Genomic DNA, 70,751 nt, shown 5'->3' with positions numbered 1-70,751 from the left:
CTTGGTTTCATGATATCAAGGAATATTTGGCAAAAGGAGAGTACCAAGATCTTGTTAATCCTATTCAAAAAAGCACACTTCAGAGATTGTCCAACAACTTCTTTCACAGCGGAGGAATCCTATATAGGAGGACTCCTGATTTGGTATTACTAAGATGTGTTGACGCAAAGGAAGCATCTAAGCTGCTAGAGGAAATTCATGCCGGAACCTGCGGTCCATATATGAACGGTTTTATCCTAGCAAAAAAGATACTCCAGGCTGGTTAATTTTGGATGACCATGGAAACATACCGCATCCATTATGTCTGAAAGTGCCACCGCTGTCAGATACATGCAGACATGATAAAAGTACCTCCAAATGAGCTTAATGCAACAAGCTCACTGTGGTCGTTCGCTGCTTGGGGGATGAATGTTATTGGACCAATCGAGCATGCCGCTTCCAATGGACACAGGTTTATCCTGGTAGTCATAGACTATTTTACCAAGTGGGTAGAAGCAGCATCTTACAGAGCAGTGACTAAGAAAGTCGTGGCAGATTTTGTCTGCGACCGCATTATTTGTCGATTCGGAATTCCAAAGTCAATCATTACTGATAATGGCTCCAACCTCAACAACAACTTGATGAAAGCTATGTGTGAAACTTTCAAAATCAGACACAAGAATTCCAAAGCCTACAGGCCTCAAATGAATGGAGCTATAGAAGCCGCCAACAAGAATATCAAGAAGATATTGAGGAAAATGATAGAGAAGCATAAGCAGTGGCACGAAAAGTTATCATTTGCTCTATTGGGGTATCGCACCACAGTCCGTACATCAACTGGGGCAACCCCCTATATGCTGGTTTATGGTACAGAAGTTGTCATTCCCGCTGAGGTAGAAATTCCTTCCCTAAGGATCATACAAGAAGCTGAGCTCGACGATGCAGAGTGGATCAAAAGTCATTATGAGCAACTAGCCATTATAGACGGGAAAAGAATGAATGCAGTGTGTCATGGTCAACTCTATCAGAACAGAATGTCTAGAGCCTTCTACAAAAGAGTCAAGCCAAGACAGTTCACACCGGGGCAGCTGGTGTTAAAGAAAAATTTTCCACATCAAGATGAAGCCAAGGGAAAGTTCTCTCCCAACTGGCAGGGTCCATACATGGTTCACCGGGTTCTGACAGGAGGAGCCCTCATACTTGCAGAAATGGACGGAGAAGTCTGGCCAAAGCCGATTAATTCAGATGCAGTCAAGCGTTAATATGTGTAATCTTTATGCTTCCCTTATATGATGTAAATTGAACTACGCTTGACCTAATTCCCGTTTAAGAGTGGATACGTGGCAGCCCTATGGGTTCGGCCACAATTGAATAAAAATTTCATTTCTCCCCGCAATTGGTAACTGGGGTAGAATTTTGAGGAGTACTCTCAACATTCGGAAGTAATTTCAGCCGATCGCCACATGAGCAATAGTCAGAAGCATCAACCCATTAAACTGGGGCAGGCAAGAGATGTTGCAATGTCTCGAACCGTGTCACAGTCGTCGGTTCATCTAAAAATGATTTTTAATTATACACTTATGTCATACTTTTACAAAATCATTGCATATATATTATCGAAACTAATTTGTTTGGCAACGCTACCACAATGATACAGACAGTATCAGTAGATCAAAGCCGAGCAAGTCAAGCAAAGCCAGCGGGGATACGAACTAACCTTCCCCCCCCCCTTACGAAACTCACGATTTTTTCTTTGGATGCAGGCACTAGGATGGCGAAATCATCAAACATACTATACATCCATGGGACAAACAAAACCATTGCACTTACCAACATTCGCTATCCACACACACCAGTGATTTTCCATCCGACACGATGCTCTCAGTAATCACAATATTGCAATCTGCTATCAGCTAAGAAAACTCTACTATCATTCATCATTTCGTTTTGCATAAGGCTACTATTCTACCTTCCGAGACTAAATGTTGTCTCCAGCTGCATCTGCATTGCATAAAGGCTATCATTCTGCCTTCTGAGACTAAACACTGTCCCTATCTGCATTCTTGCATAAGGCTACTATTCTGCCTTGCATCTGCATAAGGCTACCTTTTTGCCTTCCGAGACTAAACGTTGTCTCCATCTGCATTCTTGCATAAGGCTACCTTTCTGCCTTCCGAGACTAAACGTGGTCTCCATCTGCATCCTGCATAAGGCTACCATTATACTTTCTGAGCTCCATCTCTACCTCTTTATGCATTTGCATCTTGCGTAAGGCTATCATTTTGCCTTCCGAGGCTAAGCTCTCCCTCACGTTTTCTTCGAAACTAAGCACTATCCCAAGCACTATTTATTTTGCTTTCTTACGGGCTAAGCTCTGCCCTTCAAATCATGAGACTAAGCTCTGTCTTGTCCGTATCATACTACTGCATCCTTCATTGGCTGAAATATCGCCAACTCATCCGAAGGCGTCATCGTTCGGAGGCACCATCTTCATAGCCCGAGAACACCATATCATGGCCTAAGATCCCTTTCAATCTTTTGCATATCATTATTCAAAGGCATCATGGTTCAAGGCACCATCCTCATAGCCCGAGAGCATTATTTCATGGCCTGCGAATCCTTTATCATACGCTTCATGTTCCAGGACGTCGTGGTCTAAGAACGTCATCCTAACCGTCCAAAAGCAACATTCATGGTCCGACGGGAATCTGCATCATGTTTAAATTTATGCACAGTATATGCTTGTGTTGTTTCTAATTGTAAGTAAGCCGGAAAGTAACGGCCATCTCGGTGGGAACGATCCCATTTCAGTTCCCCCAGCCATATCAAACCTTAATCATTCCCGTAAACCTATCACTCACCCAGCTCTAAGATATTGCGTTCGTTCTTAAAAGTCTCCATCGACATACTCCGCCGGATCCTGAACCACATACGGCCTGATTCCTATGAAACCAGGGATATGTAGGCAGCTCAGAAGTCAGGGTGCGGCCTAAACTTCTTCAAACCGCTTCGTTCGGTCAAAATTGGCCATTATATCTTTACCCGATAACTCTTTCATCCTTCCCAAGTAAAGAGGGGCAGTTGTTCACACCCACTTTTTCCCTATATATTTTTCAATATGCAAAATACCTTTAAAATAGCATATATATGCATATACAAGCATATCCAAATGTTTTATTATTTTCCATAATTTTGTAAGGTTTTTAAATCGATTTATTTCCCTTTTTCATCCATAAAATCCCAATAATTATGTCCAAAATTATTATTTTTGATGATTTATTTATTGGAATTTTATATTTATGCCAAAATATGGCTAAAGTAATTTTTACATATTTTTTTTACAATTTTATTTAATATTTTTTAAAGCTAATTGCATATAATTGCAATATTAACCTTTTTAAGATTTAATTGTATTTTATATTCATAAGATTGAGCCCTATATTTTTAAATTTTTATTTACATGTTGTGAATCATTTTAGTGCTTTCAATTTATTCTTAGAAATTTATTTACTATTTTTTATAAATTAAAAAGGGGAAAATTGGCTATTTAAATAACAACCCATTTGTATTTAATTTTTAGCCTAAATTTAACCCCAAATCAAACCCAATTTCCCCAGCCCAATTTCAATCAAACCCGATCCCAACCCAATTTCAACCAACCCAAACCCAAATTCCCCACCTTCCCTTTTAATCTAGGTCGTTGATCATTCAAATCAACGGCCACCATTCACCCTTCCATAATTGAACCCAAAAGACCCCTAAACCTAATTCACTTTTCACTAAACGCCGCCCTTGAATCTCTCTCCCCTCAATTCTCTCTGCAGCCTCACATAAACCCTAGCCGTCGCCACCCAATTCCACCCTAATTCCTTGCAATCCCTACCTAATCCATAGACTCCCACAGCTGCTTGAGAGGTGTATCGGCCTCCTATGGCTCCTGGGTGTTTGTTTCCATGATTTCATGGCCAGATCTCAAAGAGATCTGGTCCAGTCCTTGCTCAATTGCTATCTCTGGTCTTTTTTTGGCCACCTTTGACCATTCAAGTCAGATCCACGGCTTTTCTGGCTAGATCTGTAACTTTCAAAGTCTTTCTCACTTTTTCAGGGTTCTCTGAAACCCTAGCTTTAAGGTTTTTTTATTTTCTTTCAGATCTATCTTAGATCTGTGCTTATTACGGACTTCTCAAGTGTTTTCTCTAAGGTTCTTCGATTTTCTTTCAAAATGACTCTTCATTTTTCAACTATTAGGGTTTCTTAAAACTCTTTTTAAAGATCTCTCCTTCGATCTTCAGCATCGTTTATGATTTCACTATGTTCAAACGACTTGTTTATGCTTTCCTTCTACATGATTTAGCATGTTGAAAACCCTAGGTCTTTTTGGTCTTATCCGAGTTCTGAAACTGTCCTTGTTTGTTTGATTGTATACTTGTTCGATTAAGTTCTTTGTTTCTGACTCTCTTTTCCTTCTTTGACTTATCTGATTCTGAGTTCCTATCATCTCTTATACTCGACTACTGTTGAAGCCCTAATTTCTTAAAAGAGTTTTCCTCGATTATTACTATGAGTTTGAAGGTATTTACTTGTTTCTGACTTTCTTACATGTTACTATGTTTTTTTCACTTTTGATTCTATGTGACTACTGGACCTTGTTGACTACTATGCTTCGAGTAGATCTCTTTTACTACTGAATCCTAGCTTATTCCTGCTACTGTTGTATGTTTGTGTTGTTTCTTTTGCCAATGTGTTTGGCCTTGCATGTCTGATACTTCTGTTCATTCTATTTAGGCAAAATACATAAGTAGCCGCCCGAACTATACACCAAATCCCTGTTACACACCTTCTGAGGACCAATATCACCTTACACATGCAACCTTTCAAAATTTTATCAAGTACACACTGCTTTTTTCTTGACCAGGTTTTCGTTTGGAGATTGCATCCACGTGCCAATTTAAATGTGACATGTGTCATAACTCATTTGTAATAAATACTACTCCATATATTTAATAAAATATTATGTCATCTTCCCCAAGCAACCCCTCTCCCCCCCCTCTTTCCATCAGCTTCCTCCTCGGTCATATAGCTCAGAAGAGGAGAGCAATATCATCTACCATCTATCGAGAATAATACATGGAGCTCAGAAGAGAAGAGCAAAATCAAGCGCAACAAACGAAGCTAAGAATGGCATCATCATTATCAATGCAATAACATTTTCAAATCCGAGAATGAAAGAGATGAAAATTGAAATTGCAGCTTCTCCTTCCTCCATTTTCAGATCTCATACCGCGACCAAACAAAGCAAAGCAAATTTAATTTCTGGTTTCCATGAATTAAAGAATTTCATTGTGAAAAAATCTTCAATCTTCTCTTATAATTTTATTAATTCTCATGAAATGCGAAAAACTATTCCTTTTTATCTATGTAAAAATTGGATGTTTTGGTAAATTTTAATAGTAGAAAAAGAAGTAAGACAATTTTGGAAAGGCAAGAGACGAAATGGAAGGTTTAATTTCTGCTATTCTTTGAATTCTTTATCATGAGTTTTGATGGATTTTTTTAAGCTACAAGGAGAAGAGACGACACAAAGGGAAATTTGGGGAAGACAAGTGAGGAAAGGGGTGGGTTTGGGGGGGAGGAGCTGGTAGTTTTGGGAAGACAGCATATTTTCATTTGATAAAAAGGAAAAATAAGAAAAATGTTATTACTTTGACACGTGGCACTAAATACGGAATTAGACAAAATATTTTTCAAATTTTACGTGCTCAATCTTTTTGTTAAGCACGCACGTGCCACGTAGTAAAAGTGGTGTGTACTAGATACAATTTTGAAAGGTTGCTTGTGTAAAGTGATATTGGTCCTCAGAAAGTGTGTAACAGGGATTTGGTGTATAGTTCGGGTGGCTACTTATGTATTTTGCCTTCTATTTATATGTTGAAGTGCAGAATCATGTTTCTTTCTTGATTGATATTGATTTCCTCAATCTCATGACTAATTGCAAAAGGTTCCCTTATAAACCCTAAATTTTTTACTCATTTGTTTAAATTAATTGATTCCTCTCCTTTACTGTGATGTTTGATCTTGCTGAACCCTTTCCCAAAACTAAGCATATTTTGTACTTAGTCTCAATTATTTACTTCATACTTTTACTGCCCCCTTATATGGCAATAATCAATCTGTCCCAAACTAATTTCTTTCCTTAATTAACCCTATTAGTATCCGTTAAGCAGAATTCCTTAATTAAAGGGAATCACTTGTGTTAATTGATTCTGATTGTGATTATTTCCATGTTTGTGTTAAGATTTTACTTATTACCTTATTCTTCACTCGTTTTCAAAACTATAAATACCCTACCCCCTCTTCTTTCAAAGGAACAAACAATTTGAGTTCAGAACACACTTACACTCAAAAACTCTCTCCTTCTTTACTACTACTTGTGCTATTGCTTTGTCTACCTGGCTGAAAGCCAAGGCTAGACTGTGGAATCTTGCTTGCTTTACCTTTCTACACTTTGCTTCTTTACTGGTATGTCCTAGTTAATTTTTTAAGCCTCAACAACAACTTTTAGTTGCTTCAGTTTCTTTCACTCTTGCTACTTCTGCTCATGTTTCTGCAGTAGTTACATTATTAGCATGTTGTAATATGTTCCCTTTTCCCTTAGATTAATGCTTCCCCTATGTGTGTTTTAAAGCATATTCTGTCTTATGAACCCCCATATCCCCTCTATGTGTTTGTGTTCCTTTAACTGGTTTGTGGCCATGTCAGTATCAGCTATTGCTGTGCATGACCAAACCAGACCCCTGCTGCATTCATGTGCTTACAGACAAATGTATCCACAAAACCCCTTGACCCCTTTGAATGACTACTGATTCTATGTAGTTTTGAGTTTTACTACTACTATTGATTTAAATCGCTTCTGTCACTAACTGCTTTCAAAATGGACTGTTAGTCCAACTTTTAAAGAATAAATCTCTTTTTCAAACTATGTTCTGCACTTCCACTATATTCTTAGAATCTAGGTTCTGCCCCTCTTGTGTGAGCCTTGCCTTGGGACCCTTGAGCTCCTTCTAAACTTGGACATATAAGGGTTGACCCTTCCACACTGCACTCATTCTGTTTGGTTATGCAAATCTGGATGTGAGCACTGCCTGGGATCCCTTGAGGTCCTTAGGGAACTCTGACACACCCAGATATGACTAAGGCTTTGGGAATAATACTGGCATTGAAGTGGTTCATTACAAAAACCAAAGAGGAAGTCAAGATCAGGCTTCCTTTGGTTGTAATTTCTTATTTCTGCATTTCTTTTGTAATTCAATCATTTGGTCTGCAATAATTTGTAAACGATTATGGGGTGATTAGTGAAAAAGGGTGATGTTGTGGGTAAATTGGGTAGATAACATGCCTATAGGGTTTATTTTGATTCCAAACATGGCCTGTTAGATATCATGCATATAGGATCTATTTTGGTTTAAAATAAATTCTGCATGCTTTACTTTCACAATTAGAAATCATATATAGGGTCTAAATGGTTTTAATAGTAGAGATCATGTCTATAGGGTTAAAAATCCGCTTTATAATTAGATATCATGCTTATAGGATGTAAAGTAATTGAAGTTTAATTTTTCATTACAGTTGTATCCAGATTCGTTTCCCTTAGAGATCATGCCTATAGGGTTAAAAATACACTTTTAATAATTAGATATCATGCCTATATGATTTAAAATCAGTTGTAATAGAAATCATGCCTATAAGGTCTTAAACCAGTTTAGTCAAAAATCAGTTTGACTCTTGTCTGTCTGAATCAGATTAAATAACCTACTCTTTTTGTGTTAATCAATATCATTAGAAAGCATGCCTATAGGATCCAAATCGCATGTTTAAAATTAACCACTACTCTACTGCATTCTTAATCAATATAGATGTCATGCTCATAGGACATCACCATTACGCCTAGGCAAGCCTTAGGTAATTACTTAAATAAAACTGGAACTGCCTTTGTTAATTACCAACTGCTACAACCAACATGCAAACCTGATTCGAACTTATTTTCTGAGTTATACAATGAATCTGGTTCTGACTCAAACTCTACTTTAGGATTTTTTTAATTCAGACCTTAATTGTGTTTAAGTCATGCTATTTATATGAATTGTTTGAAGAGGTATATATGAGCCCTCTAATTGTTTATATGCTCCCCTCAAAATGCAGTCCTACGTGTTTTGTATGTCGCCTTAGCATTTTACTTTTAAACCTAAGAGTCAGCCTAAAATCCTCCCTCTTATAGGAATAGTAGTCCTAAATTCCTCCGGGACTGATAGGAATGGGACGGGTAATAGCATGCAATAGAGGTCGAGACCAATCCACAATTTCATACCTTAATGGGTGGGAAGGGTAGATAGGGATATGATGACCAGTGCGCTAATACCACGTGTATCCCCTTTTCTGAGGAGTGTCATACCGGGTGTTGCATTGAGGTGATCCATATTATAAACAAACCTAGGACCCCCTTTCATTTTTTACAAGCATGTCTAGCTTATAACTATTTTTCCAAAACCCTGCCTTTTAATTATTGTTTGCACTTGTGTATTTAAGCTTAAATCCCTTATTACTTGAGCCTTTTATTTGATTACTTGCTAATTGCACAAATTTACAAAAAAACTATCTGTCCGGGAACCACACTAGTGGATCCTGAGGGGTGCCTAACACATTTCCCTTAGGATAATTTCAAGCCCTTACCCAATCTCTGGTTATCAAACCTAGTTGTAAATGAATTATGTGGGTGTCCTAATGCGCCTTAAATCATTAGGTGGCGACTCTTCAAATACCCAATTCCCAAAAGGAACGAGTCATTATACCCTATAAATATCGAAACCCAGACTCCTCTCCATTGTTTACTTTGGAACTAAGTGTCCCATTTCACTCCGAACCTCACCCGAAACCAAACTAACTATCTGACAAGGCACATAACCACAATATAACATAAAAGAGGTAATAAATAGGGGAACAAGGCTAAAATACTCAAAATGATCGACCGGATCGTTACATCCCCATATTAAAACAAATGTTTGTCCTCGAACGAGTATAGAGACATACCTAAAGTGATGAAAAGGTGAGGATAAAGGCTACACATATCATGCTTGGTCTCCCAAGTCGCCTCCTTGACTGGTTGACCCCTCTACTGTGCCCTCACTGAAGCAATATTCTTTTACCTCAACTTTTGGACCTGCTTGTCCAAGATGGCCACTGGCTCCTTGACAAATTGGACTGAGCTGAAATCTAAAACATGGGCAGATCACTGTGATACTTTTGGAGCATGGAAATATAGAACACTGGATGAATTATAGATTGATTAGGTGGCAATGCAAGCTTGTAGACCACCTTACAAATCATCCCAAGAATCTTAAAAGGTCCAATATACCTAGGGCTCAACTTTCCCTTCTTCTCGAACCTCATCACACCCTTCATGGGTGAAACTCGGAGCAAGACTCGCTCTCCAACTATGAATGCAACATCATGAACCTTCTGATCTGTATAACTCTTCTATCTAGATTGGGTTGTACAAAGCCAAACCTATATCAACTTGACCTTCTCCAGGACATCTCAAACCGAATATGTGCCTAATAACTTAGCCTCTCCGGGATCAAAACAATCTGTGCCTAACTCACATTGTATGGCCCTCCAGAAGTGTGATGTAAACTGTGTACCCTGGTTAGAGATTATAGATACCGGCACTCCATGAAGCCAGACATTCTCACAAATATAGATCTAAGCTAGTTGCTCTAAAGAATAGGTAGTCATCGCCGAAATAAAATGAGCCGACTTGGTCAACATATCCACAATCACCCATATAATATCAAACTTCTTCTGAATCTGTGGGAGCCCAAAAATGAAGTTCATGGTAACACGCTCCCATTTAAACTCGAGGATCTCAAGTTTCTAAAGCAACCCACCTGGCCTTTGATGCTCATACTTCACATGCTGACAATTTAGGCACCAAGCTACATAGTCCACTATGTCTTTCTTCATTATCCTCCACCAATAATGCTGCATCTAATCGTGTTACATCTTAGCGGCACCCAAATGAATGGAGTACCGTGAACTGTGGGCCTCCTGAAGAATCAACTCACGTAACCCATCCACACTGGGCACACATAACCAGCCCTACATCCGCAACACACTGTCATCTCCGAAAGAAACCTCCTTGATATCATTGTGTTGTATTGTGTCCTTAAGGACAAGCAAATGGGGGTCATCATATTGATGCTATCTAATGCAATCATATAAAGAGGACCGAGAATCCACACAAGACAGAACTCGAGTGGGCTCCAAAACATCCAATCTAACAAACTAGTCGGCCAAGTCCTGAACATCTAGGGCTAGCAGACTCTCTACAACCGGTAGATATGCTAAATTGCTCAATCTCTCTGTCTTTCGACTTAAGGCATCAGCTACCACATTGTCCCTCCTTCCCGGGATGATATAGAATAGTGATATCATAGTCCTTCAGTAACTCTAACTACCTCACAAGGGATAACGTATAAATAGTGTCATCAAATCTTCAAGGCATGAACAATAGTTGCCAATTCCAAGACGTGGACATGATAATTCTTCTAATGAACCTTTAGCTTCCTAGACGTGTAGTCAATCAACCTATTGTCTTGTATCAATACCGCGCCAAGGCCAACACATGACGCATCACAGTACATAGTGTAAGATCTGAACCTGTAGGCAATACCAATATTAGGGTTGTAGTTAGAGTAGTCTTAAGCTTTTGAAAGCTCTCCTCATACTCCTCAAACCATCTGAAAGGAGCACCCTTCTGGGTCAATCTGGTCATAGGTGCAGCAATGGATGAGAAACCCTCTACGAAACGATGATAATATCCGGCCAAACCAAGAAAACTCCGGATATTAGTGGCTGAAGACAGTCTAGGCCAACTCTACATTGCTTCAATCTTCTTAGGATCTACCTTGATCCCCTCACTCGACACTATATGACCCAAAAAGGCCACTGAATCAAGCCAGAATTTACACTTTGAGAATTTTACATACAACTTCTTTTCTCTCAAGGTCTGGAGAACGATCCTCACGTGTTGCTCATGATCTTTCCGACTATAGGAGTACACCAAGATATCATTAATAAACACAATGATGAATGAATCAAGATATGGCTGAAATACACTATTCATCAAGTGCATAAATGCTACTGGGGCATTGGTCATTCCAAATGACATCACAAGGAACTCGTAGTGACCATACCGAGTCCTGAAAGTCTTCGGGATGTCCGGTTCCCGAATCTTCAACTGATGATACCGTGGCCGCAAATCAATCTTTGAGAACACTCTAGCACCCTTTAGCTGATCAAATAAGTCATCAATGCACGACAATGGGTACATGTTCTTCACTGTAACATTGTTCAACTATCGATAATCAATACAGATGCGCACAGAACCATCCTTTTTTTCTTCACAAACAAAACCGGAGCACCCCAAGGTGACATACTATGCCGAATGAAACCCATATCAAGTAACTCTTGCAACTACTCGTTTAACTCTTTCAACTTCACTAGGGCCATACAATATGGTGGAATAGAAATGGGTTGAGTCCCCAATAACAAGCCAATACCAAAATCGATATCTTTGTCGGGTGGCATGCCCGGAAGATCTGCCAAAAATACATCTAGATAGACCTACACTACTGGAACCGACTCAATGGTAGGAATATCAACACTGACATCTCTCACAAAGGATAGGTATGCATCACACCCCAACCATCCATTGTGCCTTAGGGAAGGACACAACCCTGCTAGGAGCATAATCCAATACCCTTCCACTGCAACCGCGGTAAACCTGGCATAGCTAATGTCACTGTCTTGTTATGACAATCAAGAATTGAATGATAGGGTGACAACTAGTCCATGCCTAAGATAACATCAAAGTCTACTATATTGAGCAGCAATATATTAACTCTGATTTCAAAACTACCAATAATAACTAAACACGACCGATACACACGGTCAACAATAATAGAATCTCTCACAAGTGTGGACATATAAACAAGAGAACTCAAAAAATCATGAGATATACCTAAATACGGAGCAAAGTAAGATGATACATATGAGTAAGTGGAACCTGATCAAATAAGACTGTTGCATCTCTATGACAAATCGGAACAATACATAAGATAACTGCGTTTGATGTAACTGCCTTCGTCCTACCTGGAAAAGCATAACATTTGGCCTGACCTCTCCCTCTAGGGCGACCCCTTCCCGCCTGACCTCCACCCCTAGATGATTGTGCAGGTGGACCGGCAACTGGAGCATAACCATGGCCTAAGAAGTGTGCGGACCCCGTGAAATATGTGGAGACTAAGTAGTTGGTGGAGGTGCACCATTCCTGAGTCTGGGGCAGTCCCTCACCATATGACAGGTATCACCATACTCAAAATGAGCTCTCGATAGTCATGGATGCTAAAACTAGCTCGGGCTTGATCGGTTGGACTGATCGCTAAAAGCACCCCGTGCAGGAGGTGCACTAGACAGTGGCGATGCATAATTGGCTACCTGAAACCTGGAAGTAGCCGAAGTACTACTAGAAGTTGGAAGTGTCGAATGAATTGGATAGATCACATAGCCTCTACCATGATGGGCTGCTATAAGGGCACGGGTACCACTATATCCACTAGAATTTTGGGGTCTCTTGGCCTCTCTGTCATCTCTCTTATGGCCCTGCATACCCTCCAATCTTTGTGCGATCTCTACCACCTACTAATAAAGAGTATCTATCTCCAACTCTCAAGCCATGCTGAATCTAATACCATTGTGGATCTCCTCGATAAATCGACGGACCCACTCTCTGACTGTGGAAGATATCAAGGCAGATGCATGTCTGGACAACTCACTAAATTCGACAGCATATTCTAACACTATCATAGTATCCTGGCGCAACTGCTCAAACTCCGCACGCCATGCATCCTAAAGGCTTTGGGGAATAAACGCTCTCAAGAATATCTCTAAAAATGATCATATGTGAGTGAAGCTGCATCGGCTGGGCTACCCTCCTCATAAGCCCGCCACCACTGATATGATGGTACCGACAGCTAAAATATAGTAAAACTAATCCTGCTCGTCTTCGCAATACCCATGGTACGGAGAATACAATGAGATTTCTCTAGAAAACCTGGTGCATCCTATATATCTAGGCCACTAAAAATAGGAGGATGGTACTTCCTGTACCTCTCAAGTTTAAGCTACTCCTCCTCAGATGTTGTTGCCCTGACCTCAAGGTGGTATGAGTGGAATCAACCCCGCCTGAGCCAGAGTACCAAACATACTCAAGAACTGTGTGAGGGTTTCCTGAAATGCAGGGAATCAACCCCGCCTGAGCCAGAGTACCAAACATACTCAAGAACTGTGTGAGGGTTTCCTGAAATGCAGGGATAGAAACAGGCACCTCAGGTGTCTGCCCCCCAGCTGCATCTACTGGTGGCTCCCGTGTCGCAGCTCGGGCAGGTGCTCTAGCTGCACCACGTGCGCCTCCTTGACCTCTACCCCGACCTTGACTTCTCGCAGCTCTAGCAAGGGGCGCAGGTTTCATATCATCGAATCCAGCAATACGTGTCCTTACCATTTGAGAGAGACTAGAAAGACAAAGTTTTAGAATTTTGAAGTCAACAAATTCGCACGATAAGGAATCAAAGAAGTGAAGTTTCCTAATAGTTCCATAGCCTCCGGAAGATAAGTGCAGACATCTTTGTACCGATCCGCAAGACTCTACTAAACTTGTTTATGACTCGTAACTCCTATGAACCTAGAGTTCTGGTACCAACTTGTCACGACCCCAATATCCCTCCGTAGGATGTCGTGATGGAACCTGGTTTCTAAGACTAGGTAAGCTTAACATACATAAAGAAATAACAAAAATAATAATAGAACTTCAAATTTAAACAAACCAGCTATCATAAAAGAACCCACAATACAGCTAACAATAACTCCCAAATCTGGTTAGACTGAGTCATAAACTCTACACGAATAAACTGAACCAATCTCTAATACATCAGTGTCTAAGTAAAGAGTAAGCAGTAGAAACGAAACAAGGACAAAGGATGTCTGTGAGGCTTGTGAACGCCGACATGTATACCTTCAAGTCTCTGATCTGAATGCGCTACTCATTGGTGTCTAGCCTGATATGAGGTAGTTGGATCCGTACAAAAAGATAGACAGAAGCGTAGTATGAGTACACTACAATAGTACCTAGTGAGTATCAAGCCTAACCTCGGTAGAGTGGTGACGAGGTCAGGTCAAGACACCTACCAGGATAAGAATAAGAAATTGAACAAATATAATACAGTCTAAGAATGTACGCGCTGAAAAATAAAGAAATATAAAAAGATAGAATACAACTAAATGTAAAGCAAAAATGCAACAAGAAAGGATCACATAATAAGAACATCAAAGAAACAATGCAAACAAAATGCAAGTGAGTTTAATAAGAGATAACAACAAGAATCATAACTGATGTACTGCCTCATATTCTCATTTCACAATTACAATCACAATCTTTCTTATATCACCGCGAGAGCCTTACCTTTTTTCGAAAATTATTTTTTCCGAAATAGCTTTCCGCGTTTTAGACCACCTTATCACACCGTGTGGCTTCAAGTAGTTTCCCTGCTAGAAACACACGTATCAAACCCACTTTATTTTACCGCATGTGTATCAACCCCTATTCTTATACCACCACACTCGTATCATTATCACAACTCGCACCTCAAGTACCCAAATAACACAACTTGCTAAAAGAATCAACAATAATGTTATTTTACAACAAATAGCCCATGGCTCTACCAACATATGTGCAAGTATCTCAATAATAGCAACTAAAATTGAATAGATTAACAAGAATAGTATTTCAACAATTTACAACTCCTCCTCAATGTGATCCCAGCTTTTACACCTTCAACACTAAAACTTAACGATAAGATATTCCAAGAAATAACAATTTCAAGTAAGGTAACTCAACAGTCAAATAATTAACAAGGCAATAAGGAAACAGTAACTTCAACTAAGCATGTAAGGGCAGATAACAAGTATAAGATGGTACAAGTATTAACAATGTCAAATAAAGCATGTATAGATTAACGATGATGCATATAAAATGTTATAATAATTCGATTAAAGGTATGAAAATAATCTGCATGCTTAAACCGGTCAACTGCCACATATAACCCATGTACCCACTCGTTACCTTGCGTAAACAGCTTTCACATTCCACAAATGACACAAAACAACTCCAATCCTAAGGGGTAATTCCCCCACTTAAAGTTAGGTAAGACATTTTCCTCCAACACGCTAACTCAATTCACTAGTAAGTTTTTCGTGAATATCTTACTCCGAACGGCTCTAATCTAGCCAAATAACTTTATATCATAAATACAAACCATAGAAAACTATTCTGGATAATAAAGTTGCAATCTTTAAGGAAAATTAAAAAGTCAACTCAAAAGGTTAACTTTGAGCCCACGTCTCGAAACCCGATCAAACTTATAAAATCCGAACATCCATTTAATAACAAGTACAGCCATACTAAAATTATTCAATTCCGACCTTCAAATCCTCAAAATATAGCTTATGAAGTTTTTCCCAATTTATCCAGCTCAAAACACTAATTAAATGGTAAAAACAATGATGGATTCATGTAAAATAATCAAATTCAAGTCAAAATCACTTACCATGATTATCTCCTTGAAAAACTCACTCAAAATCGCCCAAAATCGAGGTCTCTAACTCAAAAATGAAGAATGGGAACAAACCATCGATCTGCCCCCTTTTAACCCAGTGGTTCTGCTTCTGCAGACCAATAACAGCATCTACGGCTCCGCACCTACGAAAAATCCATCGCACGTGCGGCTTTTCATTAAGCCAGGGAATATCGCATCTACGGACTATCGAGTGTATGTGTGCTTGCGCTTCTACGGAACCCAGCCGCTTTTGCACATCCACTTCTGTGGAGAAACGACCGCTCCTACGGTCACAACTTGCCAGTCCAACCCTTGCTTCTGCAGCTCACAAGTGCGCAAGTGCGATTGCACCAGAACCTTAGCTGCAAAGAATTCTTCCAAGTAAAAAATAATTTCCAGATTCAATCTGAATCACATCTAGGGGCCCCGGGACCCCGTTCAAGCATACTATCAAGTTCTAAAACACATAAAGAACCTACTCGAGACCTAAAATCACATCAAACAATATCAATTCGACGAATCGCATCCCAATTCAAACCTATTGAAACTATGAAAATCCAACTTCCAAAACTAACGTCGATTCATACCAAACAAAGTTCGATTGACCTCAAATTTTGCACACAAGTCATAAATGATACAGCGAACCTATTCCAACTTTTAAAATTAGAATCCGACCCCAATATCAATAAAGTCAACTCCCGGTAAAACTTCTCAACCTTCCAAACCTTCAACTTTCTAACTTTCGCCAATTCAAGCCAAAACAACCTGCGGACCTCCAAATCAATATCCGAACACACTCCTAAGTCCAAAATCACCATACAAAATTATCAGAACCGTCAAAACTCTATTCCCGAGTCGTCTACACAAATGTCAAAATCTGGTCAACTCTTTCAACTTAAGCTTCTAACTTTGGAACTAAGAATTCCACTTTACTCTGAACCTCACCCAAAATCAAACTAACTACCTCGACAAGTCACATAACTATAATATAACATAGAGGAAGCAATAAATAGAAGAACGGGGCTAAAGTACTCAAAACGGCCAGCCGGATCGTTACACTAAACTTTTCCAATTTCAACATCCGTCGACATAACTTCATTGCCTCCAATTAAATTTCCGTGTTTACTTACACCAACTAAATACACATAAATCTATATTAGCACAGCTTGTAGTATAAAATATGTAATTACTTAATTTTGAAAAGTAAAGTACGAATTTTTTGAGAGAGAAATTAAAGTTACTTCATTTTTGCTTCTTCTAGAAGCCTTGTGAACACCCAATAAATTAAGGAACAAAAAGGAAAAAGAAAAAAAAATATGTGAACTTATTCTGATTATGTCAAATAGACAGTCCATTTACTAGATATAAAAGAGCTTCAAGGCTTTATTTAAGACATGGGAATAGCTTAAAGAGTAGGGAGCTCTTGTAGGATCCATTGACTAGCTAGAAAATGTAAAGAAAATTATTATTTGGAATTTTGGGTCATTATTTCCTGCTTTTTGTGTTCATTATTTCTAACGTAACATTCATCTAGTATATTTCCTCTCTTATGATGCTTGTAAAAATTTAGCAAGCCTAGGTAATCAAAGTGTCCTATGCAACACTAACTATAAAAGTCATGTACTGCATGTTCTTTAACCTTTAATATATATATTTCCTGTTTGCTCAAAAACAAATAGTATGTTATGAAAAATGTAACATCACATTTGACATCGTTAACACCCAGAAAATAAAATAAAAAAGAGGAAGAGTCACTAAGACAAGAAAGCTAACGATTCAACCTTCATGCAGGCGAGTTGCAGCCTGAAATTCGTTGTGGACAGATTTTTTTTTTTTTAATTTAGCTCAATCAAAAGAATACTACTTAAGCCGATCATTAATGACTAACAAGCGCATGTGGTGCAGGACACAGGAGCATGGGGGATAAATTCAGTTGCAAGATCGTGAATCAATAATATTATAAAAGATGTATAGGGTATTATTATTAGTGTAAATATTTTAAACATTTTGGGACATCCCACAGGAAAAAATTGTCTATAAATTGGGACTGAGTGTATAATATATTAACTATTTTGTGGCTTACAAAACAATGACTATTATACTAACCTTAGAGGGTTGCTACTATATCTGGGGTTGGACCAATTCCAACTTGTAACCAAGAAGATCCTCCATCCAAATTCACATCTTTAAGGTTACTCAACTTTGCTTCCTTAGCCTTATAATTTTCTTCCCTACTCAAATCTTCTGTTGAAACTTTGGACTTCTGATTTAGACTCAGATTTAGATTATTAGTATCAACTTCTTGGTCTGTCCATAGCTGGAGATAGCTTCTTGGGCCTTCATGTTCAAATGGATTGTGTAATTGCTGCCCAACTTCAGCAGCATTGCCTAGTTGTGCTGGGAAATTTAGGTCTAGTGGTTGATCAGAGTTGGTAAACATTGGCTTGTTGAATAGTTGTTCTTGGTTGTGATATTGGATTTCTTGAAAAGTTGGTATGAATGTAGTCTCTGGCAAACTTGATGTTAGCCAGTGACATCTTTTGTGTCCGCCCAAGGCTTGTCCAGATGAAAAAACTCGATGACAAATCGAGCATTGATGAACCCTTGATCTCTTTCTTGAAAACGAGCCCGATGATGATGGAAAGTGGGATTGAAAAGAGTTAGATTCTTGATGTAAAATTAAATCAGTAGGAGAGATTGAGTCTTCATCGATATCAGTATCATTATTGTTGTTGTTATTATTGTCGTCAAGTTTAGCAGCATAACATCCTTTAACTTTCTTGTGACTCGCTCTATGTCCTCCCAAAGCTTGGTGGGAATTAAAGATTTTCATACATGCTTTACATTGGAATAACCCTTTTTCAACTTCTTTAGCCTTGTTTTTGACCTCCTTGTTGTTATCGGACAAATCATAAGATTTGTTCGACAACATGACCAAACAATTCGCTAGATCTTCATCTTCATCTTCTCTCAAATCACATTGATCCTTATCATGACCATAGTACTCCGATTTTGCATTATATGATAGAACATTTCTTTCAACATCTGATGATCCAGGCGATGACATTGGTGATAAAGTTAAAGTTTCATCTGTGACATATTTCCCACGATCATTAGGAGGCCACATCGAGGACTTTCTATCACGATCTTCACTAGCTCGATTACCAAATAATCGATTAGAATTAGCACGAAGATTATACGAATGTTTTTGTCCCTCTTGTTTATTATCCCTTCTAAAGTTGTTGTTGATCATAAATCTTTGTTCACTAATGTCTTCCCCATAGTTTCTATTAGTATCCCCTACTCCATGAGATCTCATGTGCCCACCAAGAGCTCCAGCAGAACTAAACCCCCTTTTACATACTCTACAATAATGTACAACACTTGATATTGTTTCATTTTTCTTACTATTGTCCACCATTTTCACTCTCTAAAAAGTAATAAAAGAAAATTTTAAAGAATGAAAAGTTTACTATGGGAGTATGTTTTGTAGTATAGTTGAAGATAGGGTTGGTATATATAAAGAATTAGATAGTGACAGTAGTGAAGGTTGTGGTGTATAAGTAAATGGATTATTGTAGCAAATTAAAGTGAGGGAAGTCCTAGTTTTTAGTTGAAGTTAGTTGATTGTGGATGAGAGGAAGAGAGAGTTTGTTATGAGTAAAGGGAGGGGAGTGAAAATGAGTGTATGACAAGTGGAAGGTTCAGTTTATGTGGTTGGCAGACTATTTCTAACTCTCGTGGTTATAGCAATGTTTTTCATCAGTCAAATCTACTGACACAAAATCGTATATATTGTACGTAATGTTGTACTAAGAAATTTGTAAAGGTTGGTGGACTACTTTACTTGTGACTTCTATCTAAATACTGTACTTATAGTCTAACAGAAAATAATTAAACAAAGTAAACACATGCACGTACAGTAAGTGGCATTATTAGTTTTACGAATATAGTAGACTTAAGACACTAGTTTCTATTTCTTTGTTGATTAAATTCTCATCGCATGCTCTTTAATTCTGTGTCCTTTACAAGGGCTCTTATAATTTCTCTATCAACCTCTTATTGGGGAGAGGTGATCAGGCAAGACATGATATGGCTTCAGATTTTCGAGAACATGGTTGATAGGAAGCTATGGAGGTCGAGTATTATGGTTGTAGGGTAGGGTCGTAACTATGTGAGGCTAGTCTTATAAAACTTTTGTCTTAGACTGCTAATGGTTAATATTGTGTTCTCATTCCTCTTGTCGTTTTGTAGTGTCGGGTCTATTTATAGGTTATTGCTATTGTTTTCATCTATTTTCTGGTTTTATGATGTTGTTATTATTCCTTTAGTTCCTGTTGATGGTACTGATATATTATCTATTTTCGTCTTCTTGAGCTGACGGTCTTTCGGAAACAACCTTTCTACTCCCTCGAGGTAGAAGTGAGATCTACGTACACACTACCCTCTTCAGACCCCACTAATAAAATTTAACTGAGTCGTTGTTATTATTGTCTTCTTAAATAGTTAAGCCACCTAAGGATGCAACAGAATTTAACTTCGTAGGACTAGGAGGTAACTGAATACTAGATGGTTATACTGAAAATATCCACTTGAGTAGGAGATCTAAACCTTAGCTTCAATAACAATAATAACATACTCAGTGTATTCCTACAAGTAGAGTTTGGGAAGGGTAGAGTATACATAGACCTTGCTCCTGCCTTTAAAAGGCAGAGAGGTTATTTCATTTCAATGATATAATCTAACTTAGATGTGTACAAAGAAAATCGATAAACAGCACCAAACTAATAATCCGAGTCAAACTGGAAAAAAAAATCCGATTATGGTTTGGTTTGGTATTGGAAAAAAAATTCCGGCCATAACTGGTTTGATTTGTTTTAACTAAAAAAAGTCAAATCGAAACCAAACCAGCCCGATATTATATTTATACAATTTTTAAATATAATTTTAAGTATATATATATTGTAATATAATTTATAAATATTTCTTAAACTTGTTCACAATTTTATCTTTAAACGTATTTTTTAAGGGAATTTTTACATTTCTATACACTATATGAAATTATATTACCCTCTCTACTCAAGTTTTACTATAATTACATTTTATATACCCAATTACCATTTATGTACATTTTAAGGGAATTAATGATAATAATTAGTGTCTTAAAATCACTCTAACGTATCTTCCACTCCCCTCACCCCCCGTTTCTCTCTCCATATCCCACCCCCTTCCCCAATGTATCTTGCACAAGAGAGCAGCAATTCTACCATTGACAACCATTAAAAAGCTTTGAAGCTTTGAATTCGAATTTGGATTTTCAAAAAATATCATTTGTTTGAATTAGATGTTGTTGCAAAGAATTGAGAATTTTCTCTACATCTCTCCCTATCTCTCAATCCCTAATTTCAGTAATGTAAAGCAAAGGAAAATAGAGCAGCAATTCCACCATTGACGCCATTAAAAAACTTTGAAGCTTTGAATTCGAATTTGGGTTTTCAAAAATCATTATTTGTTTGGATTGGGTGTTGTTGCAAACAATTGGGAATATGATTTGGAGTTTATATCTCAATTTTGAGGGGTTTTGGTGAAGATTAGACTTGGTTTTGGCTGAATTTCAGATTGAAATTCGAAGAAGAAGACGACGTGATATACATTATATTTACGAAATTGTAGTAAAATTGTAAAAAAATTATAGAAAATTTATATTCTGTTGTTTATATATTTTTCTTTTATTTATTTAACTATTATATGAAAGTTTAGCAACATTATATAAAAATTATATTTAAGTTGTATGATATTGTAGTTGTATATAATTGAGTAGAAATAATGTATGAAAATTGTAGATAAGTTGTATAATATATAATTAGTTGTATGAAATTTGTTTTTACTATGTATAAATCAGATACCAAATATACAAAAGACATATTGTATAAAATTTATATTTAAGTTGTATGTTATTGTAGTTGTATTTAACTAGGTAGAAATAATGTGTGAAAGTTGTAGATAAATTGTATAATATATAATTAGTTGTATGAAATTTGTTTTTACTATGTATAAATCAGATATATAATATAGAAAAGACGTATTGTATAAAATTTGTATAAAATTTGCATTCAAGTTGTATGTTATTGTAGTTGTATTTAACTGGATATCTTTAAAAACTTGCATAGAAACACTTTTCCCTTAGGAAAAACTTCTACTGTACAAATTGATTGGATCACCAAAATTCGGATTTTCACCAAAATTTAGAGAAGTAAACACACAAAGAAGTCTAGGCGATTCAATACATATAGTATATTTACATTAAAGACAGTGAAATTTGGACATAAGTTTAAAATAGTTGAACTAGAGACACTAAACTTGGCAGTACAAACTGTTTCACCATTATTTTTATACCAAGTATGTCTTCTTCTTATGTTCCTCATCATGTCTTTCTCCACCACCAAACTTCCTCTTCATATTTCATTGTAATTCGTTGTTCAGTATATCAAAATTAGGCAGAAAATAGCTGAAGTTAATTAAAAGCTTCTATATATCGTCGTCAACACAATACAACCAAGAGATTAGGGGATACAATAGTCTAATAACCTGTTTGACTGAACTTTTCAAATCTTATAAGCACTTTGTTATTTAAAAAAAAGTACTTTTTCTTAAAATTGAACTGTTTAGCCAAACTTTTGGAAGAAAAAAAATGTTTTTGAGGAGAAGTAGAAGTAGTTTTGGAGAAGCAGAAAAAAATAGTTTTTTTCCAAAACCACTTTTGAGAAATGCTTTTTAAATTAATTAGTCAAACACAAATTGCTTCTCTACAAAAATACTTTTGAAAAAAATATTTTTGAGAAAAAGTACTTCTCAAAATAAGCGTATAGCTTGGCCAAATATGCTGTAAAGAGATACGGAAAAGTGGACCTTGCTTTAGAACCAATGATGTTATATTTGGAAGAAGACTAGAAATGCATCGAAAGAAGAAGTGCAACAGTCGAAGCAGAGCAGAGTGACTAAAATTTAAATATGGTGTAAACTATGAGTATATTTTAATTGAAGACACTAATAATGGATTTTAAAAGCCTTTTAAGGTGGAATGTATATATTTTGTAAATAAAACTTGTGTAGGTAGGGTAATTTACTAAATATGAACATTTAGGGTAATAAAGTTTCCAATAGTGTATAGGAATGAAAAAATTTCTTTTTTAAGTTTGGACTTAACATTCAATGGTCCAATTAATTTTATAGCCCATAAAGGCAGTAAGCACCCAGAGGGTGTAATACTGGAGGATACAAATATTGAAACTAATAATGGTTTTACACCATTGGCTGAACACACTCTTCAACAGATGATACAAGCAGTTTTGGTTGTGGTGGAAAAGGGACAATGTAGTAAGAGTAGGGTGGTGAAAGAACCTTATCTCTGAGTTAGATCTAAACGATAATAGTTACATGGAATGTTAGGGGGCTGAATAAGTTGTATAAGTAAAAGGAGTTGAGGAGATTAATAACGAAGGAAAGCTTGACAATTCTAGCTATTATTGAACAGAGAGTTAAGAAACAAAACACTGCAATGATTATCAATAAAATTGTTCCAGGATGGAATTGGTATGACAATACTTGTCTTAATAGTAAAGGAAGAATTTGGCTAGTTTGGAATCCAAGGGTGTTGATGTTACAGTCTTCTTTACAATGTATTCATTGTTGTGTTAGAGATCCTGCTAAAAATATGAAGTTCAAATTTACTGCAGTTTATGGACTTCACACTGTAGATGATAGAAAAGGATTGTGGGATGATTTGAAATCACTTGAAACTGGCATTCAAGATCCCTGGCTAGTTATGGGGAATTTTAATGCAGTACTCAAACTGGAAGATAGGAAAAATGGCAGCCAAATTCAAGATGGGGAAGTAAGGGATTTTGAAAATTTCCTAAATAGCACGAGCTTAGCTGAAATGAAATATATGGGGAGGAATTATACATGGACCAATAATCATGTATATAGCAAGATCGATAGGGCACTTGTTAATCACGTGTGGTTATCATTGTGGCCCCATCTAGAGGTTGTTGTGAGGGATCCATACTTCTCAAATCATGCCCTATTGTGTATTACTTTGACAGAACAACAGAATAAGTGTGTTGGGCCTTTTAAATTCCTAAACTACTTAGCAGATCATCATGAGTTCTTGCAAATTGTTGAGAGGACATGGAACACACCTGTACAAGGTATCCCCATGGAGAGATTATGGTTAAAATTGAAGATGATGAAGCAACAAATGAAGATGTTGAATGCAACAGATTTCTCCAAAGTTGATGTGAGAGTGCAGATAGCTAGGCAACAACTAACTGAATTACAGGAGCAAATGAGAGACAGTTTACCAGCACATGAGTTGTACATCAAGGAAAAAGAGCTTAAGGAAAATCTAGAGAAATGGATATTGGTTGAAGAAAGCATATTGAGGCAGAAATCTAGAGTACAATGGTTAAAACTAGGAGACACAAATTTTGCTTACTTTCATGCTAATATAAAAAATATAATAACTCGGAATAAGATCAGAAGCTTAGTATCAGACATGGGTGAGATGATACAGTCCGAAAAAGGTATTGAAGATGAAATTTTAGGTTTCTATAAGTAATTGTTGGGTGTCAATGCCACACAGTTGCCCCCCATCCATCCTAGCATAATGGCAGAAGGCCCTATACTAAATAGAGAATAACAAATCCAACTTATTGAACCTATTACAAAGGAGGAGATCTGTCAAGCTTTGAAGAGTATCTCTGACTTAAAGGCCCCAGGTTGTGATGGGTTCAATGCATGCTTCTTTAAAAAAAGCTTGGTCCATCATTGGTGATGAATTTTCCGATGCGATCCAGCAGTTCTTTAGCTCAACAAAAATGTTCAAAGCTATCAATTGCACCATTGTCACATTGATACCAAAGGTACAACTCCCCTCTTCAATTAAGGAATTCAGGCCTATTTCCTGTTGTACTATGCTCTATAAGTTGATATCAAAAGTAATTACAAGGAGGCTACAAAAAGTAATGGACACCTTGGTTGATACAAGCCAAGCAGCTTTTGTTCCTGGGAGGGTGATAACTGATAACATCTTACTGAGTCATGAATTAGTAAAGGGGTATGGTAGAAAAGGAATCTCTCCTAGATGCATGCTAAGAATTGATATGCAGAAAGCCTATGACTCAGTTGAGTGGGTTTTCTAGAGCAAATTCTAGTTAGTCCAAATTTTCCGGATATTTTTGTAAAATGGATTATGGGGTGTGTTAGAACTATTTCTTATTCTGTACTCATTAATGGGAAGCCTACTAAACCGTTTGAGGCTAGGGAGGGATTGAGGCAAGGAGATATCCTTTTTCCTTTCTTATTTGTCATGGCAATGGAATATCTCAGTAGGCTACTCAAGCAATTAGGAAAACTGTCTGATTTCAATTTTCATCCTAAATGTGCTAAAATGAATCTGATCCAGTTGGGGTTTGCAGATGATTTACTCTTATTTTGTAGAGGGGATGTTATGTCTGTTCATATGCTATTTGATAGGTTTCAAAGTTTTGCTAAGGCCTCTGTTTTGGTTGCAAATTTGAGCAATACCTCTGTTTACTGTGGAGGTGTTATACATGAGGTCCAAAATGAAATCCATAATCTCTTGGGATTTAGCAAAGGGGAACTCCATATTAGATACTTAGGGATCCTTCTAAGCACCAAGAGAGTATCTGGTGTTCAATGCCAACCTCTTTTGGATAAAATATTGGGAAGGATTAAATCCTAGACTACTAGATTCTTATCCTATGCTGGTAGATCCCAATTGATAAAGTCAGTGTTGTTCTCTATACAAATCTTCTGGGCGCAGATTTTCATCTTGACTAAGAAAGTTGTTAAAGTCATTGAAGCTACTTGTAGAAATTTCCTTTGGTCTGGTGGTACTGAGTTGTCAAAAAAGCGTTGTTAGCTTGGGATAGGTTCTGTTATCCAAGGTCGGCAGGTGGTTTAAATATTCTAGACATTGCAGTTTGGAATAAAAACGGCAATTAGTAAACTGTTGTTGAATATTTGTAGGAAAAAAGATAAACTTTGGGTGAAGTGGATTCATTGCTACTATGGGAGACACAAAAATATGTTTGAAGATGTCCCGAAGCAAGCATCTTGGATTGTTCAGAAGATTTTGAAAGCCACAAAATACTTTAATGAAGCAGGCTATATATTGAATGAGGTACAGAGCATGGAGAAGTTCTCTACAAAGCAATTTTACTTGAAGTTAAGAGGTACATTCCAGAAAGTAGCATGGAGGAAGCTTGTGTGTAACAACCAAGGTCTACCCAAATGGATTTTCATATTGAGATTGGCTGCACTTAGGAGATTATATACAAGAGATAGATTATTCAAGTGGGGTGTGACTCAAGATCAATTTTGTCCCTTATGTGAGCAAGATCATGAAAGCTTTTCCCATTTGTTCTTTACTTGTGAGACCACTGCACAACTCTGGAAGAAGATGCTCAACTGGATAGGTGTCACTAGAAATCCAATGGCCTGGGAAGATGAACTACAGTGGGCAATACAAGATGCTAGTGGGAGCACTCCAAGAGCTGAGGTATACAGAATGCTACTAGCGGTTGTTGTTTACCATGTGTGGATGGAAAGAAATTATAGAGTGTTTCAAGGCAAACAACAGAGTATTGAGGTACTGGCTAGACTGATAGTTCAGGAAATCCACTTTAGATGTTCAATGAAGGTGAAGATTGCAAAGTGACGGGAGAACTTAAATTACTTCCCAGCCTAATTACTTTTGTTATTGAGATGATCTTTTTGCTATTTAGTTTCTAAGCTTAGACTGAAGGTTGGGACTTGATGTCCAATATAAAGTGTTTGTATTTTGTACATAACTCCAATTTTGGTAATAAAAATCTAACTAATTACCAAAAAAAAAGGTAGTGAGTCAAATAAAGCTCAATGTTAATAAAGGAAATTCAATTCATCACTAGGAATGACAATAGTGTTAGATATCTATTTTTTTTTGTTTTACATTGGTTTATAATGAAAATGTATAACCTAATTTATCTTTTTCTTTAGTGCTTAGTTCTATAATTAATAAATTATCTAAGGGTGTCAAATGAGTTGATTAGACAAAATCTAGACGAGTTAAAATCAATGAATAGGTTAGATCATAATTCGTCCATACTTAATTTGGATCAAGATAGGCCGATCCATTTTATGTTTGATACGTATTTCTATTGGTAAATATGGACTACATAGGTTATTCGAAGAGGGATTTTCATAAAGCACTATAGTTTAGTGCTTAATTATCATTCGTAGCTACAATTTGCCTAATTATCATTTGTAGTTAATCAATTTTGATACATCAACACATACAGTCGCGCTGGATAAAGTCATGGTAAATTATATGCGTTCGATCAATTTTGATGGGCTAACTTAAGTTAGGCGCAATTGACCGTCAATGGAATATATATATATGCCCAACATAGTTCCGGGGCAAGTGCACAAACAACCATTTTTAGGGTTGTTATTTAGAAATTAGCCAGTATTTATTTTGACCTTAAAACTTGAACTAAAAATCTTAATTTCAGGTCAATTCAGGACATTTGGGTCCCGAAATATTGAACTGAAAAATTAAAATTCAGGACACACTAGCTAATTCATAAATATCAACCCATTAGAGCAGCTACGTGGTGTCATTTCTACTATATTTCCATAGGCTAAATTTGACACCACCTATATCATAATCTAAACGAGAAAAAACAATCCTAGTATTGAAGCAATATGATTTAGTATGTATTTCTGCCATAAGAGAGCTAAAGGCACTAGGTGCTTGGGAATTCTCAAACCACAAATTCAAAAGGAAGAACAAAAATGTATTACTACATGATTGTGAACTTATGGTCATTAATTCAATCCCCTTTTCCAGAGGTTATATTATATATATAATTTTAAGTTTGTACAAAAAAGATCATTTGCATATGAAGTCTAAATCTTAAATCTTAACTCTTTCTGCTTCCAAAAGTGAATGAAAACAAAACGCCAGAAATACAGCAACATGTTGATTCCCATATTCCATCATGCTACTGCAAAAATAAAACACATTACTAGGATTGTAACTTGCAAATTTTTTTTAATCGTCTTTCTTTTTCTTTTCTTTTTTTTTCTATTTTGATTTTTATATATTTTGAGCTCCAAGTCTAGATTAATGAGTACATATTATCTATTTATACTACTATAAATTACAACTTACAAGCTCGCTCTTTGTCTAAGTTGGTTTCTAATTATATGTACAAACTAATTAATCTACAAAATACAAGGAGAATAGGAATAAATTTAATGTAAAAGAGGCTTCTCCACATCGTACTCACTTTCTGAAGAGTTGATATCATCATTATTAAGAAATCCTTCTTTCCTTTTTGCCCATAGCACGAAATACAGACCCGTAAACATCAAAAACATACCAGCAAGGCTGCAAAAAAAAAAAATTATAACATTTAAAAGATAATTACATATAATCGTCTATTAAAAAAAAAAGTGAGATTAATAGCCTCGAAAATAGTAAAAGGCATCCCGCTGCACTAAGCTCTCGCTATGCGCAGGATTCAAGGTAGGGCCGGACCACAAGGATTTATTGTACGTAGTCTTACCCTGCATACCTCTGACCTTCTGGTCACATTGCAATAACTTTACTAGTTACGCCAAGGCTGAAGGAAAATAGTGTATAAATTAAATCCAAGTGAAAATAGATAAGGTGTTTAATTACCTTCCCATAGTAATTGTGTCACTCAAGGTGACAGCAGAAAGAACCACAGTTAACACAGTGCCAACAGGACTAAATACAGAAACCAAAACTGGCCCTCTTTTCTTCATTGCCCAATTATTGAAGCTTACACATGCTCCACTAACAATACCTGCCTATGATCATAACCACAAACAGTAGACAAAACTCAAAAAATTGAAACTTTAAAAGAATTTTCCATTGCTAATAAGCTCTTTCGGTCCACTTTTATTGATTTTTAGTATTTTTTTGTGATCCACAATATTTAATTTTCCAGATATCAAGAAGGAATTAATTTCTTTAGCCAAAGTTGTCATCGAAGTAAAGAGTCTTAGAGTATTTATTATTTTTTCAGTTAACAAATTAAGGTTCCATTATCAATTAATGCTAAAAGGTGAATTCTTTAATATAAGTGAAAACAGCCAAAAAATCAATTAAAGTGCACCGGAGAGATTAAGTGATTTGATGAATTACCAATAAGGAGTAGCCAATCAAGTCGCGGATATTTAATAGGGGCAATCCAATCTCCAAACTCCCTTGTTGTATCAATTGTATAATTCCAGTCAATACCATTCCTATAAGTGAAGTTATAGCACATAAGGAAATTGGTGCTGGAAAATCTCCTAGGGTTGCTGCCTGCAAGTTAAATATTTGATCAAAACTCGGTACTATGTATCGACTTATATGTATCATTCTAGTGTAGTTATCTTCTCTGTATCGTTTTAATTTTATCAAATGCCCCTGACGGGACATAGTAAAGTTGGTACGATTAGTTAATACTAGACTTGTACCTGCAAGACGATATTGCTTGATAACACGACGATAGCTGCCATGAGATACATTGAACCTTTGATTTTTTCTGGATCAAAAAAGTTTTCTTTGTGATCAGGAGGTGAAGAAGGCATCTCTTTAGGATTTGAGCTACTTTGCATTAGGCTCATAAGTATAGCCCCTGTAACACACAATAATGTTCCTGCTATTTTAGCTCTGCTGTATTTGCATCTTAACTCCACTTTCTCTAATCTGCATATCACATACTTAGATATCAGAACACACACAAAGTTGTACAAGCCGTCTTAGCTCAGTGGTAGAGCGCGTGGCTTTTAACCACGTGGTCGTGGGTTCGATCCCCACAGACGGCGTATAATGAAGCTATAGGATATGTCTTTTTACTAGGTCTGCGTACACACTACGCTCCCCAAATCCCAGCTTCTTTCTTTATTCTATTTCATATATATTTTGTTATACTACTATTTCCAAGAGAAAAATCATCTCTCAAAGAGAAAAAAACGAAATTGGAAGGTATAATACCCAAAAGCCCAAGCAATGAGAAAGATAAGTCCTGGGGCAAGGTTTGGCATGGCTGTTGCCATTGCAGGTGAAGTAAGTTTGATTCCCTTCATGAACAAAGATTGGAACAATGTAACCCTGCCAAATAAGCAAAAAATTTAAAGAAGTATTTAATATTTAGCCATACTAAAACTTTGAAATAATCTAAATTACTAGCTCATAAAATCATCTTTACTTACCCTCCAAATGAAATTAAAAAAAGTTGAACCAATAACTTCAAACTCATGCCCCTAGGCCATTGACTCCTGCAAGATCAACATGCAAACATATATATAAGAAACTTCCAATAAATTAAATAATCAATGAACAATAGAAATATTAAGAGAAAGAAAATTACCTTTCAAACATAAAGGAAAATGGAGAAAGGATGAGAAATGTGGCCAAGGAAGACAAAATTATGAGAGATGAAGGCTTGAAACCTAACATCATAAGATAACTAGAAACTACTGAATTTCCTGCATACATAAATTGTACCCCTATCAACCCTCCTATTATTGCAAAATCCTCAATAATTTCCCTCTTTCTATTTCCCGTCATATTTAATTTTCTCTTCTAGCAATAAAAAGAATCAAAAGAAATCCGCTCCCTCGGGCTTAATTTGTCATTCTTTATTGCTCTATCTATTCTCCCTCAGTCGTAATTTGTCCCTTTTAATGCCTCTACCTATTCTCCCGGAGGCTTAATTTGTCCTTCTTTATTCCGCTACCTATTCATTCATGCATGCAAAAGAGATCCATTTTTTTTTCTTCTCCAAATATTTTTCCAAACTCAATCAAATTCTCTTGAAAGCTATTATTTTCCTTTCAGCTACCATTCAACGGATGCACAACGATTCTTTCCTTCCTATTTATCTATCTACCTGTCAAATTCTTGTCATAAATATAAGTGATTTCCCTATATAGGGAACTTTGTATTTGACAATTAAAAAGTAATGTCTACTTTTTAATCCTATTTTCTGCAGATTCTTTTTGCACAGAAATTCTCTGGCTATTGATTATTTAAAAGGGACGTATCATTTATTATCTGTTTGGGGAAGAAAACTATAGTATAGAAATTTAGTGTAAAGCTAAGCTCCTTTTGTAGGTGCGCCCGGTTTTTCTTCAACTATTTCTGGAGGAAATTTGTTCTCCTTACCCTTCTAATTTTAATACTTTAGCTATATTTAGTATCATTTTTTTAAAATTTAGAATTACTTTAAAATTTAAGTAAAGCCAAAAAAAGATTTCTCTTGAGTAATTATTAGCGACACAATAGTCTATCTACTGTAGCTCTCCTTTTTTCGATTTAGAATATTTATATAGTGGATTTAAGCCTAATAAGAAGAATTAAAAAAAAGGTGGAATTGGACGGAATTTTGTATCTAATTAAATGTAAACGACAATTCAAATATTTAATTAGGATGGGCGTGCAATCATAACAAGATTAGACATGATCAGATATGACCACACAGATCGGGTGCCTAACAGCTTGCTTGGATGGTTGTAACATATTGTATTATATCGTATTATTATTTTAAATATGATGTTTGATTTGATTGTTACTTAAATTTTATTATATCGTATTGTTAAATTCGTCGTTACGTAACGACGAAATGTGTCACGTTATATAACGATCAATTTGGTATGATCGCATCGTTACCTTGTCTTTTTCGCTCATTTCACCCTTCATTATTATTAAATAATTTTATCTTACCATTTACACTACTTTTTTTGTATAATAATTTTACCACATATCATATATTTTTTTTATGATATTGCAAGTCTATTCTTCATATTGCTGATGTATGATATCATGAAACGATAGCAAACAATACAATCTATACGATACGTTACATAATGAAATAGTATGTAACAAGCATCCAAACATGTTGTAAATAGCACACATAGAAGATAAGAGAAATTAGGTCACTTATAGCATGTTTGGCCAAGCTTCTCAAGAGGAAAAAAGTGTTTTTTTTCTCAAAAGCACTTTTTTTTCCTAATTTGAGGTGTTTGGCCAAGCTTATTTGGGAAAAAAAGTGCTTTTGGGAAGAAGCAGAAGCAGTTTCAGAGAAGCAGAAAAAGTAGCTTCTTTCCAAAAGCAGAAGCAGAAGCAGTTTTGGCTTTTCTTCTTACCTAAAATACCCTTAACAAAATATAGTATATACCAAAATAACCCTTAAACCTAATACTTAGGATATTAATTTATAAATATTTCTTCTTATTTTTAGGAAAACTTTCTAATATATAGTGACTTTAGGGGTGAATGCTTTTATATTTGTTGAAGGAATTTTAATAGATTTAACTTATATTAAAATAATTAAGTACTTTTTAATTTTATTTTCATATTTTACATTAAAAAAATGAATTTTTTTAATTATTGCATGTAATAACAAAATATTGATATTATTTATTTACTTATAATATTAATTATTAAGTAAATCTATTCATGTCTTTATTCGTAATTTGACACTTAAAAGCATTTTCTAAAAAGCTTGGCCAAACACAAATTATTTCTCAAAAGTGCTTTTCAGACTGATTAGCCAAACACAAATTGTTTCTCTCCAAAAGTACTTTTTTCAAAAGCACTTTTAAAAAAAGCACTTCTAAAAATAAGCTGATTTCTCCAGTTTGGCCAAACATGCTATTAAGATGCTTAAAAGGGACGACGCAAACCTAAAATCAGATTGCAATGCTAGTTAAAGGAATAAATTGTCATTTTAATCAACAAATATCCAACTTTCTTCTTTTTATTTTTAAATTTTTTTCTCATTTGTGATTTGTTGTAGGATGAATATTGGAGGCAGCGTCTTTTCAGCCTTACAAATGTTAAAGATCAAATTGAATGAACCGCAGAAAATACTTCATTGAAATCTTATTTTCCTTAAATTCTGGTAAAGACATGATTTGAGACTTTGCGTGACCAATATTTAGTCTACCAAAACCACGTTTCTGCCAATATTAACGGTAATTGAATTTGTATGACTTGTCATTTAAATCTCAAACGTTAAATTCTCGTTTAACATATTGAAGTCATAAATATTTTACTCCCTGTGACCCAAGATTTTTTCACTTTAAGCATTCCCCAGTCTTTTTCTTATAGTTACTATTATTATGGAACGAAATACAATTAAAGATGGATCTAGCATTTAAATTTGATGAGCAGACTTTTAAAGGTTCTTAGGACTAAACTTTCTATAATCTAATATTTTTCTCCGAGGAGCTGCTTCCATTATACAATTTGTAATTTTTTTTTCTTTCTTTCTTTGAGAATATTATTTTCATTAATAAATCTCTTCAGACATAAGTTTCTCTCTAATGGTCAATTGCAGAGGCGGACTATACTGGGAGAAGAGAGGCCACTGAACCCTGTTAACTTCGGTAAACATTTTGAATGTGTATATATGTTGAAAACGATCATATTTGGAACTTTCATAATCAAAAAGTCCGAAGGGGGCACTAGACTAGGTGAGCAGTTTGCTAACGTGCACCCGCTACTTCCAAATCCTGGGTCCCTCTCTGGTCAATTGAACCCTCTAGAAATAGAACTTCACCAAAATGTAATTTATGGATTAATTAGGACCTCTTGCTTTGAGAATAAGAACAGCTAAGAGTAAAATTCAAGAAACGTAACCAATTATATAGCAGATTGTCACGTCCTTAGTTGTTAACTAAGTACACGTGCAGCACTTGACAACTCGCTCACGATCTTGCATAACTTGCTCACGTTCTTGCTATGTCAAGTCAGTCTTACTACACTCAAGATCGCTAAGAGAATGGAAGGAAGAACACAAGAGAATTGTTAAAGGAAGCTTTGTATTAGAGAGAACTTGAATTGTTTGCTTGGTGAATTACAAATGAGTGGCCCCCTTTATATACTAGTCTCCTAGGGGCTTGTATGTAAATATTAATTATTATACAAGTCCTTGATATTTACAAGATAAGGGCTTTCTCTAGAATTCTCAACAAGCCTAGAAGATTCCAAGGACTTTCTTAGCAAATCCATAAGGATCTAGGTTCTTACGAAGGAAATGTCCATACCTCTCCAGAATCTTCTCACAAATGCTAGCCTTCTTCTTATATAAGCCTCCACATGGCATTAATATATTCTAAGTGGCGCCTATGTGGCATGATGACATGGAGGGTCATCACACTCTCCCCTACCCAATATTGTGACGACCGCGGCGCAATGCTGCTGCATAAACTCTCGGATCTTATCTTTAAATTGACACAAGTCTTCATATCGTTCCCACGTGGCCTCCTCCGGTGATTGCCCTTTCCAATGGATGAGGAATATAGCGGTGGCTTTTTGCCCTTGTTTTCGCCTGGCCTGGTAATCTATGATAGCCTCAATCTCCCGATCATGCGAGGCGGTGATAGTCATTGGCGCTCAACTTGATTGGCCCTTACTCGGATCATCCTTATCTTCATGATATGGCTTAAGCATGCTGGCATGGAAGACAGGGTAGATCTTAAGATATGATGGCATGTCAAGCTTGTATGAGATCTTGCCTACCTTGGTGACGATCTTAAATGGCCCCTCATACTTGTGAATCAGATTCTGATGCATGCCCCGTAGTGCCTTGAACTATCTTGGGTTAAACTTCACCATGACCATGTCCCCAACTCTATAGTATGTAGGATGCCACTTACGGCCCGCAAACTTCTACATCTTCTTAGCTGCCTTATCCAAGTAGGACTTAGTAGTGTCGAGCTGCTCCTCCCATCCTTTGGCGATATGATAAGCCCCCAAACTCTTTCCCTCGAACGCAGCTGGTAATGAATGTGGAGTTTGTGGTTGTTGGCCTGTGGCTAGCTCAAATGGTGTCCGCCTAGTGAACTCACTCCGCTGCAAGTTATAAGAGAATTGGGCGATGTCTAGGAGCTTTGCCCAATCTTTCTGATGCGCGCTTACATAATGCCTCAAGTAGCATTCTAGTAAGGCATTGACTCGTTTCGTTTATCCATCCGTATGTGGGTGGAAACTAGTAGAAAAGTGCAGTTCCATGCCAAATATGTCGAACAACTCTCTCCAAAAGTTCCCAGTGAAACGGGGGTCTCGATCACTGATGATATGTCTTGGTAAACCCCAATACTTTACCACGTTCTTAAAGAATATCTTGGCGGCTTCCTTAGCTGTGCAACCCGGTGAGGCGGGCATGAAGGTGGAATATTTGGAAAATCTGTCTACGACTACCATAATAGTACCATAACCGTCAGACTTCGGTAGGCAAGTGATAAATTCCATAGTCACGCTCTCCCATGGATGCTCTGCAACTAGTAGTAGCTCCAAAAGTCCTCCGGGTTGTTGTTGTTCAACCTTGTCCTATTGACAGATAAGACAAGTCTGCGCATAGCACTCTATGTCATCTCGCATGCGTAGCCAATAGTAGACTGACTCAACCAAGGCCCTAGTGCGACGTTGACCTGGATGACCAGCCCACATTGTGTCATTACTCTCCCTTATGATCTATCATCTAATGTCTCCAAACTTAGGAACGTAGACCCGCCGACCTGTGGTAAGTTGTAGGCCGTTATCCAAAACCATCTCGTCTTGCCTTTGTTAGCCAACTCGATAAGTTGTCTAGATGCTGGATCATGCTTCATGCCTTCTTTTATAGCCTCCCGAATGTCCCATCTCGCTGAAGTGATTGCAGCAAGCTCGGCTTTCTGGCTCAAGGCATCGGCTACAACATTACCTTTTCCCGGCTTATACTCCAGCGCATAATCAAACTCGGCTAAGAAATCCTGCCACCTAGCCTGCTTTGGTGTGATCTTCTTATGTGTCTGAAAGTATCTAGTAGCCACATTATCAGTCATGACCACGAACCTCGACCTGAGCAGATAATGTCTCCATGTACGAAGGCAATGCACAATAGCAGTCATTTCCTTATCTTGCACCGTGTAATGTCGCTTCATCTCATTTAACATGCGGCTCTCAAATGCTATGGGATGTTTATCCTGCATCAGGAAACCCCCAATGGCGAAGTCTGAGGCATCTGTATGCACCTCAAATATCTTGGCAAAGTCAGGTAATGCCAAGACTGGCTCCTTTGTTACAGCTGCCTTAAGGCATTCAAACGCCTTTTGACAATGCTCCGTCCAAATCCATGGCTTATTCTTATTTAGCAACTTAGTCAATGGTGCGGCCTTTGCTGAGTATCCACTGATGAACCGACGATAGTAGTTAACAAGGCCAAGGAAGGATCTCAACTCAGTTACCTCGACATAGTTACGTATATATATATCCTCAAGATCGCTAAGAGAATGGAAGAATAGTCAAGATTAGGCATACTCTTCCATACCTAGATTGTTTCTAAGTACACGTGTGACACTTGATAACTAAGTACACGTGAAGCACTTGACAACTCGTCCATACCTAGATTGTATATATATATCCTCTGCGGCACTGTCTCTTGAAAATTCTTGTCTTCATCTAGACTTGCAATGGTTGCCACAAACGTTGGCTCCCCCTTCTTGATCCCCTTGACAACCTGCATAGCTGAGAGTTGTGCTTTGATCTATCCATATGGCATAGTTACTGTAGGTACCATGCAAGCTCCTTCTCGCTCCATAACCAAGAGACGTTGGAGGTAGGGGTCGATCAAAGTATGACAATGTCTAAAGAACTCTTGCCCCAGTATGATGTCAAAGATATCCATAGCGGTTACGGTAAAGTTTGTCATACCTTTCCAAGTTCCCAATTTGAGACCAACTCCATTAGCTACCCCACGAGCATTCTTTATCTCGGCATTCACAGTCTTGACGCGAGAGTTGGTTGGAGCAAGCTTTAATTCTAGTCTCTTTGCGGTAGCCTCAGTCACGAAATTATGAGTTGCTATAGTATCTACCATTGCACGAGCGGGCTTGTTGTTGATGGTGAGATCCACGTATTGATTGCCATTCTCGGTAGGTTGGATAGCTTGCTTCGTGACAGCACCACATAATTCGATCATACCCAACTGTGCGGTTCCCGGACTCTCTCCTTGTGGCTGCTCTTTCCGCTCGCGTACCATGGCACTGAGGCTTTTGAGGTCAGGACTATTCCTGAAGCCATGTGGCCCTCCACATATATAGCATCCCTTCTTCTCGACCTACGCCTTCTTCTCGGTATAGCCCTAACGGCCACTCGACTTTTTGAAATCTTTATTCTTGGAGTATTGTTATTGTATCTCCTTGACTTTGCCACGGTCTCCCCCACCTTTGACATTGTTAACCTTTGACTCCTTGCCATTGCCTTTGTCGTGCTTGTCATGCCTGAAATCTATCAATGATTCGGCCTCCACTATGGCTTGGTCTATATTAGTGACTTGTCGGCGTTGCAACTCCTGCTTAGCCCAATTTTGCAACTCATCCATAAAGTGGAACAATAAGTCATCATTGGTCAGGTTGGGATTTGAAGCATAAGGGTAGTGAACTCCTTGACATAGTTATGTATGCTCCCTGTTTGCTTCAATTCCCTAAGCTTGTGCCTTGCCTCGTACAAGACATTGTTTGGAAAGAAAGTATGATGACCCGCCATGTCATCATGCCACATAGGCACCATTTGGTATATATTAATACCATGTGGAAGCTTACATAAGAAGAAGGCTAGCATTTTTGAGAAGATTTTAGAGAGTTATGGACATTTACTTAGGAAGAACCTAGATCCTTATGGATTTGCTAAGAAAGTCCTTGTAATCTTCTAAACTTGTAGAGAATTCTAGAAAAAGCCATTATCTTGTAAATATCAAGGACTTGTATAATAATTAATATTTACACACTAGCCCCTAGGAGACTAGTAATATACACACTAGCCCCTAGGAGACTAGTATATAAAGGGGGCCACTCATTTGTAATTCACCTAGCAAACAATTCAAGTTATCTCTAATACAAAGCTTCCTTTAACAATTCTCTTGTGTTCTTTCTTCCATTCTCATAGCGATCTTGAGTGTAGTAAGGCTGACTTGACATAGCAAGAACGTGAGCAAGTTGTGCAAGATCGTGAGTGAGTTGTCAAGTGTCGCACATGTACTTAGTTAACCACTAAGGACATGACAACGTGGTATCAGAGCGAAGGATTTAACTATGGGAATGGCGAACAATAGAGAAATTAACGCTGCCAACACCCAAGCCAACGTCATCCAGGATACTGCTGGCAAGAGCGATCGTAGAAAAAAGATGAATGCCACCAACAAGAGCCAGGAGGTGTCACCTGAGGTTGTGTCAAATGAAGGACTTACATCCCAAGAACCATCTGCCACTGAGGCAGGTGAGGATGAAGTGGAGGTCCTTCTAGAGGATGTCTCGCTCGGTAAAGAGTGGGTGATGAAGATGAATGCGGGGATGGACGCCGTGGAGATCTTTGGCCAACACTTGGGAAAGGTGAAAGGCACCTTAACGTTCTTGAGGGGCACACTCTTAAAGAGATTGAGAGTATCCGAAATGACTTGGAGGGACGTACACAGACTGAGATGGAACTAAGGCAAACCATCACTGCCGTAGAGTGTAGACTCATGGAGGCTTTGAGTACTATCGATGCTATGAAGGCAAAGATAGAGTCACTTGAGGAGCATGTCAATGCTAGCGTGACCGAGGTAGCCAGCAATGTTGTGGTGATGAGGGATGCCAAGATCGAGGCTCCCAAACCCTCGGCGTTCAAAGGTGTTCGTGATGCACAATAAGTGGAAAACTTCCTTTGTCACTTAGAGAACTACATCAGGCATGGCAAATTGAGGGACGAAGAGGCCAAGATCAACACTGCGGTATTGTACCTCTCAAAGACTGCCATGCTATGGTGGAGAAGGAAGATGGACAACATGGATAAAGGTCTATGTACTATTAGCACATGGGATCAGTTCAAAGCGGAGTTCAAGCAACAGTTCTTTCCAAACAATGTCTTGTATGAGGCAAGGCGCAAGCTTAGGGAATTGAAGCAAAGAGGGAGCATTCGTAACTATGTCAAGGAATTCACTACCCTTATGTATCAAATCCCCAACCTGACCAATGATGACTTGTTGTTCCACTTCATGGACGGGTTGCAAAATTGGGCTAAGCAGGAGTTGCAACGCCGACAAGTCACTGATATAGACCAAGCCATAGTGGAGGTCGAATCATTGATGGATTTCAGGCATGACAAGCACAACAAAGGAAATGACAAGGAGTCTAAGGTTAACAATGTAAAAGGTGGGGGAGACCGTGTCAAAGGCAAGGAGATACAACAACAATACACCAAGACTCAAGATTTCAAAAAGTCGAGTGGCCATCAGGGCTACGCCGAGAAGAAGGGATGTTATATATGCGGAGGGCCACATGGCTTCAGGAATTGTCCTGACCTCAAGAGCCTCAGTGCCATGGTACGTGTGCGGAAGAGCAGCCACAAAGAGAGAGTTCGGGAACCACACAATTGGGTATGATCGGATTATGTGGTGCTGTCACAAAGCAAGCTATCCAACCTACCGAGAATGGCAATCAGTACGTGGATCTCACCATCAACAACAAGCTCGCTCGTACAATGGTGGATATTGGAGCAACTCATAATTTTGTGACTGAGGCTGCCGCAAAGAGACTAGAATTGAAGCTTGCTCCAACCAACTCTCGTGTCAAGACCGTGAATGCCGAGATACAGAATACTCGTGGGGTAGCTAATGGAGTTGATGTCAAATTGGGAACTTGGAAAGGTATGACAAACTTTACCGTAACTGCTATGGATATCTTTGACATCATACTGGGGCAAGAGTTCTTTAGACATTGTCATACTTTGATCGACCCCTACCTCCAACGTCTCTTGGTTATGGAGCGAGAAGGAGATTGCATGGTACCTAAAGTGACTATGCCACACGGACAGATCCAAGCACAACTCTCAGCTATGCAGGTTGTCAAGGGGATCAAGAAGGGGGAGTCGACGTTCGTGGCAACCATTGCAAGTCTAGAGGAAGACAAGAATTTTCAAGAGACAGTGCCTCCATGCATAGAGAAGTTGCTTGAGGAGAAAAAATATGTCATGCCCGAGGAGTTACCTAAGCAATTGCCACCTAGGCGAGAGGTGGATCACAAGATTGAGTTGGAGCCAGGGGCTAAGCCACCCGCATTTGCCCCATATCGTATGGCATCGCCCGAGCTGGAGGAGCTCAAGAAACAATTGAAAGAGTTGCTGGATGTTGGTCACATTCGCCCATCAAAGGCACCTTTTGGCGCACCAGTATTATTTTAGAAGAAGAAGGATGGATCGTTGCGCTTGTGCATAGACTACCGAGCACTTAATAAGGTTACAGTGAAGAATAAGTACTCGATCCCACTCATTACTGATTTGTTCGATAGGCTTGGGCAAGCCAAGTACTTTACCAATGTGGATCTTCGAAAAGGCTACTACCAAGTTCGCATTGCGGAAGGGGATGAGCCAAAGACAGCATGTGTAACGAGATATGAAGCCTTTGAGTGGTTGGTGATGCCCTTCGGCTTAACCAATGCACCGTCCACATTTTGCACCCTTATGAACAAGATTTTCCATCCCTACCTTGATCAGTTAGTAGTAGTCTACCTAGATGACATAGTCATCTACAGCAACACCATGGAGGAACACATGGAGCACTTAAGGAAGGTTTTCCAAGTCTTATGGGAGAACGAGCTATACATCAGAGAGAGAAGTGCGAGTTTGCACAATCAAAGGTGCACTTCTTGGGCCATGTCATTAGAAATGGCGAGCTACGCATGGACGAGGCTAAGGTACATGATATCCAGGAGTGGGAGGCACCCATAAAGGTAACTGAGTTGAGATCCTTCCTTGGCCTTGTTAACTACTATCGCCGGTTCATCAGTGGATACTTAGCAAAGGTCGCACCATTGACTAAGTTGCTAAAGAAGAACAAGCCATGGTTTTGAACGGAGCATTGTCAAAAGGCGTTTGAATGCATTAAGGCAGTTGTAACAGATGAGTCAGTCTTGGCATTACCTAACTTTGCCAAGACATTTGAGGTGCACACAGATGCCTCAGACTTCGCCATTGGGGGTGTCCTGATGCAAGATAAGCATCTCATAGCATTTGAGAGCCCCAAGTTAAATGAGACGGAGCAGCGTTACACGGTGCAAAAGAAGGAATTGACTGCCATTGTACATTGCCTTCGTACATGGAGACATTATCTACTCGGGTTGAACTGCTCCCATGTCTCAATGTTGTCACGTCCTTAGTTGTTAACTAAGTACACGTGCGGCACTTGACAACTCGCTCACGATCTTGCATAACTTGCTCACATTCTTGCTATGTCAAGTCAGCCTTACTACACTCAAGATCGCTATGAGAATGGAAGGAAGAACACAAGAGAATTGTTAAAGGAAGCTTTGTATTAGAGAGAACTTGAATTGTTTGCTTGGTGAATTACAAATGAATGGCCCCCTTTATATACTAGTCTCCTAGGGGGATAGTGTGTAAATATTAATTATTATACAAGTCCTTGATATTTACAAGATAAGGGCTTTCTCTAAAATTCTCTACAATCCTAGAAGATTCCAAGGACTTTCTTAGCAAATCCATAAGGATCTAGGTTCTTCCTAAGGAAATGTCCATACCTCTCTAGAATCTTCTCTCAAATGCTAGCCTTCTTCTTATGTAAGCTTCCACATGGCAATAATATATGCCAAATGGTGCCTATGTGGCATGATGACATGGTGGGTCATCACACTCTCCCCCACCCAATATTGCGACGACCGCGGCGCAATGATACTGCATAAACTCTCAGATCTTATCTTTGAATTTCCACAAGTCTTCATATCGTTCCCACATGGCCTCCTCCGGTGATTGCCCTTTCCAATGGACGAGGAACATAGCGGTGGCTCTTCTAATATTTTCTCCTTTTCTTATTTCAATATGGGAATAACATGAAATTTGAGAGCTTATAGGAAAAGTGATCTCATTGTTCGAATGTACATGATAGGCGATAAGTATTATATGTATGATGGGAATTGTTGGTTATTTGGACTTAGGCGATAAGGATTAGAGATATGAATATTGGGCTCATACTCAATGGTATTTTAATTTTTTACTCATTATCTACATGTCTACGAGTCTCAGGCTCTAAATCAATCAATCCTCGCACCAAGTTGTTCAATAATATCTGAATATTAATCATCTCTTTTTACTTTCCTATTATTGAGTTATCAATTTCATATTCATTGACATTGCTTAGTTATTTTTGGATTGAATCGCTTCCTTGTGCACTTTCTACTATAAATTTAATTGTTTAATGTAAATAGTGCAAATTTTAAGTTAAACACTTTGGCTCTCATCGTGAAGTTTTAGCAATTCAGTTATTCATCCAAGAATACTAATTTCTCTATTTATCCTTTTTGTCACTTTGAACTTTCATTTTGTCTGGATAATCACCAAACAAGATGGTAGAAAACCAAGTTGATGATAGTTCTTGGTAGAAACTAAGGGTCCACCAAATAATATAGAGAACCGGATTCTCTACAAGTTCCCACAGTAAGCGGTAGTAAATAAAACACACACAATATTTACGTGAAAAACTCCCAACTCACGAAGTTAAAAACCACAAGCTTTTATGGTTTCTAGCAAAATGCAAATGTGTTGTTGTATTGTTGTGCGATGATCTAAGGACCTGATCCTATATGTTGCCTCCGTTTTTTCCTTATCTGTTTTCTCTGATAGTTAAACCAGACAACAAAGTATGTTGCAAAGAGCACAAGGGAACTGATTGTATCTGATTCCTATCTGGTTCATCCATGAAGTTTGACAAATCATCAAAACCATACTCGCATAACTTATCAATTTCTTTGTTTTTAATGATGACAAACTTAGAGTTGATATTCTCTTCAAAGAACCAGATTTTCACATGTCCCCCTTACGAATCAGACATCTTCCCCCCGAGAACCAGTTTCCTGCTCTTCAACTTTTTTTTGCTTTTGGCATCATTAACAAAAAAGACATGCATATACCAAAAGAAGTCCAACAACATTAACTCATGTCACTTGTGTGCACACAATATGGCTAAAAATAGAACATAAGAGACTAATAAAATAGAGAGTCATGCCCATTAATTATAAGAGAGAGAAAAAATATAGGAGTAGCAGTATCATGCACACAAATATTACAAATTTAAAAGCTAAAGTACCACAGTCACAAAATAAGAGAAACAAAAGGACATGATTAGGAAGGGACTGGGAAGGGTGCAAAAACAAGAGACACTGGATAGGGGATAAGAAGGATTAGGGAGCAAGAGCCTTAATGAGATTATCAATCTCCCGATCATACGAGGTGGTGATAGTTATTGGCGCTCGACTTGATTGGCCCCTACTCGGATCATCCTTATCTTCATGATATGGCTTAAGCATGCTGGCATGGAAGACATGGTAGATCTTAAGATACGATGACATGTCAAGCTTGTATGAGATCTTGCCTACCTTGGCGACGATCTTAAATGGCCCATCATACTTGCGAATTAGATTTTTATGCATGCCCCGTAGTGCCTTGAACTGTCTTAAGTTAAACTTCACCATGACCATGTCCCCAACTCTATAGTATGTGGGACGCCGCTTACGGTCCGCAAATTTCTTCATCTTCTTAGATGCCTTATCCAAGTAGGACTTAACAGTGTCAAGTTGCTCCTCACATCCTTTGGCCATATGATAAGCCCCCAAACTCTTTCCCTCGAATGCGGCTGGTAATGAATGTGGAATTTGTGGTTGTTGACTTGTGGCTAGCTCAAATGGTGTCCGCCCAGTGGACTCACTCCGCTGCAAGTTATAAGAGAATTGGGCGATGTCTAGGAGCTTTGCCCAATCTTTCTGATGCGCGCTCACATAATGACTCAAGTAGCATTCTAATAAGGCATTGACCCGTTCCGTTTGTCCATCCGTCTGTGGGTGGAAACTAGTAGAAAAGTGCAGTTCCTTGCCAAGTATGTCGAACAACTCTCTCCAAAAGTTCCTAGTGAAGCAGGGGTCTCGATCACTGATGATATGCCTTGGTAAGCCCCAATACTTTACCATGTTCTTAAAGAGTAGCTTGGCGGCTTCCTTAGCTGTGCAAGCCGGTGAGGCAGGCATGAAGGTGGCATATTTGGAAGATCTATCCACGACCATCATAATAGTACCATAATTGTCATACTTTGGTAGGCAAGTGATAAAGTCCATAGTCATGCTCTCTCATAGACGCTCTGCAACTGGTAGGCCTCTCAAATACTATGGGATGCTTATCCAGCATCAGGACACCCCCAATGGCGAAGTCTGAGGCATCTGTGTGCACCTCAAATGTCTTGGCAAAGTGAGGTAATGCCAAGACTGGCTCTTTTGTTACAGCTGCCTTAAGGCATTCAAACGCCTTTTGACAATGCTCCGTCCAAACCCATGGCTTGTTCTTATTTAGCAACTCAATCAATGGTGCGGATTTTGCTGAGTATCCACTGATGAACCGACGATAGTAGTTAATAAGGCCAAGGAAGGATCTCAACTCAGTTACCTTTATGGGTGCCTCCCACTCCTGGATAGCATGTACCTTAGCCTCGTCCATGCGTAGCTCGCCATTTCTAATGACATGGCCCAAGAAGTGAACCTTTGATTGTGCAAACTCGCACTTCTCTTTCTTGATGTGTAGCTCGTTCTCCCGTAAGACTTAGAAAACCTTCCTTAAGTGCTCCAGTGTTCCTCCAAGGTATTGTTGTAGATGACTATGTCATCTAGGTAGACTACCACGAACTGATCAAGGTAGGGATGAAAAATCTTGTTCATAAGGGTGCAAAATGTGGCCGGTGAATTGGCTAAGCCGAAGGGCATCACCAACCACTCAAAGGCTCCATATCTCGTCACACATGTTGTCTTTGGTTCATCCCCTTCCGCAATGCGAACCTGGTAGTAGCCCTTTCGAAGATCCACCTTGGTAAAGTACTTGGCTTGCCCAAGTCTATCGAACAAATCAGCAATGAGCGAGATCGGGTACTTATTCTTCACTGTAACCTTATTAAGTGTTCTGTAGTCTGTGCACAAGCGCAGCGATCCATCCTTCTTCTTCTGGAACAATATTGGTGCGCCGAAAGGTGCCTTTGATGGGCGAATGTGTCCAGCATCCAGAAACTCTTTCAATTGTTTCTTGAGCTCCTCCAGCTCGGGCGGTGCCATACGATATGGGGCAAATGCGGGTTGCTTAGCCCCTGGCTCCAACTCAATCTTGTGATCCACCTCTCTCCTAGGAGGCAAGTGCTTAGGTAACTCCTCGGGCATGACATCTTTGTTCTCCTCAAGAAACTTCTATATGCAAGGCGGCACTATCTTTCGAAAATTCTTGTCTTCCTCTAGACTTGCAACGGTTGCCACGAACGTCGGCTCCCCCTTCTTGACCCCCTTGACAACCTGCATAGCTGAGAGTTGTGCTTGGATCTGTCCGTGTGGCATAGTCACTGTAGGTACCATGCAAGCTCCTTCTCGCTCCATAACCAAGAGACATTGGAGGTAGGGGTCGATCAAAGTATGACAATGTCTAAAGAACTCTTGCCCCAGTATGATGTCAAAGATATCCATAGCGGTTACGGTAAAGTTTGTCATACCTTTCCAAGTTCCCAATTTTACATCAACTCCATTAGCTACCCCACGAGTATTCTGTATCTCGGCATTCACGGTCTTGACAGGAGAGTTGGTTGGAGCAAGCTTCAATTCTAGTCTCTTCGCGGCAGCCTCAGTCACAAAATTATGAGTTGCTCCAATATCCACCATTGCACGAGCAAGCTTGTTGTTGATGGTGAGATCCACGTACTGATTGCCATTCTCGGTAGGTTGGATAGCTTGCTTTGTGACAGCACCACATAATCCGATCATACCCAATTGTGCGGTTCCCGAACTCTCTCTTTGTGGCTGCTCTTCCGCACACGTACCATGGCACTGAGGCTCTTGAGGTCAGGACAATTCCTGAAGCCATGTGGCCCTCCGCATATATAGCATCCCTTCTTCTCGACCTGTGCCTTCTTCTCGGCATAGCCCTTACGGCCACTCGACTTTTTGAAATCTTTATTCTTGGAGTATTGTTGTTGTATCTCCTTGACTTTGCCACGGTCTCCCCCACCTTTGACATTGTTAACCTTTGACTTATTGTCATTGCCTTTGTCATGCTTGTCATGCCTGAAATCTATCAATGATTCGGCCTCCACTATGGCTTGGTCTATATCAGTGACTTGTCGGCGTTGCAACTCCTGCTTAGCCCAATTTTGCAACCCGTCCATGAAGTGGAACAACAAGTCATCATTGGTGAGGTTGGGGATTTGAAGCATAAGGGTAGTGAACTCTTTGACATAGTTACGTATGCTCCATGTTTTCTTCAATTCCCTAAGCTTGCACCTTGCCTCGTACAAGACATTGTTTGGAAAGAACTGTCGCTTGAATTCCGCTTTGAAATGATCCTATGTGCTAATAGTACATAGACCTTTATCCACGTCGGTCATCTTCCTTCTCCACCATAGCATGGCAGTCTCTGAGAGGTACAATACCGCAGTATTGATAGTGGCCTCGTCGTCCCTCACTTTGCCGTGCCTGAAGTAGTTCTCCAAGTTCCAAAGGAAGTTTTCCACTTCTTGTGCATCACGAACACCTTTGAACACCGGGGGTTTGGGAGCCTCGATCTTGGCCTTCCTTGTCACCACAACATTGCTGGCTACCTCGGTCACTCCAGCATTGACATGCTCCTCGAGTGACTCTATCTTTGCCTTCATAGCATCGATAGTACTCAAAGCCTCCATGAGTCTGCACTCTAAGGCAGTGATGGTTTACCTTAGTTCCATCTCAGTCTGTGTACGTCCCTCCAAGTCTTTTCGGATACTCTCAATCTCTTCAGGAGTGTGCCCCTCAAGAACATTAAGGGTGCTTTCCACCTTCCCCAAGCGTTGGCCAAAGATCTCCACGGCGTTCATCCTAGCGTTCATCTTCATCACCCACTCTTTACCGAGCGAGACGTCATGTGGAAGGACCTCCACTTCATCTTCGCTCGCCTCAGTGGCAGATGGTTCTTGGGATGTAAGCCCTTCGTTTGACACAACCTCAGGTGGCACCTCCTGGCTCTTGTTGGTGGCATTCCTCTTTTTGCTACGGCCGCTCTTGCCAGCAGCATCCTGGATGATGTTGGCTTGAGTGTTGGCAGCGTTAATTTTTCCGCCGTTTGCCATTCCCTTAGTTGAAACCTTAGCTCTGACAACAGGGAGCATACCCATGTCTTATATAGCAGATCCTCCAAAAAGTTATATAGAGAAATCCAGTATTGGATATTCTAGCTCACTATGTATAAATTAGGCATACTTGCATTCCAGCCCGTTTTAGTAAAAAGGTGAATTTGTTTACATTTCTACCATATAAAAACTATACTTTCTCACCTTTGTTTGATATGTTCATTCAGTATTTATATAAACAAAAACTAACCAACATATAAATAGCCTATATTAGTCGAAGGAGCCTTAGACTCTTAAGTGTAAAAGTAATTACAGACATATGTGTATAAACCATAAGTACTATGTATAACAAATATTTCCATGTTCCATACAGACAGGGCAGATGTAGGGTTTTATTTATGGATTTGGCCCTCCCAATAACTTTTACATAGACTTTATATATATATGTCCCCTTAACTAAGACATGTTATCAATTTGGCATCAAATTCAAAATTCAAATACTAGCTGCGTCTCTGTATATACAAATTGCCTTCACTTACTACATGTCAAGAGCATATAGCCAAAATGTTATTATGCATACAAAGCAATGCCAAGATTCAGCAACTATGAACTATTCAAGAAATGTTCCATTCAACTACTTAGCAAAAGGCAGCAAGTTGACTTTAATTCAAGAATCATTTTTATTTCCAATCAGGCACAAGCTGGCCTTAGTTCTGAAATTGCCCTGTTTAATGACTACTTTCAAATGTTGAATTCCGGTTCCAAGCCTAATGCTTATTCTCTGGTTCACTTGACCCGAGCATGTACCAATCTTGGTTTGTTTTCCCATGGCGAACAGCTTCACTGCTGCATTCTAAAATCTGGGTATGTCACCAATGTCTTCGTTACTACAGCTTTGGTCAATTTTTATGTGAAGTCTCAGCTTTTGAATAAGGCTCACCAGTTGTTTGAGGAAATGACTCAACCAAATGTAGTTTCTTGGAATACGTTGATTTCTGGGTATGTCCGTTCTGGGCAGTTTACTGCTGCTCTGAACTTGTTTATTCAGCTTGAAAGATCGGAACTTTGTCCTGATTCGTACTCTTTTACAGCTGCTTTATCAGCATGCGGACCACTTTGTTTACTACTAGTTGGAAGGTTATTACATGCTAAGATTGTGAAATTTGGTGTTGAGTGCAGCATTGTGGTCTCAAATTCTTTAATTGACATGTATGGAAAATGTGGCTCTACTGAAGAATCAACTAATGTGTTTAATAGTATGATGGAGAAGGACACTATTTCTTGGAATTCAATCATAGCAGCAAATGCAAGAAACAACAGGCTTGAACAGGCATTTGATTTCTTGCTTCAAATGCCTGAACCTGATACTGTTTCATACAATGAAGTAATTAGTGGCATGGCGCAGTTTGGTAAAATAGAAGATGCTGTAGGTATGTTATCAAGAATGCCAAGCCCAAATTCATCATCATGGAATTCGATAATAACAGGATATGTCAACCGAGGCAGAGCAAAAGAAGCTCTTCATTTTTTCCAAAACATGCATCGCAATAATGTTCATATGGATCAATTCACCTTTTCAAGTATATTAAGTGGCATTGCTAACATAGCAGCTGTAACATGGGGAAGGTTTATCCATTGTTGCACAATTAAGTACGGCGTGAATGAGACTGTTGTTGTTGGAACTTCTCTCATTGACATGTATTCTAAATGTGGGCAAATGAAGGAAGCTGAAATTCTGTTTGAATCTCTCCCTGTGAAGAATCTGATAACGTGGAACACGATTATATCTGGATATGCTCATAATGGTAATTCAGATGAAGTGATCCGGCTATTTGGGCAGTTGAAATTGGTGAAAGATTTACAACCAGATGGTATTACTTTCGTGAATGTCTTAGCTGCATGTTGGCATAATAAAATGTCTCTGCAGGCTGCAAATGAGTATTTCAAATTGATGGTCAAGCATTACGAGATATGTCCCATGCCGGAACACTGTTCTTCGATGATTAAGCTCATGGGACAAGAAGGGGATGTCAGTAAGGCCGAGAAAATGATTTATGAACTGGGATTTGAAAACTGTGGATTAGTTTGGAAAGCATTATTAGGTGCTTCTGTCACTTGTGGGGATATAAAAATAGCAGAAGTTGCAGCTGCGAAGGTGATAGAATTGGAAGGTGATAACGAGTTTGTTTATGTACTACTGTCTAATATGTATGCATTGCATAGGAAGTGGATAGATGTTGGTGGCACGAGGGAGCAGATGAAGGAGAGAAAAGTGAGAAAAGAAGCTGGTTGGAGTTGGATCGAAGTTGAAAACTCAACTATAAATTCATCCATGGTGTGATGAAAAGACGATGATAATGATGCCCATACTCCAAATGGGGATCATGGAACTATTGCTCGAGAAGAAAGTAAGCCGGTCCCTTCTTTGGTCACAAATCGAAGCACTTGATGACCTAAATACAAAGGCAAAAAAGAAAATGACCTACAACCTTGAACCTCAATGAACAATAGGATGTAATGTAGGTACATTATTTAAACAGTGAAGATGAAAATGAAAATGTTGGACGGCTAAATGGGGCTGGCTGTTTGCCAACTTCATCGTTACGTTTATGAATCAACACGTACAACAGAAGCAGGAACCTACTGAGGAGAAAAGAGTGAATATTCGTTCTGTCGATTATTACTACTTGGTTGACAAGTGGAAGTGCTACGACTATACCGGGAAATGTTAAGCTTATGTTGCCATGATTTGGTTTAGAAGATGAGATGCCTGATCTAATCATGCTTGAGGACAACGGAAAGTACCTTTTTATTATGTTGGGAAGGTATCTGTTTAATGCAAATAGCCTCTTTTTTTACCTATTATTGGGAGGAGTAAAGCTACAAACTAATTGTTTGATGTTTCCTCCTTTTGCCTCAACTTACTATTTTGGATATTATCACTTTAAGCCCGCGCCGGAAACTATTTACATTCGATAGCCGAAAAAGTGTATAATTTTTGTATATAACGTATGGAATGTGTATATATATACAAAAAAAACATATATTTTTTCGGCTATTATTTTGGGAGTGGTTATATAGTGTTATTTTCCCTTCTATTTTTGCCTTCACTATAATTTGAATTTTGATTTACTAAGATTTTCATCCCACTTTATTGACCGCTTAACTACATTGTACGCATGCATGTTTGTTCTTTGCCATTGACAACAAAGAAAGCATAACGTGTTCTATTTGACAAATAAAAAATTTCATTTGACCCAAAAAAAACATTATCACTTTTTACAGCCACAAAATAAGTGGCAGAATGCCTTCGTTGTTCAACATCTACAACTCAACCTTTTCCCTTCTCAGCATAACAAATAGGCCAAAAAATAAGAAATTATGGAAATATAAAACTCCATCCTCTTCCATTCTCAGTGTAACAAATTGGCCCAAAAAAGAAAGAAGGAAATAAGGATTATTCCATAGTAATATTCCAAGTAATCAAGAAATCAGAAATCAGAATTAACAGCAAAACCAGCTGAAAATTCAATACATTCAAATACTATTACCACCTTTGTAAAGTTTGAGCAGTCGTTAAACATAAATGTCTTTCCTAGGACAAAATCTTGCCTTCCCATTCAATGAGTTGACAACTTTCTTTGATAATCTGCTAACAAAGTCACCTTGGTACCGAGAGACCCAGCTCTATTGCCACAAACAACAAAAGACTCGTATCAGGAGAAATATTAACAGGCAAAGAAGAAAAACAAAAATCAAAACTAGGTTAGCTTAGGTTCCTTAAATCAATCAAATACATTTTACTGCAGATACAGTTGCCAATAAAAGAAAAACTTAAACCTACCGCATTACATACAGGATAAAATTGCATTCAGGTATTTGAAAAAGAAAAGGGGAGGCTCAACTCTGATGTATCTTTCTCTACACTAAACAGATGATATGTCTGAAAATATGGTTAAAGCCAAGGCAAAAATCTTGCAGCTAAATTCAAGCAGATACAACCTCCTTCTGAAGAGCAAATAATTTCACGTTCCTTCAGTATCATCTGGGAAAACGAAAATTCTGGTTACCAAAATAGGCTTTGTCAAATAGGGGCATAATAGCTTAACATAAAAACAGTTGAAGTCAGAAAATTATTTTATGACAAACAGACCCTTGGAGGGTCTTTTTTTTCTTTTCTTTTTGACGGAAACCTGGAGGTGACAGTCAAAGAACTGTCGCCTCTTAGCTGATACTTTGTCTTGAACCCCCGAAAGGGCTGCCGTCCGAAAGTGACGAAGTTGCTGAAGTTTCCAGAAAGAAGGGCTCTCAGAGGGTAAGTTCCAATGGGGTTCCAAGATAAGGAAACAGCTACGTGTTCTCACTTTCCTAAACCCACCAAGAAGATCGAAGTTTCACTCACCAGATTAATGGGTCTGGGGATTTTACATCATTTGCTATATGTTATAAGCAGATACATTATTTGAAAGTCAAAATGCATGGAAATTGTTAAAGATCAGGCTCCACCTATGTCTAACAATCATAGCAGGACTTTCAAAGATAAAACTAGAATGGTGACTGAATTCATTATAGACCTGTATCTTGGATTTCTTATAGAACAATGAGACCATTCTCATTGACAAGATTGCTATTATTCTTGGGAGCATTTCTAGTGCTGACATTTTACTTAGAAGTGTGTATATAAGATGTGGACATATGGAATTCTGGTGACCTGAAAGTTCAAACCTTCTCAAACAAATCAAAAGGAAGTGCAAACCACAGAAAGAAAAATAGTGGATGAAAGCATGAAAGGAAAACTACTCCTCAATCCCAAACAAAATGGGGTCAGCTCTACGAATAAAATTATTTACTTCATTATGTATTGCTGAACCCATCATTCTTTTACCCTAAGAATGGCCTAAAACGACCCAAGTAATGTTAAACAGTCTCGCCACAAGACTGAAACATTAGCCCATACAGTATCTCCCTCGCTCTGATCCCCTAAAGAGCCCCGGGAAGATGCTTGAAACATAGGAAAATCATTCGACTAACAGATTAATTTAGGTATGATTATGAGCTTTCAGTTTGCACGTGAATCTTAAACTTTGGAATCGCTTGAAAGTAAGGAGCTCTCAAAAACATATTCTTGGAGCATTACCCATCAAATGAACCTTTTCTAAATGGTAAGATGCAGAAACACAGTTTGTCAGATAACCCGAAATGCTACGATTAAAATTAGGTAAAATGACATTATCAAAGACAAGATAATAAAATGTTATTCATTCTGAAAGCTTTTAAATTTATGTTTTACATTCAGTAATTGCATGTGAAGGTTTCGAAAAGAAAAATGGCAGCCCTAAACACAATTCACTTCCATCCTACTCATTAATTGTTTTCTTAAAACTGCTGATAAAATTTGGTGCTAAGATAGGAACGCACTTAAGCAAAATAGAAAGTCCTGTGATATCCCAGTATATTTCTTTCATGCTTTTGGAAACTCATGTGCCTGCAGGAACCAAATATTCCAGTCAGATAGCTGATCAAAACCTTCCACCTCAAAATATATGCCCAGTTTGGTTACTAGGAAGGGTGTTCAAGAGATTCAAAAACTTTTTTTGTACGGATTCGGTAAATATATTAGCCAACATAGAGAAGAACAAGCATGAGAAGATTTATATTTGGTTCATTTTAGGAGTGAAAAGTTTCAGCCCAGACCAACTTAGACTGCAATTGCTTCATAGGAGTAACCATGCTAACCCAGTAATGTTTAGAGCTTTAATGGTTCAGCAAGAGAAGCCCCTATTTTCCAAGAAACCCATTGCATACCCTTTACAACCAGTCCACCACCACAACCCTACCCAAACGAGGAAACAAAAATATGGGGAATTTAAGAAAAGACAGCAGAAAAAAATTGTAGAATTATAGAAAATCAAAATAAACCCAGTTACTACTTGCATGAATATTAATAGAAGTTTCTAGAGTAAAGGTATGAATAAAGTAGGTGTTTAATGACGAATACAAATTATTAGTTATTCTGTTACACTCAAAAAAAAATATTTTTAAGAGATATGTAGTAACATAATTTTCAAAATGCACTAAATAAAAGGTATCCAATTTCCGGCCCAATAATTTGTGATGTCATTCTTTCTAGTTGCAGTTCTAAGTTATTCAACAAGGTAAAACCTCAACTGCACAACCATATGTTCTGTTCGTAGATGTATAGAGACAATAGGTTTCACGATCTCACTTTTAATTTATTAGTTTTCCATTATGTTAAAGAAATATGTCTTTCTTTTTTCTAGAGTACAAGTGAAAACGTAGAGCACTATTGGGATGAATCCATTACTTTTGTTAGTCACTACTCACTATAAATAACCTGTAAAAGTGATACAAGTTATATGGTACTTCTGCCTCATCCTATGTAGAAGCCTTGAAGAAGCTAGTAAGGCAAGGATGATATACAATATTACTCTACAATTTCTTCTCAATAGGAGACACTCTCCCATACAGTTTGTTGAAAAAGGGAAAGGGAGGAGGGAAGTCACTCCACAAGAGCTTTTCTGCCCCCTCTCCACATAAATATGTCCAGTTGTTAACACAAAATGCAAGAAACAGATGCACTATATCCAAGCTGGTGCAAGGTGTAGGTAGAGCTACTGGTCAAAGAATGTAGGTAGAGCTAATTAGCAAAATAATACTGGCACGTTGAAATATGAGACGTAGGAAAATAGCACCAGAATAGGCAAAAATATTAAACAATTTCACAAACATCATAAGATCACTCTACATGTTTTCAGTAAAAGGAAGATTAGGCAATCATTGAGCCAATTAAGATTGTTCAACACTAACTCGAATTCTGATTTGTCACAACCCGGATTTTCCACCCTCGGGAGTCGTGATGGCGTCTACTCGTGAAAGCTAGGCAAGCCAACTAGGTTTTAACCCATTAGCAATCAACCCAAACAGATATAAACAATAACTACAGTTAAACAGATGAAAAGTGCGGAAGAGTTATAACAAATTCAAATAATCCAATACATGTCTACCCACGAATCTGGTGTCACAAATTCACCAACATCTACATATTCCTACAAACACTGGTCTGGAAAGAAAAGTACAATTGTTCTCGGAATGAAAAGAGACAGCAGAAAGCTAAAACAGGGAACGGGGACTTTAGGCTCTGCGGACGTCAGCAGATCTACCTTGGTCTCCCTGGACTGAAGGCAGCTACCTCAGCTACTCACCCGGTCCGGTACCGAAATCTGCACAAAAGAGTGCAAAGTGTAGCATCAGTACAACCGACCCCATGTACTGGTAAGTGTCGAGCCTTCATATATGAGATAACCCTGCTGGTAGAATGACCAAGAGTCCCTCTCCACTCCAAACGAGGCAACCCCCGGCAATGCTAAGGTCACGGTCTTGGCATGACAGTCCAATACAGCATGATAAGAGGATAATCAGTCCATCCCCAAAATGACATCGAAGTCTACCATATCGAGAAGTAGGAGATCTACACGGGTCTCAAGACCCCCAATAATAACCACACACGAGCGATAGACTCGATCTACAACAATAGAATCACCCACCGGTGTAGACACATATATAGGAGCACTCAAAAAGTCACGAGGCACAACCAGATAAGGGGCAAAATAAGATGACATATAGGAATATGTAGACTCGGGATCAAATAGAACTGAAGCATCTCTACTGCAAACTGAAACCGTACCTGTGATAACTGCATCGGAGGCCTCGGCCTCAGGTTTGACTGGAATAGCATAACACCACCACTCTGAACTACATCACGAGGACGGCCTCCTGCTGGCTGGCCTCCACCTCTAGCTGCCTGACCTCCACCTCTAACGGCCTAACCTCCACCTCTAACACCTCGACCCCTACCTCTAGCTGGCTGAGCGGGCGGTGGAACACTCAGTGCCTGAACCATGGCACGGGAATCCTGATGTTAAGGGTTGCTTGGTGCTCGATGGCAAAATCTAGCAATATGCCTCGTATCGCCACAAGTATAACAAGCCCTCGGATGCTGGGACTGCTGACCCTGACAGCCTGAGTAACCACCCTGAAAACTCTGGAGCGGAAGTGCACTGATAGGAGCTGGTGATGCACTGTAAGGTAGCTGATCTAGCTGATCTGAATACTGCATATGAAAACCACGGCCACCTGGAGCACCATGAGAAGCCTGAAGTGCTGAATGAAACGGCCTGGAAAAATGGCTCATACCAAAAGAATCCCTGCCTCGAGACGAGGCACCACTGAACCTGCCAGAATGACGAGACCTCTTGTCAGACCCCTGACCGCTCCCCTGAGCTAGAACCATCTCAACTCTCCTGGCCACATTGACCGCATCCTGAAAAGAAATCTCGCTCCCTGTCTCCTTAGCCATCTGCAGTCGAATAGGCTGAGCGAGTCCCTCAATGAACCTTCTCACTCTCTCTCTCTCGATGAGAAGTATAATAAGAGCATGACAGGCCAAGGCAATAAATCTGGTCTCGTACTAAGTGACGGTCATAGAACCATGCTGGAGACGCTCAAACTGCCTCCGATAGTCCTCCCTCTGAGTGATAGATAGAAACTTCTCCACAAATAATTGAGAGAACTGATCCCAAGTCAAAGTCGGTGACCCAGCTGGTCTAGCCAAACAAAAATCTCTCCACCAAGTTTTGGCGAAACCTGACAGACGAAAAGAAGTAAAGTCGACCCCATTGGTCTCCACTATCCCCATGTTCCGCAGAACCTCATGACAGATGTCCAAATAGTCCTGGGGATCCTCTGAAGATGTACCACCATAGATAGTAGTGAAGAGCAAGGTGAACCTATCCAACCTCCACAAAGCATCAGCAGACATAGCTGCTTCATCACCGGTCTGAGCTACCACATCTGGCTGAACTACTCCAACTAGCTGAGCTGCTGGAGTCTGAAACTGAGGAGCCATCTGCTCCGAAGTGCGAGTAGTGGGAGTCTGTGCTCCTCCCCCAGCCTGAGAGACGACTGGTGCTACAGGAAGTAAGCCTGCCTGGGCGACACTCTCCATAAGGCTCACTAGACGGACCAGAGCATCCTAGAGTACCAGGGTGGCGATGAACCCCTCTGGGACATGAGTTTGCCCTACTGGAACGGTCTGGGCTGGAGCCTTCTCCTCAAACTCTACCTGAGGCTCCGCCGCTGGTGCTACTGCTCCGGGCTGAGCCCTGCCCCTAACTCGGCCTCTACCCCTTGTAGGAGCTGCCATTGGGGGCTCGGGTTGCTGATCAGCGGATGAAGAAGTACGTGTTTTCGCCATCTACGAAAGAACAGAGTAGAAGTTCAATTAGCATTGAGAAGTCAAATCGCACGATAGAGAAGAATAGATGTGAAGTTATTCCTAAATCCCGTAGCCTCTGGGGATAAGCACAGACGTCTCCGTACCGATCCCTCAGACTCTACCTAGTTTGTTCGTGAATTGTGAGACCTAGGCAACTTAGAGCTCTGATACCAACTACCTATGGCAGCACATCTTCAAAGAATCCCCAGGACTATTTGGACAGCTGTCATGAGGTTCTGCGGAACATGGGGATAGTGGAGACCAATGGGGTTGACTTTGCTGCTTTTCGTCTGTCAGGTTCCGCCAAAACTTGGTGGAGAGATTTTTGTTTGGCTAGACCAGCTGGGTCACCGTCTTTGACTTGGGATCAGTTCTCTCAGTTATTTCTAGAGAAGTTTCTTCCTATCACTCAGAGGGGAGAACTATCGGAGGCAGTTTAAGCATCTCCAGCAGGGTTCTATGACCGTCACTCAGTACGAGACCAGATTTATTGCCTTGGCCCGTCATGCACTTATTATACTTCCCACCGAGAGAGAGGGTGAGGAGGTTCATTGAGGGACTCACTCAGCCTATTCGACTACAGATGGCTACGGAGACAGGGAGCGAGATTTCTTTTCAGGATGCGGCCAATGTGGCCAGGAGAGTTGAGATGGTTCTAGCTTAGGGGAGCGGTCAGGGGTCTGACAAGAGGCCTCGTCATTCTGGCAGGTTCAGTGGTGCCTCGTCTGGATGCAGGGATTCTTTTGGTAGGGGTCATTCTCCCAAGCCGTTTCATTCAGCACTTCAGGCTTCTCATGGTGCTCCAGGTGGCCGTGGTTCTCATATGCAGTATTCAGATCAGCTACCTTACAGTGCATCACCAGCTCCTATCAGTGCTACTCCGCTCCAGAGTTTTCAGGGTGGTTACTCAGGCCGTCAGGGTCAGCAGTCCCAGGAGCTGAGGGCTTGTTATACTTTTGGTGATACGAGGCATATTGCTAGATTTTGCCCTCGAGCACCGAGCAGCCCTCAACATCAGGGAACTACCGAGTGTTCCACCGCCCGCTCAGCCAGCTAGAGATAAGGGTCAAGGTGTTAGAGGTGGAGGTCAGGCCATTAGAGGTGGAGGTCAGGCAGCTAGAGGTTGAGGCCAGCCAGTAGGAGGTCGTCCTCGGGATGTAGTTCAGAGTGGTGGGGCCCAACCCCGATGTTATGCTATTCCAACCAGACCTGAGGCCAAGGCCTCCGATGCAGTTATCACAAGTACGGTTTCAGTTTGCAGTAGAGATGCTTCAGTTCTATTTGATCCGGGGTCTACATATTCCTATGTGTCATCTTATTTTGCCCCTTATCTGGTTGTGCCTCGTGACTCTTTGAGTGCTCATGTATATGTGTCTACACCGGTGGATGATTCTATTATTGTAGATCGAGTCTATCGCTCCTGTGTGGTTATTATTGGGGGTCTTGAGACCCGTGTAGATCTCCTACTTCTCGATATGGTAGACTTCGATGTCATTTTGGGGATGGACTGGTTATCCCCTTATCATGCTGTATTGGACTGTCATGCCAAGACCGTGACCTTAGCATTGCCGGGGGTTGCCACGTTTGGAGTGGAGAGGGACTCTTGGTCATTCTACCAGCAGGGTTATCTCATATATGAAGGCTCGACACTTACCAGTACATGGGGTCGGTTGGACACATCTGCACTCTTTTGTGCAGATTTTTGTATCGGACTCGGTGAGTAGTTGAGGTAGCTGCCTTCAGTCCAGGGAGACCAAGGTAGATCTGTTGGCGTCCGCAGAGCCTAAAGTCCCTTTTCCCTGTTTTAGCTTTCTGCTATCTCTTTGCATTCCGAAAACAATTGTACTTTTCTTTCCAGACCAGTATGTAGAAATTCGTAGATGTTCGTGAATTTGTGACACCAAATTCGTGGGTAGACATGTATTGGATTATTTGAATTTGTTATAACTCTTCCGCACTTTTCATCTGTTTAACTATAGTTATTGTTTATATCTGTTTGGATTGATTGCTAATGGGTTAAAACCTTAATAGTTGGTTTGCCTAGCTTTCATAAGACGTAGGAAAATAGCACCAGAATAGGCAAAAATATTAAACAATTTCACAAACATCATAAGATCACTCTACATGTTTTCAGTAAAAGGAATATTAGACAGTCATTGAGCCAATTAAGACTGATCAACACTAACTCGAATTCTGATTGGTGTACGTAAGTGATGTCATATGGCTTTGCACATTCAAAGTAATAATCATATTGGTGTACCATTCTTCGGTAGCCTATAACTATGCAACTCTTTTCAACCATTTGGATATAGTATTAATAAGGAAAGTGGTTTTGATTGGTAGATGTTGTAGTTGTTTGTAAAAAATGTTGTACACTAGTTGTTTTAGTAACTGTTAAATTCTGCGAAATGTCTCAGATATTGAATTTCCATTTGTTATTAGCAGTTTTTAGTGATTTAAATATTTAAGAAATCCCCCTTCTACCCGGAAAGAAGTCCATTTTAAATTGCAAGATGTTGTAATTGATTTAGTAATTATTAATTCTAGAAATGACTCCCGTATTAAAATTCCCTTTGCTAGCATCAGTTATTAGTGATTTAAACATTTAAGAAGTTCCCCCCTCTCCCTGGAAAGAACTCAATTCAAATCTCCTATTGTAACATCTACAAGATGAAATAGGTAGCAGAATAAAATAAAAAATGAAAAATTAACAAACATGTACAACAAATAGTAAGAACAAGCACATACTTGAATTTATTTTATTTTGGGGGAGTAATAAATGGAACATGCTAGAGGTCTGGAGAGGTGCAGCAGAGAGTACCCTGTGAAAGAGCTCTGGAACTCCTCGATGTTGAGCTCAGGCATGACGTCATCCTCGCCGTAGCAACTGCGTTGTGTAGCGGCAACATTGACTGCAACCCTCCCAGTTCCGACGGAATCCTGCATAAGCGAATAATAATATAGATATGACAAACGAATTAACAAACAATATATGTTGGGGCAAACGAAAAATACCTTGAAAAAGAGAAACGACGGAGAGGGGACGATTTAGATCTGGTTGAGGCAGAGAAACTGGGAAACGACTGTGAAGAAGAAGCTGATTGGGAATTGGGTTTAATGGCGGATCTGATAGAAGAAATTGAAGCTCTATTAATAATTCTGCTACACCTTGAAGCCATTGTAGAATGTAGAACTGTAGAAATTAGTAGGAGCCAAGCAAAGAGAAGAGAGTTTTGGGTAAGATCCCGGAGACAAGGTTATTAGGGTTTAGGGTTTTAGCTCCTAGTCAAATTAGTCGGATCGGACCCGCTGTTTTGTAGCCCAACCTATTCGGGTCAAAGGCACACATGTTTTTAGAAGTTAAACTTCAGTCCTTTCTTTATTGCAGAAATTTCTTGTAAATTATACACTAGGTTGAAGAAAGCAAAAAAAAATTCATTCGACTGAATAAATCCAAAAGTACAGGGAAATCAAAAGCAAAACTTTTTAGATGTCTTCAAGAAGAGAAGGTTGGAAATGAACATTAAGAAGAATCAACGTCCAACAATTAGAAGTACTCCTTCAACTCTGCTTTATTTGGTATTTCTTTATTAGTTTGTTCCAAAAAAGAATAATAATGAAAAGTTTTTATAATCACACAAATGTTATCACATTTTTAGTGTCATAAGTTTCAAATTTTTATACCCACACAAATATTATAATATTTAATACCACAAATTTTAAAAGCTTTTATTTTTTTATTAAACTTTGTGTCATGTCAAACTACAACAAACAAAGTGAAATGAACGTAATGATTTAAGGGTGTTCAAACCAAATCAATTAATCGAATTAAACCGAACATCTAAATCAAGCTGGCTAAAAAGTCGAATATATTTTATTCGGTTTAGTATTAATCAAGGAACGGTGGAATCAACTTAATCGACATTCGTATAGTTAGAATATGAGAGTCAAATTATCTATTTGTTGGTAAATTTAGACATTGATGCCTTAACTTTTTTAAAATAAAAACTAAAAATTTCTAGAACTACATAAGAAACACCATATATCACACTATAATATATCTTTTAAATAAGAATCACATTCTAGAAATTACACAAGAAACACCATAGATCACAAATTTGTACAATTAAATATTTTCTTAAATGTTTGAAAAAATATGTCTCTTTCAATAGTAATAGTGTGACATAAAATGGAATATGAAAGTAGTAAGAATCTATATTATAATTTGTGAATTTCAAGATAGTAAATTCATTCATAATACATCTCCTACCATAGTTTTTTGTTATATTAAGTAGAAACCATCTTATCTCCCTAAACAACTAAGCAACTAGTACTCCATTAATATTGGAAGTTCATAGCCTCACGCTCATTTTGAAATTAGATATTTTTTCCTGCTTTCCAACTAACCTAATCTTGAAATTACCATTAAAACTGTCATGTTCCCCTCTAATTTCCCACTAAATACAGAAAACTTCCATTAGGTTTCAAAGTTTCACTCCACAAGAAAGTAAAGTTGAAAAAAGAAAACCAAAACTTCCCACTGAGGTCACAAAGTAACCCATCTTTTAATTCTTCTTTGACTCTTTTATCTTCCTTCTCTATTTCAACACAAGTCAACAAGAATAATTCACAAAGAATATGAACTCTATCCCATCTTTAAAGAATGTTCTTTACTTCCTTTTTCTGTGTAAAATATCTTTACAACATCCAAAAAAAATAAAAATAAACTAAACATAAGCAATCATAAACATAAAGAAAAGATCAAAGCCACCAAGCTCAAAAAAGTGGTCCACTTTGATGACGTTCTCCAATTTGATGATGACGTGTCATGTTCCAACGATGACGTGTACTTGAAATTCGGGTTTGACCCATATAAAGCTTGGACCCCTTCCACGTCATCAAGCTTTAAATCCCTCTTCTTCGTTCTTGGGCTTAAACTTGGGTACATAACAGCATCTTTAACCGAAGAATGAGCCAGCCCAAGTACATGCCCAATCTCATGGGTCGCCACTGATTCCAAATCAACGGCAACTCTCGACCTCTCTTCATCAAAATCAACGGCCCACGTTTCTGCTGCGTCTAAATGAAACCTCCCATTTTCCGGCGAAAAAGCGTGAGCTAACACTCCCAATACTCCATCAAACGGCTCTCCGTCGCCGTGATCGCCTCTGAAAAACCCGATTTTAATATCCGCCGTGTAGTAATCCTCCGCCTCCGTGAAATTTACCGGAATCGCTGACGACCACCGCGAAAACGCTCTTTTAAAAGCCGATTTAATCTCCGATATATCTATATAATCAATCATGTAATTTTCAGAGAAAGCGTACGATAAAATCATCGGCGATGACTTCATCCACCTAGGTCTCCCGTAAAAATACGCGTAATTTCTCGTTGTATGTAAAGAGCCGTGATCATGTTCATGAGCTAAATCACTCATCCCGCAACGAGGTAACATAATTTCATTCATCGTTTCGTCGTCTAATTTTCCGGTGACTGTTAATCCGAGGTTTTGTTGGTAATTGAGTACTGCAGACTCTAAATCTTCGTCGAAAAAATCGGTGAAATTTTGATCGGGAATATTAGACAAATAGCCAAACCGTTGGAAGTATTTTTTCAGCTCCGACATGCCGGTGAGTTCACTTCCTTTTCCGGCATCGAGGAATTTAACGAAAGCGTGCCACGTGTTGTTTTGAATATCGGCGGTTAATTCAGTTAAAGGATCGTGTTTTAGGATTCTGGCGGGAAAAGAAGGAAGGGAAAGGAGGAGAATGAATAGAGCAAAAGTGTAATAATAACTTGCAAACAGAGACATGGAGTTAGTTTTTTCTGTTGGATTTACAAAGAGATTGAGAGGGATTTATTAGAAGTAAGGATATGTTAAATCATTTATATATAACATGAAAAATATTACTACTATAGTATAATTGTTTAATGGGTTGTATGTTTTTATAGTAGTATTTGTTGTAGTGTTATATGAGAACAACAAAAGGAAGAAGTTTTGTTGGTTAATAGAGATAAGATCGATGTACAAGAAAATAGTTTGAAAGAAAGCTATGAAGATTCTTTCGTGTTCGCCTTTTCTATCGAGATTCTGACTGCAGCTGGTGGTTGAACCACTGTATTTGGTAATCCTATTATTTTAATTAAGTTTTTTTTAAGAAAACAAAAACAAATTAAATACATAGATCGGAAACAGAGGCGGCTCAACACAATTCGGGGCCTAAAGACAAACTGTAACGAGGGTCTTAAGTTCCTTTAAAAAAAGGGGCATTTGCATCTATACCTGCTTTTTGTGTCACGTTTTAACTTGTGTCCGCTTTGCAAAAAAAATTGCAAGTTTATCCGCTTTTTCGCATAACTTCAGCATACGGGGCTGAAGTAGCAAAGGCAATCACGTAAAACTTCAGCATTCTAGTAGTCGGGTCTGAAGTTCAGCTCTAGAGCTGAAGTTTTTGTTTTGTAACTGTCGAACTTCAGCTCTAGAGCTGAAGTTTTTGTGTTGTAACTGAGAAACTTCAGCTCTAGAGCTGAAATTTTTGTATTGTAATTGGGAAACTTTAACTCTAGAGCTGAAGTCTGAGGTAATCACTGATGTTTTTGGTGTTTCGCGGTTGATCAACTAGAAAGAAAAGAGAACTAAATAACTTCAGCTCTAGAGCTGAAGTTTTTGTTTTGTAACTGTCGAACTTTAGCTCTAGAGCTGAAGTTATTTAGTTCTCTTTTCTTTCTAGTGCTTGTGTGTTCCAGTTCTTTTCTTTCTTCTTCAGCTTCTGCTTTTTTGTCTTTCGTTTTGTAGTTTTAAACTCCACTTATTTCTTGTTTACTGAATTATTAATACTCTTGAATTCAAATTTTATTTTAAACAAGTTCCCTTCTAAACCTACCTGATAAAGATAAAGAACTATCATTATACAAGCGTATTCAGTATAAATTCTTATTATGAGTAGAACAACAACTTCAAAGGTATTATATTACAAAATACAGATGTACATTTAAAGCAAACATAAATTGTGTTCAATGTGTGCTAAGCACCAAAAATAAATACGTACTACATAAAAGGTTAAATGGGGGACTGAAGTTATTTTAAAAGTGGGTACAAGTTAAAAGTTTATAAAAAAATAGGTATAAATTAAATGGGGGCGACCAAATAGAGCGCCCCGTGCAATTTTTACTTAAAAAATTATATGTATTTTATTTAAATTCTATTTTCTAGCGAATTCATAAAGTTTCAATTTTTCTCCTTTTTTGAAGTTTTGCACAACTGAATTCATATTTTCTAGTAGACATATTTAATCTCTAGTAAAAAATTACAGTATATCTATAAAGTAAAAATATAAAAAATGACAGATTTTAAATTAAAAAAATAGCCAAAGGTTAGAACAATAAAACTTGATTCATTTGATAAGTTGATCTTAAATAACTTTTTAATACTTTTGTGCTTGAAAACCTATAAAATCATTTTTGTAGAAAATCGGTCCAAAGTACAATATGTAAAAAAAATGCTTGGAAAGAAAGAAAAAATTTATCATTGAAAAAAAATTCGTCCTTACCAACTTTTATTTTATCCCACAAAGAAGGATCAAAAGAGTCTTGTAGTTCTTTTTGTCAGGAAATAGTAAGAATTATCATAATGCTTTTAAGAAGTTAACCTAGAAAAGAAGAAGGTAAGAAGGTTTCAACTTTGTATTTGTGAATAAATATGAAAAAAAGAAAAAAGAAGTCAATCCCAAAAGGGCAAGAATGGTAAAAGGTAACAATTCATATCCCCAATATGCAATAACATAAAAGTAAACTTTTTTTTTTCCTTTTTCACAGTAAAATTATAGCGGTTCACATTAAATACTTAAATTTTCTAAAAGGAAAATAAATACATAAACCTAAAAATACTAAAAAGTGGGGCCTTCAAATTTATGGGGCCTAAAGCCCTTGCCTCACCTGCCTTGGGGTTTAGCCACCTCTGATCGGAAAGGAAATTCATATATTAGAGGATAATATGAAATGAATTTAATATATATACATGACGCTGCTTATTACAGACAATTACGTGTAACTTTTAGATGATTTGTATGTGTATAGCAGTTAATTTCTATTACAATTTTGAAATGATGATAAGATGAGTACCAGAAGATAAAGTATCTTTCCTAAGCCGAAGAACTTTCGAAAATAGTCTTTATGTCTTCTTAGAAAAAGAGGTAAGGTCTGCGTACATATTACCCACCTCAAACCTCACTTTTGTGAGATTAATCTGAATCTGTTATTGTTGTTGTACTAGAAGATAAACGATGCACGAGTTGTGTTTTCAGAAATAGAAGTTGAGAAGTAATTTATAATAATCTCGAAGAAATACGAGAGTTTTTCTTTTTTCTTTTTGTTAGTAGCTTCTTTGCTTCCTAAACTATACAAGTTCTAAATGAAGTTGGATTAACGAACGAAGCCAGCCACCTACAAAATCAATAATATACAAAATTCTAACCTAAATACTAGTTTGAATGAATATTCTAAGTATTAGTTGAAGATTTCCATTCATTTGTTGACCAAATTAGCTAGATGATTTTGACATAATCTTAGAGATGTCATTCTCTTAACACTTTGTTTTTCTGACTTGTATAACAAGCAAGATAAATAGAAATTGTAAAGCAGAATTAGGACATCAACCATATGTTTAATTACCTGCTCTAGACTGCTTCTAATCTAATATGACAAAATCAAGGGGAGAAAAAGAAAAGAAAAGAATGAAACATGAGTTTGATTATTCAAATGTACCATCTTCATATGTGGTATTATTCAAAATAATATCTTTTCAACTTAAAAACTCTTTATAGTTATTGCATTACAAATATCCACAAGGTTTCCAAATTTAAGAGATGTAATAAAATTAATTAAAACGTTCAAATTAGTGCATAAGCATATACATATACATATATATATTCTCTCCTTAAATTCCTGTTGGAACTTATTGTATGTTGTGGTTCCGTTGACCTTTACCAGGTCTTACTTGAACTCATAGATAAAAAGGTGTAATAGCAATGACTAATTATTCAATCAAAAATCTACCTATTAATCTATATATTTGTGGAATATATCAGCATAACATTGAGTTTTGTCAAAATAATATATAGAAGTGTATTATTTACCAACAAAATGTAATAGATAATATACTTTATAGTTAATATATTTTATAGTCCAAAGGTTGAGAATATAATGCAAGGGATATTTTATATATTGGACAATATCATTAGGTGACACTTAAGAAAACACAATTACAAAATTCAACCAAAAAAATAATTTTTATTTCCTTCCATTCTTATTATCCTTCCCTTCCTCCTTAAAGCAAAACCATTAAGTATAATAATGCTACTGAAAATGATTAGTTTTGAAGGGTAATAGACGTTATAGGTCTAAAGTCTTCTCCAACATCGTTTTCAACGTACAACTGAAAGCTAGTACTATATTATTGGAATGACGAAAGTGTTTACACACATTGCAATATTAGTCTATCTTAACTCTAGTGGTCGTTGGTTTTCCTTCCCTTTTCTACATATAAATATAGTTTTAAATTTATTACACTTAATTATTTTCATTCGTCAATACAATATTAGTCATTGGGCGGCTTTAATTTTGCTACCATAGAAAAATTGGCTCCTTGTAATTCGATCTCATCGTACAACATTAAGCTTTGCCAGAAAGAAGTATGAATAATAACCTTGGATTTTCCAAACTCTCGATGTTAATTTCCTTTTGAGAATCCAAAAGAGAACATTCCGTATTTTTAATAGGCATTTAATATTCAGAAACCACTATGTTTTAGTGGTTATTAGCTAGTTGTAACTGTCATTTACTATATTATTTCTTATACCTGTATTTTCAGATTTTTTTAGAGTGTATTCGATGTATTTAAGCCACTGTATTCATGAATACAGTAGCATTTCTAGGCGTGAAACAGGAGATTACAGCTAAGACAGATTTTTGTATTCGACTGTATTCATGGCGTGAAACAGGGGATTACAGTTGTTTTTAAACGGAAAGTGAATCAATTAACATAATAGACTCCTAATATAACTCAACAAACTCAATTATAGCACACAAAATTTGTATTATCAGTTATAAAAAAGATTCTCAACCGAAAAACACCCCAAAAACATAGCAATCTTCAGAGAAAATATGCTGAATATTTTTCTCAGCCGATAAATACACAAAAACAGAGCAATTTGAATACATATATACATCTGAATACATAAATTATATTAATTAAAAATATATGAATACATTAATGGAATACAACGAGATAGTGAACACAATGAAATACATGGAATACTGTGAGATACAATGAAAAAAAAGACAATGAACACAATGAAACACATGAAAATACAACGAGATACATTGAAATATATTAACAGAAAATTCAAGTTGCTCAGCCCCAAACTCCGTCGTCTTTGTTCAAGAACAACCCCAATGTCGTCTCGTCGAGAGGGTCGCGATTTTGACTCGAAACGCCACTGTTCCTGTTACCATAATACCCTCACGCGCGCTTCAAAAAACCTATTCTTTACAACTGAATATGAATGGCGCTTGTGGATTGAGACGGAAAACCCCAAATTGGGCAGAACCCTAGAACGATGAAGAGAAGAGGAAGATGGAGATTTATATAGAGTTTTGTTTCTAAATTCCGGATTGATAATATAATCTGAAGAGACGAGGAAGACGCAGAACCCTAGAACCCTCACGTTTCGATCCGAGCAGTAAACAATTTTATGGCATTACAATGCTTTCTTTAATTTTTCTCTCTCATTTCTGTTTCGGTCCGTATTGGGAAGAATTGTGTTTGAGAGAATTGTGGTTGTATTCATGGAGAAAGACTGGAGTTGAGAGAGAGATGGTGGAGAAAAATCTGAAAGAATGAGAGAGAAAAATAATACAATGTGTATTTTATGGCTTAAGAGTAGGATGTGACCATAAATAGATATTTGACTATAAAAATCAAAAGGTAATTATGGAATATATTTTTTTTAAATGATATTTATTTAAAATAAATAAGGTATCAACATTTGCTATAGGAGGTAAAAATTACTTTAATATACAAGGGACAATTCCTTACACTTTTTTTTTTGGTTTTCTTCTGATGTCCGATACTTATTGTGAGGTCTCGACTAATTCGTGCCGTGTGGGGCCTTAAAGAGGATTTTTTTTTTCATTCTCGAAACTCGAATTGAGACCTCCGATTAAATTGGAAGGATCTTATTTATCATATCACGGTCCTTGATGGTCAAGATTCCGTCCTATATCACGGATCCTTTAACTTGGGGAACTCAGTATCATAATCTTCCTTCAATATATTGTTGTGTAGCCGTGAATAGTTGTAAATTAACTAGCGATATGTGCAAATCCTGCAAAAAGATACTGAAATAACAAAAGTTGTCTTTCATTAACATTAAGTAGATAGAAATGTTGGATTGCCGGTGTAATTTATTGGTCTAAATTTTATCTTGTAGCGTTATTTAAGTGCATGCTTCCAATTTTACCAAAGTTAATTCCTTCTTTTATCTTTCCTTTAATTTCTTCAATATTAATGGAACCAACCCTGCTTCAAAAAGAAATTAAAACAAACTAAACAAGGACAATAGAATTCCTTTATTTAACTTTTCTTGGTTGAATTAAAGAAAGATAATCACAATGTGGAATTATATCCAGCCGGCAAGAAGACTTAGCTCTTTATATTCTTACTAAACTTTGCACGTAACATTAAACATGGTTCCCCCCCCCCCCCCATTTGTGCTAAAAAAGTGTCGTGATCTATTTAAATGATTTTTTCTTGATACGATTGTTCATTTACTATTAAGTCCTCTGCAGTTTTAAAATGGATAAAGGGGTGAAAAAAAGGTGAAAGAATATTTGCACTTTCCAATATTTATGGATGTTAACTTTGGTACCATTATTTTATAATATTTATATGAGCATTTAGGTGGATTAATCAGTTCACCTACCTAGATAGGTATGGCTATCAATCTCTTAAAGTTGAGAGTCTATATGTAATTAGCCTTTAAGCATGTTCATTACCAATTTGAGTAGGTTACCAGTTAATACTTATTATAAAGTTTACATGCAAATAGCTTATAATTAAGAAAGAATTACAAGAAAATACATATGACTTCACACCATAACAAAAAATGCTCATGTTTTTAAGTTTTATCCCACCTAGCTCATATTGTACATATTTTGAAGCACTCGCAAATTCAAAATATGTGTTCTTACAATCATTCCACTAAAAGTTATGGAATTAAATATGTATTCTCACAACCATTGCGTTCACTCTCTCTTCTTCTCACAGCTTCTACATATGCTTCAAGGAGCTGAGTATTTTCTTCTTCTCCCCACGTGTCACCTGGTTGCAATATAAGAAAAATAAAAAGTAGAAGTCCACCATTGAAGGTCATTCAAAGCTTTGCTTTCGAAAATATGATTCTTTGAGTTTGTTAGTTGTTTGGATTGGGTGTTGTTCCAATTGATTGCAAATATCAAAAGGAGTTCAAGATTTAAACTTGAAGTGACTTGGAGTAGATTTGAGCAAGATTTGAGTTAAATTTCAGAAAAGACGCAAGGAAGAAGACGAAGTCAGTTTTTTGTATAGTCTTGTATAATAGTGTATATGAATATATAAACACATCTTATACATTATTATACACCTTTATATAAACGTTTGTATACGAACTTCTTCCACAATTTTCAGTTGCAATTCTTGTTCAAAACCAATCTAAAATCTCCATTAAATGACTTCAAATTTTATATACAACCTCCTTATACTATTTCTAACAAGTTTAAATAATACCCACTCCAAAATTCTCACAAAATTAAATTTGGAATTTAAACTCACATAGTTAAGCTTGTTAAAAATCTAATTTTCACTACCCAAGTAGATTTGGTTTGTTGAACTACTATTTGAGTCACAACTACTGATTCAAAAGTTAACTTAAAAGTTTGAGCAATCTTTTTAAAAAATTAAATAGTAATTTCGAGAACCTATTGGAGTTGAATGTTGAGTATTAACCTATTATTTTTGGGCTAGTTGGTTGTAAATTGAAATATGGGCTATAAAATTGAAAAGTAGGGAGCTCAATTATTCTTATGTGAAATTTTCCCTATAATTAACCTGATGATCGTATTAATATTGTTTACATCGTCGCGACATAGAACTTAAAATCTTCTTTTACAAATATCACACTTATTAACACGAATTAAGTATCCATTTGAATTTATCTCATTTGAGCAAAAACGCCGCAGCAGTATATATATATATATATATATATATATATATATATATATATATATATATATATTCACTGACTAATTTTAGTTTAAAAATATTTTATTTTTCATTTTCCTATTTCCTTTGTAGTTGAGAAGGGTTTGGATTTCCGATTGGACTAGTGACCCATACATGTGTTTAAGATATGGGCTTGTGGTAATAGTCCAAGCTGTTCTGTCTGTATAGACTGGATTAGGCTTGATGTTGTACGAGGCCTTCAAGATTCAAAAAAATTATATGGGATTGGTCTTGGCGGAATGTAGGGGTGTTCGTCGGTCGGTACGGTACGGTATTTAGATATTTCGGTTTGGTATTTTCGGTATTCGGTTTTTTACAATCCTATACCAATATCGTATCTAATTAAATTCGGTATGGTTCGGTTTTTCTCCTTCCGGTTTCGGTTTATTCGGTTTGATAACTTCGGTTTATTCGGTTTGAATACTAACTAGTGCATAGAGCCATACACTCTAATATTCTTAATTAAAGTACTCAAAATTACAAAACTAAAAATATTTGTTGACAAAAATTTTGTCAAAAACTAGCAAATATCGACCCAAATAGAGAAAATTGTACATTAAAGAATATTTGATCATTAGAAATGTCTTGTTACTTGTTTAGAGTTAATTGATGAACTTTGAGAATAAAGGAAAGTAAAATTTTATATTTTTTATATTTATGTTATAATTGATAATATGTGTTTTGTGTAATATAATATATATTTCGGTATGATATCGGTATTTCGGTATTTTATTTTAAAATACCAAATACCATACCTAATATCGATTTTTTTAAAAACTTAAACCAAATACCATATCAAATACCAAAATACTGTATACCAAATACCAAAATTTTCGGATTCGGTATTTACCAAATTATGCCCAGCCCTAGCGGAATGTCCCCGTTTTTTTACGGTATTAGCGAAATGTCCCATATTTTACTTGAACGTCATAGTTCTTCAATATATAAAGTTTGAAATTCTTGTTTGGTGGTAAAAAATAGAAGGTTAATGATCTATTATTGTTAAAATCATTTGAATGTTGATAATTAATGTTTAAATTTCTAGTTCAAATGCCAATTTAGTAATTTATTGTAAAAGCTTAAAACTCCATCATGGTATTGTGTTGAAGAAAATAAAGTGAGTCTTTTTTATTTAATATTATTTGACTAAATTGGTGATTGAGAATTATTTATGTTGGTATTTGGAAACTTTATTT

At 37.8% G+C, this 70,751-nt stretch overlaps 9 protein-coding genes, 1 non-coding gene and 1 pseudogene across 19 annotated transcripts; 5 read left to right on the top strand and 6 right to left on the bottom strand.

Annotated features, from left to right (window-relative positions):
- Window positions 1–17,719: 17,719 nt before the first annotated feature.
- LOC104229299 (zinc finger protein ZAT9) lies at window positions 17,720–19,173 on the bottom strand. The gene has a single exon (XM_009781916.2). It carries the CDS (start codon window positions 19,126–19,128, stop codon window positions 17,815–17,817), a length of 1,314 nt encoding a protein of 437 aa, XP_009780218.1. The 5' UTR covers window positions 19,129–19,173; the 3' UTR covers window positions 17,720–17,814.
- Window positions 19,174–23,265: 4,092 nt separating this feature from the next.
- Window positions 23,266–24,327, top strand: LOC138876258 (uncharacterized). Its single transcript, XM_070155166.1, has one exon. The coding sequence runs from the start codon at window positions 23,266–23,268 to the stop codon at window positions 24,325–24,327; it is 1,062 nt and encodes a 353-aa protein (XP_070011267.1).
- A 633-nt stretch (window positions 24,328–24,960) lies between these two features.
- On the top strand, window positions 24,961–26,451 carry LOC138876257 (uncharacterized). The gene is made up of 3 exons (XM_070155165.1): window positions 24,961–25,413; window positions 25,555–25,616; window positions 25,761–26,451. The coding sequence occupies exons 1-3, from the start codon at window positions 24,961–24,963 to the stop codon at window positions 26,449–26,451; spliced, it is 1,206 nt and encodes a 401-aa protein (XP_070011266.1).
- Window positions 26,452–27,593: 1,142 nt separating this feature from the next.
- LOC104229300 (WAT1-related protein At5g47470-like) lies at window positions 27,594–30,870 on the bottom strand. 2 transcript variants are annotated; one of them, XM_009781918.2, is made up of 8 exons: window positions 30,164–30,869; window positions 30,006–30,071; window positions 29,788–29,904; window positions 29,268–29,499; window positions 28,951–29,112; window positions 28,462–28,613; window positions 28,067–28,167; window positions 27,594–27,781 (listed from the first exon to the last, which is right to left on the bottom strand). In XM_009781918.2, exons 1-8 carry the CDS (start codon window positions 30,361–30,363, stop codon window positions 27,774–27,776), a joined length of 1,038 nt encoding a protein of 345 aa, XP_009780220.1. In that variant the 5' UTR covers window positions 30,364–30,869; the 3' UTR covers window positions 27,594–27,773. The 2 variants fall into 2 exon arrangements, with proteins under 2 accessions (XP_009780220.1, XP_009780219.1); XM_009781917.2 differs by lacking the exon at window positions 27,594–27,781 and having other exon boundaries at window positions 27,841–28,167; window positions 30,164–30,870.
- Window positions 29,134–29,227, bottom strand: LOC138876594 (U6 spliceosomal RNA; annotated as a pseudogene).
- On the top strand, window positions 29,547–29,618 carry TRNAK-UUU (transfer RNA lysine (anticodon UUU)). Its single transcript has one exon. It is a non-coding gene; the product is annotated as a tRNA-Lys (tRNA).
- Window positions 30,871–38,593: 7,723 nt separating the features above from the next.
- On the top strand, window positions 38,594–42,525 carry LOC138876256 (uncharacterized). The gene is made up of 5 exons (XM_070155163.1): window positions 38,594–39,139; window positions 39,226–39,984; window positions 40,347–40,544; window positions 40,701–40,892; window positions 42,448–42,525. The coding sequence occupies exons 1-5, from the start codon at window positions 38,594–38,596 to the stop codon at window positions 42,523–42,525; spliced, it is 1,773 nt and encodes a 590-aa protein (XP_070011264.1).
- A 1,374-nt stretch (window positions 42,526–43,899) lies between these two features.
- LOC138876255 (uncharacterized mitochondrial protein AtMg00860-like) lies at window positions 43,900–44,307 on the bottom strand. The gene has a single exon (XM_070155162.1). The coding sequence runs from the start codon at window positions 44,305–44,307 to the stop codon at window positions 43,900–43,902; it is 408 nt and encodes a 135-aa protein (XP_070011263.1).
- A 3,026-nt stretch (window positions 44,308–47,333) lies between these two features.
- On the top strand, window positions 47,334–49,922 carry LOC104229304 (putative pentatricopeptide repeat-containing protein At5g47460). Its single transcript, XM_009781926.2, has one exon. The coding sequence runs from the start codon at window positions 47,529–47,531 to the stop codon at window positions 49,281–49,283; it is 1,755 nt and encodes a 584-aa protein (XP_009780228.1). The 5' UTR covers window positions 47,334–47,528; the 3' UTR covers window positions 49,284–49,922.
- Window positions 49,923–50,321: 399 nt separating this feature from the next.
- LOC104229302 (protein NONRESPONDING TO OXYLIPINS 2, mitochondrial) lies at window positions 50,322–59,525 on the bottom strand. Of its 9 annotated transcripts, XR_011401459.1 has the most exons (5): window positions 59,253–59,523; window positions 59,059–59,177; window positions 52,361–52,427; window positions 50,945–50,987; window positions 50,322–50,629 (listed from the first exon to the last, which is right to left on the bottom strand). XR_011401459.1 is itself a non-coding variant. In XM_009781922.2 (4 exons), the coding sequence occupies exons 1-3, from the start codon at window positions 59,414–59,416 to the stop codon at window positions 50,968–50,970; spliced, it is 303 nt and encodes a 100-aa protein (XP_009780224.1). In that variant the 5' UTR covers window positions 59,417–59,525; the 3' UTR covers window positions 50,322–50,629; window positions 50,945–50,967. The 9 variants fall into 9 exon arrangements, 6 of the variants coding, with proteins under 6 accessions (XP_009780224.1, XP_009780222.1, XP_009780223.1 ...); XR_711587.2 differs by lacking the exon at window positions 50,945–50,987 and having other exon boundaries at window positions 58,986–59,177; window positions 59,253–59,524; XR_711588.2 differs by lacking the exon at window positions 50,945–50,987.
- Window positions 59,526–60,872: 1,347 nt separating this feature from the next.
- Window positions 60,873–62,185, bottom strand: LOC104229303 (metalloendoproteinase 1-MMP). Its single transcript, XM_009781925.2, has one exon. It carries the CDS (start codon window positions 62,047–62,049, stop codon window positions 60,979–60,981), a length of 1,071 nt encoding a protein of 356 aa, XP_009780227.1. The 5' UTR covers window positions 62,050–62,185; the 3' UTR covers window positions 60,873–60,978.
- Between the last annotated feature and the right edge of the window lie 8,566 nt (window positions 62,186–70,751).

This window comes from Nicotiana sylvestris, chromosome 8, assembly GCF_000393655.2.
Source record: "Nicotiana sylvestris chromosome 8, ASM39365v2, whole genome shotgun sequence".
NCBI classification, from domain to species: Eukaryota; Viridiplantae; Streptophyta; class Magnoliopsida; order Solanales; family Solanaceae; genus Nicotiana; species Nicotiana sylvestris.
Note: the sequence above shows the minus strand (reverse complement) of the source record. Positions and strands in the feature narration are given on the sequence as shown.

Coding starts and splice junctions, on each gene's coding strand:
- LOC104229300 (XM_009781917.2), bottom strand. CDS start 30,363: ATGACGGGAAATAGAAAGAGGGAAATTATTGAGGATTTTGCAATAATA. Junction 30,072..30,163: donor TTTTCCTTTATGTTTGAAAG/GTAATTTTCTTT, acceptor TTGATCTTGCAG/GAGTCAATGGCCTAGGGGCA. Junction 29,500..29,787: donor CTCATTGCTTGGGCTTTTGG/GTATTATACCTT, acceptor TGTGATATGCAG/ATTAGAGAAAGTGGAGTTAA.
- LOC104229303 (XM_009781925.2), bottom strand. CDS start 62,049: ATGTCTCTGTTTGCAAGTTATTATTACACTTTTGCTCTATTCATTCTC.
- LOC138876256 (XM_070155163.1), top strand. CDS start 38,594: ATGGACAACATGGATAAAGGTCTATGTACTATTAGCACATGGGATCAG. Junction 39,140..39,225: donor TCAAGAGCCTCAGTGCCATG/GTACGTGTGCGG, acceptor GCTGTCACAAAG/CAAGCTATCCAACCTACCGA. Junction 40,545..40,700: donor AGTGGGAGGCACCCATAAAG/GTAACTGAGTTG, acceptor GAATGCATTAAG/GCAGTTGTAACAGATGAGTC.
- LOC104229302 (XM_070152994.1), bottom strand. CDS start 59,416: ATGGCTTCAAGGTGTAGCAGAATTATTAATAGAGCTTCAATTTCTTCT. Junction 59,178..59,252: donor CGTCGTTTCTCTTTTTCAAG/GTATTTTTCGTT, acceptor TCGCTTATGCAG/GATTCCGTCGGAACTGGGAG.
- LOC104229299 (XM_009781916.2), bottom strand. CDS start 19,128: ATGGTGGACAATAGTAAGAAAAATGAAACAATATCAAGTGTTGTACAT.
- LOC138876255 (XM_070155162.1), bottom strand. CDS start 44,307: ATGGACGAGGCTAAGGTACATGCTATCCAGGAGTGGGAGGCACCCATA.
- LOC104229304 (XM_009781926.2), top strand. CDS start 47,529: ATGCCAAGATTCAGCAACTATGAACTATTCAAGAAATGTTCCATTCAA.
- LOC138876258 (XM_070155166.1), top strand. CDS start 23,266: ATGATTATCAATAAAATTGTTCCAGGATGGAATTGGTATGACAATACT.
- LOC138876257 (XM_070155165.1), top strand. CDS start 24,961: ATGGGGTGTGTTAGAACTATTTCTTATTCTGTACTCATTAATGGGAAG. Junction 25,414..25,554: donor TCCTTCTAAGCACCAAGAGA/GTATCTGGTGTT, acceptor TTCTGGGCGCAG/ATTTTCATCTTGACTAAGAA. Junction 25,617..25,760: donor ACTTGTAGAAATTTCCTTTG/GTCTGGTGGTAC, acceptor GAATATTTGTAG/GAAAAAAGATAAACTTTGGG.